Source organism: Molossus molossus, unplaced genomic scaffold (assembly GCF_014108415.1).
Source record: "Molossus molossus isolate mMolMol1 unplaced genomic scaffold, mMolMol1.p scaffold_m16_p_4, whole genome shotgun sequence".
Lineage (NCBI taxonomy): Eukaryota > Metazoa > Chordata > Mammalia > Chiroptera > Molossidae > Molossus > Molossus molossus.
The window spans coordinates 90,946,092-91,018,180 of NW_023425377.1; the positions used below are offsets into that span (position 1 = coordinate 90,946,092).

The following is a 72,089-nucleotide window of genomic DNA, read 5'->3' on the forward strand; positions in this document are numbered from 1 at the left end:
ATTTCAAAGTTTTCCTCTAACTGGAAAAAGAATCATGAAATAAACAACATATTCCTTTTCTAACTAGATTATATAAAGACAAAATACTACTACAATCTACAGAGGACTTCTCATCACAAATGATTTGCCTTTTAATCACTAACCTCAATTATCTATCTAATACTATGTATTGTTAATTAGATTGCAGGATCGTTTAAGTTTAATTTTTTATTAAAAATGAGAAAGTAAAATGAATTACATGGCTTTAATTATATCATTAAATATGCCTTTAGTATGAATACTCGTAAGTGAAAAATATAAATTCTTTAATTATGTCACACCTTGTTTCCTATGAAGTATTGGTAAACATAGAATCATCTTTTTGATAAAGAATACTATTCTACCATTTTGTACGGCAGAGAAAAGGCTTTAATCAACAGCAACATTTTTTAAAAGATACTAATTAAAATCAAAGTAATTGTCCTTCCTTCTTGATTTCTCTATCCTAATACTGTATGAAGCACAAAGCCTCCAAATGCACTTGCAATTCCTGATTTTAAGTACTTCTTTTCATGATCAATTACATTGTGATGAAAACGTTAATCCAGTGGACTTCTGAGCTGTTACGTAAATGAGAGGACTTGTGGAAACACTGGAAGACTCTAGAAAGAGTTGAAGAAACCTCTTCTAAAATTTAACATATTTGGCTCCGGTATGGTTCTAACTAAAGGAAGTGGACATAGGCACTAGCTTTCTTGCACCGCCCTAAGACTGACTAAAATTATAAATATGCACACATGAGTCTCCCTCCCCCCTTAACCCCCTCTCACTCACTTTAAAAAAAAAAAATGTTTCACTGATTTGAAAGAGAGATTGATTGATTTGTTGTTTCTCTTATTTCTGCATTCATTGCTTGATTCTTATATGTGCCCTGACCGGGAAGCATCTGGATGACGCTCTAATCAACAGAGCTACCTGACCAGGGCTCACTCACTTTTTGAAATAAAACTCAGAACATCAATTGTCAGGACTCACAAAATTATATTTTTTAAATGCTATCACTAAGGAAACTTGTATGGGAATCCTAGTTTACAGTTACTACAATTATACCATTAAATGTTATATGTGACTGCAAATAAAGCTTCAGGAGATTTAGTCCCTCCTTTTATTTATAGGTTTGGCAGAATGGCATGCTCCTACTGCTGGAATGTTTGTATGGATCAAAATTAAGGGCATTTCTGATGTAAAAAAACTGATTGAAGAAAAAGCCATTAAGAAAGAGGTAAAAAGGCAGAAAAAGTTATATTTTTCTTTAACAGAATTTCTTACTTAAATAAAAATGGAGAAAGATGTTTGTCATTGCTCACCACCCCAACTCCTAATGTTTTAATATCAGATGTTATCTCATTAAAATCAATAGATTTTTGGGTAAAAATAAATTATTCTTCTGTTCTAAATTAATGGAAATATACTCCTTCATCTTTGCTACTGGTTGGTTTGGGGGCTGACAACACAGTCCCAGGAGCCAAACTCCTTGGGTTCGAATCCCAGCTCCATCCTTGACTGGATGTGTGGCTTTGGGCAAGTTACCCTCCCTGAGTTTTATCTGTAAAATAGTAGTAGTGAGACTTTCTCTCTCCTAAGGTTGTTATGATTATTAAGTTAATATGCATAAAGCACTTAGACTAGTAAATGCTCAATAGGTATTAGCCATTAATATGTAAAATAGATGGTCCCCCAACCCCCTATATTGAAAGTAAAGCATAGTCATGTTAGCAAACTTAGAAAATGAACAAAAAAAAATGAAAAACTGTTAAATATCCCAAAATTTCATCACCAAGGTTTTATAATCATTTGCGGTGTATTTTCTTGAAGAGCTTGTATATAGATGGTATTTTGGCTGTGCAATTATTTCACATGGTGAAAATTACACAGAAAAGTTTCTGTCCTGCCGTTTTTACTTCAAATTAGCCCATGATGATTTATTCTATGTTCTTTTATTTACCTTTCATACTTAAATCATAAGTATATTTAGATTTCATTTGGGAGCATTGATTAAGCTCAGAAATCTAAATATTTTTCTATGTAGCTTCCAGTTTACCAAATAACTTATCCTTTCACCCTTAATTAATTCTCTTGTCACATTTGTTAGTCTTTTCTAAACACAATGATCTGTTTCTAGTATCTATTTTGTCTTGAAGCAATAGAAATGATTGTACAAAGGAACAGATTGTATTGATGCTGGCAAAGTACCCTGCTAGTGCCTAAGACATGAAGCCGTCTAAAGATTAGACCTGGTAACAGGCCGGGCTTTAGCCCCACTCCCTTGGAAACTCATTCATCCTCTAACCATCTTACTGGAAGGCAGGACTCATGCTTTATGAATTGTTCTAATCCTAGTAACAGCAAGAGTAGTACTTAGTAAATATTAACTGGTTTATTTCAAAGACAACTTTAGTATAATCAATTTTATATTGTCTTTGCTTTTCTATCAATGCCATTACCTTTAAGAACATTTGATAAGTGGCTATTTGTACATATCTCTGAGCAACATGTTTAGGATGTACACTTCACATTAATGTAGTTGTTTTCAGTCCTTCCATATATCCTCTTGCATGTACCTTTATTTTTCTAAATGATCTGCACCTTCGTCACCACTGCCTTAGCCCAGACTATAGTCGTCTTGCAAAGAGATTTTTACCACTCACTCCTCCTTCCCTTAACAGCATCCTGCTTCTAGCACATCCCAAAACTTTTCTGCTATGATGGGAAAAATGATTTTCATTTTATTCATATTAAGGACATGAAAACCTATCTTCAGCCTTGAAATCTTTTCCCCAGAGTGCCCCTCTTCATTTCACTCCCTACTCATCTTACTTCAGCAGACGGTGCCCAGATTTGCACCCTGTGACAACAAGCAGTTACCTCATGCTTTTGAACATCATGATTATACTACATAACAATCTCGAAGATTTAACACAACCAAAGCTTATTTCTGGCTCACATACAATTTCCAAATATGTGATCTTTGGGCAGCTGTGCTCTAAGCAGTGGACAGAGATCCTGATTCCTTTTATCTTATTGCTCTTCAGTCTTTCACACATAGGTTCCACATGGCGACACAATGGAGAGCATGGTGGGTCACAGAGGAAGAATTCTATGGGTCAGGCCTAGGAGTAGCACATACCACTTCACATCCATTGGCTAGGATTCAGTCATCTATCCACGTACAATTAGAAAGAGGCCAGGAATAGGATATATTTGTATGCCCAGGAGGCAAAGGAAATGTACTTGGTAACAGTGAGCTACCTGCCACAGTGGTCGTCAAGAATCACAGTGGTTCTCACCACTGAGTCTTGACACTTACTTAACATTGTTATTCCTTCGCTTTATGTATTACATTTTTACCTTCTTTCAGTTCTTTGAGAGAGACAATTTATTCCCAACACTCTGTATCTTATCCTTAAAATAGTCTTCCCCTACTGTTTGCTTGGCCAACACCTACCTGTCTTTCAGATCCAGCTTAAAAGTCGCTTCCAAATTTTGTATCTTAAAAGTGGTATCTCATTGTTTGAATTTACATTACTTTTCTAGTTCCGTTAAACGTTCATTCATGTTTGTTACCATTTCTATTTCCTCTGTAGGCTGCCCTTTTGACCATTAAATTCTAGTGTTGTTCTTCTCAGTTTCTGTGTACTCTTTATATGTGGAGAAGAGATCGGATTTGATATATTTATTGTAAACATTTTTCTGATTTCTCTGCTTTTAGTTTTGTTGATTGTATGATATACAGAATTTGTATATAAATTTATTTTTCCCTTGTGATTTGTTTAATTGCCTTTAATCTTAAAAGTCCTTCCTCATTCTGGGATTTGATTTATCTGTATTTTCTCTCTGTTTTTCTTTAATGGTATATCGCTTGTTTCCATAAACTCTCTTAGATATTAATGGTTCCTGGAAATGCTTTCTACATCGATAGCTCAGCTCCTAGCCCTTACTTTAGAGCATCCTTCTCTTTGGCTTCTCCAGAACAAATGGATACGGTAAGTACATTATTCTCTTCAGAGCAACACTAGATTAATTCTATTGTAGGGTGGGTGTGTTCATTTTGTGAGTTATAATATGCTTTAATGTCTTTTTGAGTTTCTGAAAACAGGCATTAGTGGAAAAGTCATAAACTACCATTAAAAGACATTTTACTTTGTTGCTAGACTTCTATAGACAAATGAAGAGACTGAGTTGTAGTTTATGTTTATTGTTTTCAAGAATAGTTTCCAGGCCTACTAAACCATGTTCATTGATTACCAATATGTTATAAAGAAAATGTCTTTCCTTCCTTCACAGGATTAATATGAGCCAAAAGTACATATTGAGGCCAGCAGTCTCTCTTTCGTTGAGGAAAAAAATATCAGCAAGTCAAGGAGAATAATATTCTCAAATTAATCACAAAGACTAGCTTTAACCAAAATAGCAAGCAAAGAAACAAAGTCCTAAAAACTGTATGTCTGGGAATCCAAACAGAAGATCCATAAATTGAACAGTGCCATTAACCTTAAGATGAGTTTATATTTATCTTTGCAGATGGATTTGTCCTTTGTGTTCTTTTTTGTTTTTTTTTTAATACTTTTCTTTATTGACTTTAGAGAGAGAGTAAGAGAGAATAAGAGAAAGATAGAAGCATCGATGAGACAGAACATCGACCGGCTGCCTCCTGCATTCCCCCCACTGGGGATCATGTCCACAACCTCATGTGCCCTGACTGGAAATCGAACCAGTAACCTCTTGGTGCATGGGTTGATGCTCAACCACTAAGCCACACCTACCAGGCTGTGTGTTCTCTATTTACTTGCTTTCTCGCATCATTAAACATGCTTTTCATAAGTTATTTTTGTTTTTATATAATAGAGTTGGACAATTGAAACTATATAGCTTATATACACAAGTGAGAGATTATATGAAAAAATAAAACAATATGTAGGGTGGAGAAAATATAAAATGATGACCTGGAGGGTCACAAGAACAACAACAGAAAAATCCTGAGAATCGAATATGCTTATATCTACATCCATGATGACATTGATGGTATCCTGCCATAAAAAAACTGATGCTAAACTTGGTTTCTCACTGCCTCATCTTACCCTTAAATGGATATTCTTTGTTTGACTTTTTAAAGTTCTGACAAAGTTTTCCTAAATTGCATCCTAATTTCATTAATTCTTATCTATTTTCTATTTTAGGCTTTCCAGAGATTAGCCCAACTTATAAAAGAATCTATATGAAGACATCAAACTCTTCATAGTACTGGTGGATTTTCTGGATAAATTACTTCTGTGTTTTACCAGCAAGAAATGATCATTGGTTTAGACTTACAGATCGGGTTTCATCAGACATGTCATATCTGTAGTCATTTAAATAGACAACCTTTAAAGTGCCCTTAAGTCCACCAGATTGCCAAAATATATTTATAATCCACTTACACCTTTTGATAAATTTTCAACCTGCAAAAAATTATTTTTATCGTAAATTTTATTGTAAAGAATTCTGTAACTGCTTTATAATTTGCCATATATTTTCTTTGAAACTAATGTTTACAGTAAATTATTTTGAAAATGTAAGAAAATAATTCCAATATGGTATATAATGTAAACTTTTTCTATTTTCTTAGGAAAATTTTATGAAATCTTGGTTCAAAAATTGTTAGAATTTAACCATTATAAAGTATTTCAGTAAGAATACCACAGATATTGTTATGCTATAAAAATCCTTTAAAAATAAAATTCTGAAACAAAACATACCCAAAGGCATCAGACCTATTAATTCTAAGTGAGAAGGAGATCTCAGACTTAAAATATTTACTGTGTTGCTTCTTCATAATAGTACACAATTTACAAAAACACATGATGTAATTTGAATCTACTACAATCCTTTGAGGTATTTACGATATGCTATTTTAATGATTTTCTTTCTCACCTTTTTAAGAGGTTTGGTTTTCCCATCTGATTACTAAAGTAGTATATGCTTATCTTAAAATTTTTTAACAAGCCAGGAAATACAGGGACTAAAGTAAAACCAGCCACTCTTTGTCTCAGCCCCCAAGGATAATTGCTGTCAGCATTTACCATTCATCCTTTTAGATGTTTTTCTATGTGTATTCATGTAACGTGTAAAACAACAGGATCTCATTATGGTATTGCATCATAAACATCCTGTATTCGATTTTTATTTATTTGTTTTATTAATTTATTTATTTTTGTACAGATGTTTCTCCTTTTTCCCCCACTGATTACCCCCTCCCACTCCCACCCTACCCTGCCCCCAGCTTTGTTGTCCATGTCCATTGTTATGCACACATGCATATAAGTTCTGTGGTTTATCTCTCCTCCACCACCCCCTCTTCTGGGGATTGTCAGTCTGTACCCCACTTCCACGTCTTTGGGACTACCCCATTCCTCAGACTGTTATGTTCATTATATTCCACAAATAACTGAGATCATATGATACTTGTCTTTCTCTGTTTGGCTTGTTTCTCTTAGGATGATACTTTTCAGGTCCCTCCATGTCATCTCAAAGGATAAGAGATCTTTCTTTCTTACAGCTGCATAGTACTCCATTGCGTATATGTACCACTGCTTTTTTAACCATTTGTCAGCTGATGGACATTTGGGCTGTTTCCAAATCTTAGCTATTGTAAATAGTTCTGCTACAAACATGGGGGTACATATATTGTTTCTGATGGGTGTTTCAGGCTTCTTAGGGTATATTCCTAGAAGTGGGATCACTGGGTCAAATGGAAGTTCAATTTTTAATTTTTTGAAGTAACATCATATTGTTTTCCATAGTGGCTGCACCAGTCTGCATTCCCCCCAGCAGTGTACTAGAGTCCCTTTTTCTCTACACCCTCACCAACACTTGTTTGATGATTTGTTGATGGTGGCCATTCTGACAGGTGTGAGGTAATATCTCATTGTTGTTTTAATTTGCATCTCTCTGATGAATAGTGATGTTGAGCATTTTTCATATGTCTCTTGGCCATTTGTCCTGTTTGGAGAGGTGTCTATTTAATTCCTCTGCCCATTTTTTAATTGGGTTCTTTGTCTTCATTTTGTTGAGTTGTATGAGCACACTATATATATTGGAAATTAACCCCTTTACTGATATATCATTGGCAATTATGTTCACCCACACAGTGTGTTGTCTTTCCATTTTGATGATTGTATCTTTTGCTGTGCAGAAGCTTTTGAGTTTGATGTAGTTCGATGTGTTCATTTTCTTCTTTGTTTCTGTGGCCTTAGGTGATGTATCAGTGAAAATTCTGCTGCATATGTTGTCTGAAAATTTGTTGCCTACATTTTCTAAGAATATTTTTATGGATTCATGAGTCACAATTAAGTCTTTTATCCATTTTGAGTTTATTCTTGTGAATGGTGTAAGTTGATGGTCTAGATTGATTGATTGATTGATTGATTTTGCATGTAGCTGTCCAATTTCCCCAATACCATTTATTAAGGAGGCTGTCTTTACTCCACTGTATGCTCTTGCGACCTTTGTCAAATATTAATTGAGCATATTGCCTTGGGTTCATTTCTGGGTTCTCTGTTCTGTTCCACTGGTCTATATGCCTGTTCTTGCGCCAGTACCAGGCTGTTTTGATTACAGTGGTTTGTAGTATAATCTGAAATCTGGTAATGTGATCCCTCCAACTTTGTTCTTCTTTTTCAAGATTGCTGTGGCTATTCGAGGTCTTTTTTGGTTCCATATGAACTTTTGAAGCATTTGTTCTAGTTCTGTGAAGTATGTCGTTGGTATTTTGGTGAAGATTGCATTGAATCTATAGACGGCTTTGGGTAGTATTGACATTTTAATTATCTTCATTCTTCCAATTCATGAACAAGGTATGTGCTTCCACTTTTTTTATATATTCCTCTATTTCTTTTTTCAATGACCTGTAGTTTTCTGCGAAAAAGTCCTATATTTCTTTGGTTAAGTTTATTCCTGGGTATCTTAATTTTTTGCCATGATGGTAAATGGGATTTTTTTTTTTTTAGTTTCTCTTTCTGTCAGTTTATCATTACTGTATCAGAATGCCATCGATTTCTTGACGTTAATTTTGTAACCTGCTACTTTGCCAAATTCATTTAAGTCTAGTAAATTTTTTATTGAGTCTTTGGGGTTTTCTACATACAGTATCGTGTCATCTGCGAATAATGACAGTTTCACTTCCTCCTTTCCAGTTTGGATCCCTTTTATTTTTTCTTCCTGTCTGATTGCTGTGGCTAAGTCTTCCAGTACTATGTTACATAAGAGTGGCAAAAGTGGGCATCCTTGTCTTGTGCCTGTTCTTAAGGGAAATGTTTTTCATTTCTGCCCATTGAGTATGATGTTGGCTGTAGGTCTTTCATGTGTGGCCTTTATTATGTCGAGATATGATCCCTCTATTCCCACATTGCTGAGCATTTTTATCAGAAATGGGTGCTGGATTTTGTCGAATGCTTTTTCAGCATCTATTGATATGATCATATGATTTTTATCTTTCATTTTGTTTATGTGCTGTATCACATTTATTGATTTGTGAATATTGTACCAGTCCTGCATCCCTGGGATGAATTCCTCTCGGTCTTGGTGAATAATTTTTTTGATGTATTGCTGGATTCAATTTGCTAGTATTTTGTTCAGGATTTTGGCATCTATGTTCATCAGGGATATTGGTCTGTAGTTTTCTTTCTTTGTAGTGTCTTTTTCTGGTTTTTGAATTAGAATTATGTTAGCCTCATAAAACAAGTTTGGAAGTCTTCCTTCTTCTTGAATTTTTTTATATAGTTTGAGGAGAATGGATATTAGTTCTTCTTTGAATGTTGGTAAAATTCCCCTGTGAAGCCATCCAGGCCTGGGCTTTTGTTTGCTGGGAGAGTCTTGATTACATCAATTCTTTTGTTGTTATTGGTCTGTTCAAGTCTTCAATTTCCTTTGTTGTTATTGGTCTGTTCAAGTTTTCTATCTATTCCCGTTTCAGTTTTGGGAGACTATGTGTTTCTAGTAATTGGTCAATTTCGCTTAGATTGTCAAATTTGTTGCCATATAATTTTCATAATATTTGTTAACAATCTGTTGTATTTCTGTGGTGTCAGTTTTTATTTCTCCTCTTTCATTTCTGTTTTTGTGTATTTGAGTTCTCTCTCTTTGTTTCTTGGTGAGTCTAGCTAAGGGTCCTTCAATCTTGTTTATCATTTCAAAGAACCAGCTCTTTGTTTCATTGATCCCTTGAATTGTGTTTTTGGTCTATGTCATTTATTTCTGCTCTGATCTTTACTATTTCCTTCCTTCTACTTGCTCTGGGGTTTTCTTTTTGTTTGCTTTCTAGTTCTTAAAGTTGTGAGGTTAGATAGTCTATTAGAAATTTTCTTGCTTTGAGGTATTCCCTTAGTACTGTGAACTTCCCTCTCAGAACTACTTTCATTGCATCCCATAGATTTTGTGTTGTGTGTTCATTTTCATTGGTCTCCAGGAAGATTTTAATTCCTTCCTTGATCTCCATGGTAACCCATTCATTGTTCAATAACATGCTGTTTAGCCTCCATATGTTCATATGTCTCTGCATGTTCTTGTTGCAATTGATTTCTAGTTTCATGCCATTGTGATCTGAGAAGATGCTTGATATGATTTCAATCTCTTTGAACTTGTAGAGACTTAGTTTGTGCCCTATCTTTGAGAACGCCCCATGTGCACTTAGGAATAATGTGAATTCTGCAGTTTTGGTGTGTAATTCTCTGTGGATATCTATGAAATCCATTTGATCTAGTGCTTCATTTAGAGTATGTGTTTCCTTGTTAATTTTTTGTCTAGAGGATCTATCCAGTGATGTCAGCAGGGTGTTGAAGTCCCCTGCTATAATTGTATTGCTGTTGTTTTCTGCTTTAAAGTCCTCCAAAAGATTTTTAATATATGTTGGTACTCATATATTGGGTGCATATATGTTTACCAAGGTTATATTTCCTGTTGGATAGATCCTTTCAATATTATGTAGTGACCTTCCTTGTCTCTAATGACGGTCTTAATTTTGAAATCTATTTTATCAGATATGAGTATTGCTACCCCAGCTTTTTTTACCTTCCCATTTGCTTGGAAAATTTTTTTCCATCCCTTCACTTTCAACCTATGTGAGTCTTTTGCTGTGAGATGTGTCTCTTGTAAACAACATATATGTGAGTCATGCTTTCTTATCCAGTCAGCTACTCTGTGACTTTTTATCGGAGCATTCAAACCATTCACATTTAAGGTGAAAATTGATATGTACTTATTTATTGCCATTTTTTTTTTTTTTTTTTTAGTGTGGTTCTATTTCTCTTCCTATTTCTTCTACTAATTACAGCAGTCCTTTTAGCATTTCTTGCAGTGCTGGTTTGGTGTTAATACATTCCCTTAGCCTTTTTTTGTCTGGAAAGCTCTTTATTTGACATTCTATTTTGAATGATAGCCTTGCTGGATAGAGTAGTCTTTGATTCAGTTCCTTGTTTTTCATGACCTTGATTACTTCATGCCATTCCTTTCTGACCTGTATTATTTCTGTTGAGAAGTCAGCTGAGAGCCTTATCGGGTTCCCTTTGTAGCTAACCTGTTGCTTATATCTTGCTGCCTTCAGGATTCTCTCTTTGTCTTTAATTTTTGGCATTTTGATTACTATGTGTCTTGGTGTGGGCCTGTTTGGGTTCTTACTTGGGGCTCTTTGTGCTTCTTGAACTTAAATGCCTTCTTCCTTTATCAAGTTAGAAAAGTTTTCTGTCACTATTTCTTCAAATATATTCTCTAACCCTTGCTCATTTTCTTCCTCTTGAGGGACTCCTATGATGCGAATGTTATTATATTTCCAGTTGTCCCACAGTTCTCTTAAGTTGTCTTCCTGTTTTTTAATTGTTTTTTCAGTTTGGTTTTCTGATTGGTTATTTTTTCTACCCTGTCTTCTAATTCACTGTTCTGGTCCTCGGCTTCCTCTACTCTACTGGTTAGTCCTTCCAATGTGTTCTTAATTGCTGCTATTTCATTCTTCATTTCCACTTGTTTGGTTTTCAATGTTTCTATATCTTTACCCATGGTTTTGATGTCCTTACATGCGTCAAAGTCTGTGGGAAACCAGGCACAAGCTTCCGGAGTCTCCTCCTGGTGGAGTCACACAGGACGTGCGGGAGTCCTTCAGCAATAATGTGAGACCCACACATGCAAAGTTTTGTCATCAAGGGAAGCTCGTTTGAGCTTGTCTGTCCAGGGTTTTTATTGGGTCAGTCATGTGTACATATATCATGCCTATATGACTAACTCAGTTACTGAAGCTCCAAACCCACAGCAGAAAAGCAGGTGCTCAACAAATACTACTGTTAGTATAAACCGTCTGTAAAAACTTACAGCATGGCTCCCGGACCCAGGCGTGCAGCACACTCTTATCTGTCAGAATATTCCAAGAGCTCAGGAGCCAGCCAAGGGCCAGTCATGAAATAGCCCTTTCTCGGGAATGTGCACGGTTTGGACAACCCAAAGCTGCTGAGTTAACACTTTCCCACCCACCAGAAATCCCACTTCTAGACATTTATAGTAAAAATGACCCAAAATGTGGAAGAAATGCTCACCAATAAATTTGGTTGTCTAAAACTTAAATCTTTCTCATATCATGGCTAGGTTCTGTGATAAATGTATTGAATGAGGAACAAGTATTTCCTTTAAAATTTATCATTCATATCTCTGTGCTTTTATGTACTATGATCAGAAAAATTTTTACATTGTTCTATCATTATTTGCTGACTTTTAGCACCCAGTAAATATACCCACACATATACTTGCTCATCAGTAATAGGAACTCTGTGTTGTCTTAGTAACCTCAGTACAGTTTGTACTTGGTAAGCATTTAAAAATTCTTTTTAATATAATGGATTTAGTCCCCTTAAGCTTTAATAAACACTTGAGATATATATTTCTTAAGTAATATTCCTCAGAATATTCCCAGTTGCAACTTTTATCATTATTAATATTGCCAATAATAAGAATGAAAATAGCTGACATTTATTAGGCACTTCTTATATATCACACCTGCAAGGCAGATTATATGCACTTGACACTCATAATAATCCTGTGAAATAGGTAACAATTTTATCTTATTTTATAGGCCAGATGACTTAGCTATAAAGAGGTTAAGTAATTTGCCCAAGGACGCACAGAGTGTTAAGGTAAGATTTGAAACCAGGCAGTCTAATTCCAAAGTCATAATCACTAATTACACTATACTGTCTCCCATCCCTTTAAAAAAGTTCACAGCCATAGGTTTCTACTTTGGGTATTACTAAGTATGATCTTATTAGACCCAAACCTCCTGCAGCTAACAAATATAAGTTATGTACAAATATAAAAAGAAAGGAAGGAAGGGAACAAAAGGGAAAAATAAAACCCGAAGTTTCTGAAAAGTAAACAAAAGCCTGTGAAATCTAGAAGGAATCAATACTTGGGAGGAAAGAGTTCCATTTTTACAACTTCCAGCACAAGAACAGAGCAACATCAAAATGTCATCCACAGCTGCAATAAAAAAAACCTGCAGTCTCTCTGGTCTAAAGAATGAAAGGATATGCCTGGCCTGTGTGGCTCAGTGGTTGAGTGTTGACCCATGCACCAAGAAATTGCCAGTTAGATTCCTGGTCAGAGCACAAGCCAGGTTGTGGGTCAAATCCCCAGTGGGGGGCATGCAGGAGGTGGCCAATGTTATCTCTCATGCGTGTATCTATCTCTCCCTCTCCCTTCCTCTCTCTTTAAAATCAATAAAGAAAAAAATTGTTCAAAAAAAAAGAATGAAGGATAAATCTCGGGGCAACTACAGATGCTCTACAGATGCTAAAAAGTAGAGAGCAAAATTCCATATAGGAGACAGAGAGGGAGCATCCCAAATTCTATATATAAACTCTGCTCAAATTTCAGGCTAATTCTTGAGCCATGTATGCCCAGGGAAGACTCAAAGCAGCCAAGCTACATACAAAAGAGCTGAACTGAGTTTGGAACTGTCACCCAAAAGACAGAAATTACACTTTGATTCCAACCAAGTTAATTACCAGCTAAAACAAAAACCTCAACTCTCTTTGGAGGAATATAACAGAATTCAGAGCCTCTACAGAATTACATTCACAATGCTGAAGTAAATTCAAAGTTACTCAACATATAAAGGACTAGGAAAATATGACCTAGTCTCAGGGGTAAAAAGACAAAGAAAATTAACTCTGAGATGGCCCAGATGTGTGAATTTGCAGGCAAGGATTTGAAAGTTACTATTATAACCATGCTAACCTCATTATTATCACTTTACTTGGTCTTGAATGTTCTAGGAAAACATGCTTACAATGAATAAAAAGGCAGTTAATCTCAACTAAGAAAAATAGAAACTTTATAAAGGGCAAAATGAAAATTATAGAATGGAAAACTACATCATCTAAAATTCAAAAGGAACCCTTGCTGGTAGAACTTTCTTCTTCAGAAGAATTCTTTCTTTTTTTATAACTTCTTTTGTTTAGTTTTCCTGATAACTAACCTTAGCTACCTAACTACTCCTTTTTTGAATGTTCAATGCCTGACTCTAGTACTTGTGACAGGTACAATCTCTGTGGTATGAATCTTACCTTAATCTTATTCTACTACTTTGACCAATATTCCTGTCTAATTTGGCCTAACTCTGCTTCCCTTCTGTGGTGGTTTTAAAAGATGTCCAAATTACATGCCATCCTTCTTCCAAAAGGTAGAGCCTGATTCCCTTCCCCTTGAAAATGGACTAGATTTAAATATTCACTTATGATGAATAAAATATGGCTGACGTGGCTGAGCAATTTCCTAGACTAGGTCATAAAAGAAATTGGGACGTGTTCCTTTGTCTCTAGAGTCACTTAACTTGAGGAAAACCAGCTGTCCATGTCTTGAGGACATTAGGCAACATTATGGAGAGGCACTTGGAAAGCATCTGAGTCCTCCTACCAATAACCAGCATGAGGTCTTCTGCCAATAATCATGTGTCCCCCCAGACATACACACACACACACACACACAATATGTTGGAGTCTTATCCTTCAGTATAAGAATGTGGCCCCATTTGAAGATAGAGTCCTTACAGAGGTAATCAAGTTAAAATGAGATCAATAAGTTCAGATCTAATCTAATATGACTAGTGTTCTTATACCAAAGGATAAATTTGGACACAGAGATGGGCACAGAAGAAGAAAGACATGGGATGATGAAGGCAGGGATCAGGATGATGCCACTACCAACCAACAAACATCAAAACTTGCCAGCAAAACTCCAAAATCTAAGGGTGAGGCACATTACAGATTCTCCCTTGCAGCTCTCAGAAAGAGCCAACCCTGCCAACACCTTGGTCTTGTACTTCTAGCCTCTATAATTGTGAGACAATAAATTTCTGTTGTTCTAAACCATCCATTTTTGGTACTTTCTTACAGCAGCCCTAAGAAATCAATATTTTATGTAAATGAACCACTTTGGAAGCAGATCATTCAGTCCCAACCAAGCTTTCAGATGATTGCAGCTCTGATCATTATCTTGACTGCCATTTCTTGGGACACTCTGAGCCAAAACCATCAGTTAAGCTACTCCTGAATTTCCAACCCACGAAGACTGTTAGATTAACGTTTGATGTTTTAACTTTGTAATGGACTTAACTGTGTCCCTCAAAATTTGTATGTCGAAGCCCTAACCCCAAAGTGACTGTATTTGGAGATAGAGCCTTTAAGGGGTAGTTATGGTTAAATAAGGCTGTTAGATGTGGTCTGAATCCAATATGACTGGTGTCGTTATAAAAAAGAAGGAGAGCCCTGGATGCTTTGGCTCAGTGGTTAGAGTGTCGGTTCACAGACCAGAGTCACAGGTTTGATTCCAGCCAAGGGCACATACCTTCCTTGCAATTTGTTCCCAGCCCCAGGGGCCTTGAGGGTGGCAACCAATAGATGTGTCTCTCTCACATCGATGTTCCTCTCTCTCTCTCTCTTCCTCCCTCCTTCCCTCCAGCTCCAGCTGAAGATAAATGGAAAATTGTCCTCAGGTGAGGATTAAATAATTAAATAAATAAAAAGAGGAAGAGATACCAGGGATACATGCACACCCAGAGAAAAGGCCACTGAGGGTAGCGAAACGGTGGCCATCTGCAAGCCAAGGAGAGAGGCCTCAAGAGAAACCACACCTGCCAATATATTTCTTGACCTTGGACTTTTAGTCTCCAGAACTGTGAGAAAATAAATGTCTGCTGTTTAAGTCACTCAGTCTGTGGTGTTTTGTATATGTGACATAACTGAAGACACAATCTGCCTTAAAAGTTGTCACATAGTTTCTCTAGCCAATAACATTTGGAGGCTGAGTCCTTAAATTTTGCTAAAAGCATTGTTACTACTCCTAACAACAGCTAATGTCCACTGAGTGTTTTTACAATGTGCCAGACACTGTGCTAATGAGTTAAATGTGGATCATCTCATTTAATCCTGCCAACAACAGCCCTGTGAGAAAACTGATGCACAGAAAGATTAAGTAACTGGTCCAAAGACATCCAGCTGGTAAATCATCAAGTGGGATTTAAACCACTTCAAATCTCTGAATCCAGAACTCTACTGCCTCTTGGGTTTCTAGCCACTTTGCCAGTGATATCCCCTTGTTATTTAGCTGCTGGCATAAAGATTTCACAGGTTACCTCGTCTTTCTGTTGCAAGGACCTAGATAAGAACACTTATCTAGGTCTTCTCTGGACCTATCTATTTATGTCTTGGAGGGATACCTTTGGCAGTGTGTCATTACTCACCCAGGAAGTACTCAATAAATGTTTACCGAATGAATGAATTCAGTTTTGAATTTGTTAAAAATGACTTTTATATACTCAATGACTGTTGCATTCAAAACGATCGAAGTCGCGAAGAAAGCATCAGCAGGCAAGATGTATTCAAGATGAACGGAGGGCTACAGCTCGCTCAGGCAGGTAGCACTGATCTCAGGCTCACCATGGCTTTTATTACAATGTTTAACAATTACATCTGAAGAGTTTGTGAGTAACTACATTAGCACCAACAATGCTTAGCAAATGGAGATTATGTTAATATCTAACCTTTATCTACATGCCCACAAGCAATGCTTGGTAAACAAATGGCTAACTCTATGTTAACATCTAACCTCTAACTATATGCACACAAATAATGCTAATCAAGCAGTGACTAGTTCAAATGCTATTATCTAATCCTTAAGGTTTGTTTATTCTATAGTGGAAACAAATGGGCCTCATGAACCTTTGAGACAGTTCCTTAATCTGCATGTCTGGCTTGCAAGATCACACAGAAAACTCATCTTTGGCTGTCCTCTAGTTCTTAAGGATCCATCATTTCCTCCTTTTTGTTTTGCGCCAGCTTGTGAAGCATAACAGAAAAAACAGCACTCTTAGGGGACATCCCTTGTTGTTGTTGCTGGTGCCTTCGCCAGACTAAGTACAACACAAAACATATAATAATGATTAATAAAAACATCCCAAGTATTGGTCCAAATAATCTCTTAATATGTTCAATAGGATTTAAATTTGATAAACCTTCCATTATACCCTACAATACATCTCTATTATGATCAGTTTCTAACTGTTTTTCAAAAGTACCGTAAATTTTGGTTTGTAAGGCCATTATATGTTTAGTCAAATTATCATGATTTAACAAATGTTTTTAACACATTCCTATGGACACTCAGTTGCATTATAAGGTACAGAAGTAATACAAAAAGAAGATGGACTCCAATCACATTTTAAGTTACACGATTTTTTAAACCCTGTAGTTGATCTCCTAACAAAATTACAGCTTCAAGTCAGCTGTTTTAGATTTTATCTCAGTATCAATTTGTTTTTGAGCCACCCAAAGTCGTTCTGAAGATTTATGCCATTCTCGCACATAGTCAGCGGTGTGGATCCATTACGTAATGCAATCCCTGCAGTCGCTGTGGTAGCTGTGATGGCTATAAGTCTTAGTAGGGCAGCAATCAAAAGTCCTACAAATCTTTTACCTCTTTTTCAAGAGTCTCCTTGCAAACTTCCAAAGCATTTCTGTCGCGTTCTGTCAAGGGAGACAGGAATCCACAACCCTGTCCATGCTCTTAGGAAATAAAAACTTTCATTCGCCTGCAACTGTATGGTAGAGTTAATACATGAATACAAGGGACAATTATAACAACTTATTTTTCCAGTACTTTGGTTCCAGGTGATCTTTCCTTTAAGCATCAGATAGGGTTCTCTGACGCAAGGTTGAATATAATGCGTCAGATTCCTGTCAAAAGTCAGAGTATAGTTATGATCAGTTATGTTAGACATTATTCCTGTTTATGCGGTTAAAGAATGCATAGCAGCACTAATTTTCCATATATGGTGTTGAGTAGCAAACCCAGTAATGTGAGGACTGGGACTAGAAAATCCTCCTCCATGCCAATGAATGAGACTATTCGCTGAAGTAGAAATCTATGCAGATAGATTCCCATGCCACCTCAGATCTCCTGAGCCCTTAGAACAAGCGGAGCCAACAGGACTCCGATCAATGACACTTCCATAGGAAGTATTAACTAAAACTCGCTTAGCTTCTCCTCTACACAATGTCCAATGTACCCATTCAGACCTTTGAGAAAAGGCAGGAGTGTTACATGGAGGTAGATCTGGAGGTCCCCTAGAGTCATTGGTTTCGGTACCATTAAAACGTTGCACTGCTGCCCTGGTCGGTTTGGCTCAGCGGTTGGAGCGTTGGCCTGCGGTCCGGAGAGACCCGGGTTCGGTTCCCGCTAAGGGCACGTACTTCGGTTGCAGTTTGTCCCCGGCCCTGGTTGGTCGTGCGGGTGGCAGCCACTCGATGTGTCCCTTCACGTCGATGTTTCTCTCTCTCTTTCCCTTCCTCTCTCTCCCTCCCACTCTATCTGTACAAAAAATGGAAAAAGATATCCTCGGGTGAGGATAAAAAAAAAAAACGTTGCACTGCTGCCCTGGCCGGTTTGACTCAGCGGTTGGAGCGTCGGCCTGCGCTGCGGTCTAGGGAGACCGGGGTTCGGTTCCCGCTAAGGGCACATGCCTCGGTTGCAGTTTGTCCCCTGCCGTGGTTGGTCATTGGTCGTGAGGGTGGCAGGCACTCGATGTGTCCCTTTCACGTCGATGTCTCTCTCTCTCTCTCCCGCCCTCTCTCCCTCTCACTCTATCTGAACAAAAAATGAAAAAAAAAAAAAAAAAAAAAGCCCTCTGGTGAGGATAAAAATAAATACAAGGAAAAAGAAAAACTTTGCACTGCTAATAAGAACAAATTTCTACCTGATTTCCTTCTTGTAGAATTTCTTTGAATTGACACCCATGCTTGTAAATGAGGAGTTAAACAATGGCTGTCCTTCCCTATACATATAGGAGGACCTGTGACTCCTGTAGTATAGTTAGGCATAATCATACCTTCCTCTTCTGGTTTTAAAGGTCCTCTAACATCAAAAGGCCCTGGCATCCATGAAGTTGCATTAGTATATACAGTTATGGTAGTATCAAACAAGATATGCCTCGCATTAAAGGTGGGTTAGAGATATATGACCAACAGGTAAAATTTTCTCCTTTACTAGAGCTTACCTGCATTGACACGATTGCAAGCATAGCCAAGAATAATGAGGATGGGGTAAGTGGAGCTCCTTGACGCTTTACCAGTTTTTCTCCCTCTTGAGTCAGCTTCTTAAGTTGACCCCATGTCGGCAGGTTCGCTCTGACCTTGGATGGTAGAGGATAAGCAGTCTCCCTTCAGTAATCTTCATTTTCTCCACTCCTCTTGTTTCCTCAATTTCTTTCTTTCTTTCTTTTTTAATCCTCACCTGAGGACATCTTTTCATTTTTTGTTCAGATAGAGAGGGAGGGAGGGAGAAAGAGAGAGAGAGAAACATCGACGTGAAAGGGACACATCCAGTGGTTGCCACCCGCATGACCCAACCAGGGCCAGAGACAAACTGCAACCGAGGCATGTGCCCTTAGCGGGAACCGACCCCGGGTCTCACTGGAGTGCAGGCCAACACTCTAACCACTGAGCAAAACTGGCCAGGCCCTCAATTTCTTACTACGTTTATCAGGAACCCACAACTTCTGGCCACCTGTGGAAATCCAAGCATGTCCTCAACCCCAAATGCTGGGAGCCAAGAGTTAGTGAAGACATCTAGATACAAAGCTGGTTGCATTAATGGTGGTTTTGGTTCCATTTTCCAGTGTTTTTGTGCTGCAGATAACTCCTCCTTCTGGGTTGTCAGAAAATTTAAAGTAAATAGAGTGTTCCTCAATCTTTTCCTTGGGGTATCCATATATTCTCCCCCTTTTTGTTTTGAAAGCATGTTTTTTAAAGTTTGATTTTTTCAGAGGCTAATGCCATGGCCCCTGAGAACACTTCATTTTATCCTGAGCCAGTCCCCCTTTTAATGCAGCAGCTAATAAATTAGCTGTAAAAGTGCCATGTCCCACATCTTGGCAAGCCTTAATATAGTCCTCAATAGTGCCTCCTTGTTGTTTTACTGAAATCAAGGCCTTTTTACAATCAGCATTGGCATTTTCAAATCCTAAAGTATGCAAAAGAATACTTTAGGTTCTTCTCCTGTAACAGAGTGCTTTATAGCCTCATGTAATCTAGATAAAAATTCAGGATATGGTTCAGTAGGGCCTTGCAATACTTTTACAAATGGTTTCCCTATTTTTCCTGTAGACTCCATTTTCTGCCAAGCTGTTAAACATATATTCTTTAGTTGAGCTAATGCTGCATCACAAACTGGCATTGGTTTAGGAGTGAACTCCATTGTCCTGTACCGGTTAATTTCTCAAAATTAGCTCCTGGAGGATTCTGTTGGGCATTGAGCCTAGCTACCTGTTCCGCTTCTTCCCTCCACCATGACTTAAATTGTAATTATTGTCCAGGTTTTAAAGTATTTTTAGTAATAGCTTCCCAGTCTAAAGGTATAAGTAAATTATCATTTGCATAGGCTCCCACAATTCCTTGAACATATGGAGAATTTGGACCATATGTACTAGTAGCATTCTTAAGTAGTTTAAGATATTGAAACTCAACTGCATGATAATTAGCTTGAATATAACCCTGTGGGTATTGAGCATTAGCAGGCATTTGCTGTCTGATTACTGAAAATAAATTATAAGAATCATCCCCAATATGAACACTAGGTTGCATCGCACTATCATGTTCCTCTAAAAGTATTTTCCCAACTTCAGATGAGTATGGGAATTGAAACATATGTCCTTTTCTTCTATTAGCAATAGCACATCGAGGTTCTTCTTGCGGGGCACTAGGCTGGTTAATTACTGGATAAGCCATCTCAGCCACTTTTATGCCTTGTATATTAAGGTGAGGGGATTGAGAGAGCAAAGTAGACCGCTCAGCCTTCTTTCCATCCCTTTTCTTCTCTTTTCTATATTTGCCAGATCTGGATATAGGGGTTGGGGACATTCGTCCTCCTCACTAGCTGGGCTAAAGGAGTCAGAGTCACAACCAGACTCCTTTTGCACTGTCTTTACTTACCACCTTGGGAATCCCTTCTGGAGTGTCAATGATACGAGAAGGCTCCTTGATTTCTTTATCAGACATTTATTCTGAATCTGACTGAAAAGGCTGTAAAGCTAAAGCGACTGAGTTAAAAGCAGACCACGGTTCAGCACTAATCAGCTCCCCATTTTGATGAGCACTTCTTAAAGCTTTTCCTACTTGTTTCCAAACCTTCAGGCTTAATTGACTTCTTTTATCAGGTGAAAACCAATAACAGTGTTTCATTATAAAGGTTAAGAGAGAACGGAGAACCTGCTCCTTAACTGACAATCCAGTACTTTTTAATATAGACCTAACTAAGTACTGCCACATATTCGTCCATTAATGACGGGGAATTCCCCATGACTCCGTTCAAAAAATCCCGAAAGTTTTGCCTACTGCCGCGCAACCAACAATCCTTTCGGTCTTACCTGTTCCCAAAGCTTACTTTCGAGCCCCACGTTGGGCACTAGATGTTGCATTCAAAACGATCGGAGACGCGAAGAAAGCATCAGCAGGCAAGATGTATTCAAGATGAACAGAGGGCTACAGCTTGCTCAGGCACATAGCAGTGATTTCAGGACCACCATGGCTTTTATTACAATGTTTAACAATTACATCTGAAGAATATGTGAGTAACTACATTAGCACCAACAATGCTTAGCAAAAATATATCTTTATGTTAATATCTAACCTTTATCTACATGCCCACAAGCAATGCTTGGTAAACAAATGGCTAACTCTATGTTAACATCTAACCTCTAACTATATGCACACAAATAATGCTAATCAAGCAGTGACTAGTTCAAAAGCTATTATCTAATCCTTAAGGTTTGTTTATTCTATAGTGGAAACAAATGGGCCTCATGAAACTTTGAGACAGTTCCTTAATCTGCATGTCTGGCTTGCAAGATCACACAGAAAACTCATCCTTGGCTGTCCTCTAGTTCTTAAGGATCCATCAATTGAAGAATAAGAGATTGTCTTAAAATCATCTCGCAGGTGCTCATATGAAAACCTTCTACATTCCATGTTGGTGATGCAGGAAGAAGAAATCATGACGAAAACGAGGTGGTAAGGTGAGAGGTAAAAGAAGGGGAGCATTATTCTGTAAAAGAGGGGCAGGTGCTTCACTCTAATAGATAAATCTCTTTAGATATACCCTTCCACCATAGTCCATAATGAATGGTCAAAAAAGTCAAGGGGAAGAGAGACTAAGATTCGAGGAGACCCTCAGAGTGATTTTTGAAAAATTTTTATCAACATTCCACCGTCACATGTGAAATACTCAGATCTTGGAGAAAGGGCGCTGGAAATCATCTAGGTCACCTTGTTGACTTCCCAGAATAATGCCTATGGTTGTGTTTTTTAAAAGAACAGCCTCGGCCGGTTTGTCTCAGCAGTTAGAGCGTGGTCCTGCGGTCCAGAGAGACGCGGGTTCAGTTCCCGCTAAGGGCACGTACCTCCCCGTTGCAGTTGGTCCCTGGCCCTGGTTGGGTCGTGCGGGTGGCAACCACTGGATGTGTCCCTTTCGCGTCGATATTTCTCTCCCTCCCACTCTATCTGAACAAAAAATGGGAAAATGTCCTCGGGTGAGGATAAAAAAATAAAACAAATAAAAGAACAGTATTTTACACAACAGTGGTCCCAGGGGTAAAAAGCAGTGTCTGTATCACCAGAGGCCAGCCAGGTAATCACAGGCACAGGAAAGCTCCCCCAGCAAGGGCCAGGCTGAATGCCCTGCAATGGACCAAAACAGCCTCCAGATGGTACTCATGGATTCGGGAGGCGGTGGGCTTCCTGGCTCCACTCACACCCCCACCCGCGACTAGCCCCTTAACAAGATCTTGGTGGGGTGCATTTGCCCACAGGGACGCTTCTGTGCGCCTAGGTCCAGAGTCCTGCAGGCTTTGAATTATTTCAGGCACTGGTACAGGTCTGCAGGTACATCTGCAGGTACATCGTGGAGCGCCCTCACCCCCACCGCCCGCGCGCAGAGGGCGATCACATGGGCAGGGAGATGCGCGCAGCCGGCCAGCTATAGGCTGCGGCGGGGAGCCAGAGGGGGCGCGCCTGGGCCTTTGCTGAGACCAGAGTGTGTGGGATCCGGTTCAGGAGAGCTAGCAGACTGTCTCTTGTGGGGTAGATTTTGCCCATCGTGCCCCCCGCACCAGGCCCTTTCCGCGGCGCTTTCCTGGCTCTGTGCTGATGAACCGAGATTCTGCCGGGGGATCAACTAAGGCGACGTTTCCAGAGTGAGGAGGCAGCCCTGGACGCAACTATCTGGTTGTTCTAGTCTTCACCTGCTGAAGGAGGTGCTGGGTACTTGGGTATCAGAGATGAATTACACGCGGTTTATCACAGCGGCGAGCGCATCAAGACAGCCTTCTCCCATCGGCGTACTGAGTGAGTGCTTGGGCAGCGTCCCTCCTCCTGGGCTGGGGTGGGGGGTCCTCACAGAGTCTCTAAGGGTGGTACCTACAGTCACCTTGGTTGCAATCATTCCTTCAACTGTGAAAGCTCACTGTGAGCCAGGCTCAGTGTGCAGACGTGAACTCCGGCTGGAAGTGAAGGCGGGAAAGGAGTAGCAACAGAGAGAGCAACGGGCTGTTGTGGGTACCTGCCTTGGAAGAGAGAGGGCAGAGGGCTGTGTAGAAAGGCTCTTTCCTGACCCTAAGTAGGGGTTAGACTCAGCCTGCAGCCTCACAGGGAGTGGAGAGGGGCTGCTAAATGGGAGAGAAAGGGGTGAGCCATGAGGCTTGACAGGCAAGGAAGGCTAACCTGAGCAGGATTTTCTGTTACTGTGGCCCTTTGCTTATCTAGATAATCCTGATCCCTCTGCCTTCTTAGTTGGACATCTCCATTCCTTAGTTCCTTCTCCAGTGAGGTAGGTCCAGATGAAGATATTTTGTGTTTATTTTAGATTAGCATCCTATCACTTGACAGTTTTATTGAGTGTAATGCAGCATACTTAACTCTCACTGTTCAGGAAAGTTTTCCATGAAAGTGTTTCTTCTCTTCCATTCTTATTGCAGCTGATATATTGAGCACAGCACCAAAATCGGTCATCTCCTTAGCTACTGGATCACCAAATCCGAACATGTTTCCTTTTAAGGCTGCTGTTATTACCATAGAAATTGGAAAGACCATCCAATTTGATGAAGACATAATGAAGAGAGCACTTCAATATTCCCAAAGTGCTGGATAAACTATAGATAATATAATTTTGTTGGCTCATTTTCATGAGCAGTATTCTAAGGGCTGCTGATAAGGTGACTTGTGTCTTTTTCTTTAACTGGGTATTCAACAGCTAGGAAGGTTTGTGGGAGAGGTTTCAAAGAAGAATTAACAGCAACAGGATATTGAATCCTGAACACTCCTCAGGGACTTCTCACCCTTACAAGACTAGGAGAGTCCAGTTCTGGAAGGAAGTACTATATTGACCTGAGACTGAGAAAAAGGAGAAGATAGCCAGGCAAAGAAGCATGTTTGAAGGGAAGAAAAGGATGTTTCAGGAAGCAGCAATGTTAAGTCCAGGGGCGATTTTAAAGAATTATGTTCCCTTCCCAGCTATGCAAATATGGTGCCCTCAATTCAAATGTCTTTCATTCTTAAAGGCAAGCTAGAATGCATATTAAGATTTTCCTTAGCTGATCTTCTAATGAGAAAGAATAATTGATAGAGTGCCTATAAATTATACTTTGTTAAAGCCTTCTTTGTTCTGTGGTGGAAAACTATTTTGAAATATAGTATAGGTTATGTATATATAAATTATATGTAGTATATACATAGGTCTTTCCTTCCATGATACAAAGAATTTGGGGGACCTGAACTTTTAGGTAGCTTATAGAAATTACTCTACAAAGAACAAAGAATTGATCATTAAATGAGTGCTCTATTGTAAAATAAAGATTAAGTTTTTAGACTAAGAAAGATGAGGTAGATTCAGTTTGGCCGGTGTGGTTCAGTGGTTGAGCACTGACCCATGCACCAAGAGGTCGCCAGTTTGATTCCTGCTCAGGACATATGCCCAGGTTGTGGGCCCAATCCCCAGTAGGGGGCATGCAGGAGGCAGCCAATCAATGTTCTCTCTCATCAATATTTCTATCTCTCTCTTCCTCTCACTTTCTCTCTGTAAAATCAATAAAGGAAAAAAATTGTTTTAAAAAAAGATGTAGATTCAAATATCAGCTCATTTAATCACTGGCTGATTGACTTTATGTGACTTTCTTAATTTCTTAAGTCTGTTGCCTTATCTTTGAAATAGGCATATGAATATTGGCAAAAAAGTGTTTGATGATTTCAAAAATGAATGTGTATAGCTACCATTTAATTCCTCTCTAATATTATGATGTTTATTACTATAAATTTGAAAATACATTTTATGCTTTAGCATCCCAGAGCTGTTGTCCTGGCTAAAAGAGTTACAAGTAAAATTGCACAATCCTCCCACCCTTCATTATCCACCCAGCCAAGGACAAATGGATATATGTGTCACAACTGGCAGCCAAGAAAGTCTTTGTAAGGTAAGACAGAAAGAAAAGAGTACCCCACATTGACAATCAAATATGTGCATAAGTACAGTTATCTCTCCCTGATAAACAAGATGATCATGCTTTGTCACTTACTGGTAGTCTTTCTTATCCTTACCTAGAATTATAAATACCCCCACCAACCTGATTTTTCTTACATTTAGATCCTATGGTCTGTGACCCAGAGCTATGAGTCTCTCAAACAGGATTCCCATTAAAGGGGTACTCAACTCCTACCAGAAGCATTAGTGAGCACTGCTTAATTTCATCTGACTTAGAGATGCAGGTTACATTTTGTTTTATATTATTTTAATTATAAATTTCAATGTAATTAAAATTGTTTTTCTTTATTTATTTGAGAGAGAGAGAAATATCAATGAGAGAAATCATTTAGCCGCCTCTAGCATGCCACCCACTGGGGATTTGGCCCACAACCTGGGCATGTGCCCTGATGGGGAATCGAACTGGCAACATCTTGGTGCATGGGTCGCTGCTCAACCACTGATCCACACTAGCCAAGCATAACACTTTAGAGGGCATATCCTGATACTCATCAGATGGAATATGATTCCTTTGCATGTTTGCTTATGAAATCCTCTGTGCTCACCACTACTTGTCTCTGGTCTCCCTCCCTCTTCGGTGTGCTTCTCTAGGTCTATGTATGTGTCTGTATCTCTGACTTTTCTCTGGGTTCATTCTCTCTCTCTTTCTCTCTCTCTCTCTCTCTCTCTCTCTCATTTATTGTCTTTAAGTCTACAAAGATACAATGGGGAAAAGTCAAACCACACATTATCATTTTCATTCTCTCTCTCTCTCTCTCTCTCTCTCTCTCTCTCTCTTTCTCTCTCTCTCTCTCTCATTTCATCTGCCTCTCATGTAGGTTCCAGGAACTTCACAGATAAAGAGACTGTATCCATGGTTCTCAATTTCATCTATTTTTTCTTTTCTCTTTCATGACTAATAAATCCTGAGTAGGGATTCTGTATTCATATTCAGTCCTTACCTATAGATTAAAAGATGACGCATACTTATCTTAAACCAGAGTGCCTTTATTTTTCTTTCTTCTTTTATATGTAAATGTGAAAGCTGTAATCTGGTTAGTTCTAAGACATTTTAGTAATATTATTATTACAAAATAATTGAAAGAATAAGAATCTTTATCAGTTTTCCTCTATCTTTTTTATTTCCTTAAGAAAAATTAAAGAATTAGCTGTTTGAGTTTTTACCTGCAAAGAAACATTTGTGATTTCATAGACTAATATAAAAGTTCTTTTTCATGAAATTCTTTTCTTAGGAAGGTATGCTATGAACTTTTTTCCAGAAAGATACTCAAGACTATTTCTTCTTCGTCTGTCACAGCATCAGTCATGTCAGAGAAGGAAGATGGCATAGCTGTCCAACCACATCAGTAACTCGCTCACTGACAGGCGAGCTTACTACAGAGGCCTCAGGGGGACTCTGGTTTGCTCTCTCTCCCACTTTGTTCTCCAGGAGAGATATTACTGTAGGCGACTGTATGACCTACATCTATTCAAAAGTGCTGCCAGAAAATAAACAGCCCTCCTCCTCATTCAGGATAATCAACATTCTCATGTCCCCTCATTGACATGGAAAATACATGCAATTATGTTTTCATTTGGTCTCTTGGTAATGCACATGCCACCCAGGTAACTTGTTGGGTCTTGGATATCATGTGAAACCTGAATTGATTGGAAACTTTTCAGAGAAGGATACCATTTGTCATAAATGCAAAAGCTCTTAAGGAAAAGGTATAAGGAACATCTTAGGTCAAATCTATAAACAAAAGTTCAGTCTTCTGTCTCCATCGGTAATAGCTATACTGTTTGTCAAGAGATATAGGTTGTCAACATGATAGGAAGGAGAGACTTGAACTGGGGATTGTAAAACAACACATGGCAAGAAAAAATTTTTCTGTAACTTATGTAAGGTTTACTCATAATAGACCCTTTTGGATAGGCCAGAAGGATCTATTGTCTGGCTCTGTTGATGTCAATAGGCATGTTATCTGCAAAATCTCCTAAGGTTTGTCAATCTATGTCTAACATGACCTCCCCCATCCTTTTGCATCCCTGTCCTCCTCTGGTGCTCAGCACCACGTGGAGCAGCTCCCTCTGCCCACCTGCCCAGTCTCCGTGGCCCTGTCTGCATCACAGCCATTGTTCATTGCAGTTCCTCGGGGCTCAGGCTTCAGACCTCTGCTCCCCTTCATCTGTGCATTCTCCCTGGGTACTTCCATTCACACCCATGTGGTCAGTCATATGTTAGTAACTCCCAAGGTCCTTCCAAGTCCATTTGTCCATCTGTGTACCTGCCATCATCACAACATGTTTTGGAACCACCTCAAACCAAAACACACTTGTCAGGCATGGACAACCTTCTGGGTCTGCTTTTCAGTGAATGGCACCACTCCGACCATCGATCCATAGGCAGAAAGCTGGGAGTCATTCTTGATACCTCCTCTTTCTCACACCCCTATAGTCCATAATAATGTTCTGTTGGTTTTGATTTTCAAAACACCTCTCAATTCTTCTGTCCAATTTCACCGTCATTACACTAGTTCAGACTACCCTTATCTGTCTAAATAATTGTAAAAACTTCCCAAACTTTCCACATGTATTCTCATTCCTCTGTAATTCTTTCATACTATAGCCAGAATAATTTTCTCAAAATGCATATCTAATCATGTGATTCCCTCTTCCCACACTCTCCTTAAAACTCTGACAGGCCTCACTTGACCCAGTGCCTGTCTGGTCTGGTTTCCACCCACTGTGTCTCATCCCATTTTATCCTCCTCCTTACACTCTGCTTCAAGCCACAGAACTCCTTCAGCTTCTGAAAATGTACCTGTTGTCACCCCTACCACAGCTCATCACTTTCTCAGGAAGACCTTCTCTGCATTCCCGCGTTTCCTGCACACCAAGTCCTCCCTTGTTGAGCTCTTATAATATAATTGTGCATCTATACTTTAAAGCGTTCATCACCATTTTAAAATATACATTTTTAAAAATTATTTAATTAGGATCTAGCTTTCCTGGTGGACCAGTACCTTTATGAGAGCAAAACTGTCTCATGATGTTCATCATTTTATCACCATATCTTATACGAAACTGGCTCATAGTAAATATTTAATACATTTTCAAAGAAGGAATAAAAGATAAAATGAATTTTGGGAGCCACACCAGTTATGTTATTTTTGATCCAACCCTAGAGCAGAGGTTGGCTACGATGGCTTGAGAGACAATCCAGCCTTCATCTGATTTTGTAAGTAGATTTCTATTGGAACTCAGTGACACGCATTGGTTTACATATTGTCTGTGGCTCTTACAGAGTATTTTCCAACTCCTGCTCCATAATCCTAGTGAGCTGAAACTAGAAAGTGGGGGGCAGGGGTTCTAAGAATAGGAACAATGCTATCCAAGCTAACCTATGCTTCTTTTGTTAGGTGTTTGAAATGCTCATTATCGTAAAGATAACATCCTCTTAGATGAACCTGTTTATCCGGGAGCACTTCAAGCTGTGAGTATACATTTCTACAAGAAGCAGCTCCCCTTCTTAAAGAGAAATAAGAAGAAACCATTGCACCTTTAGAATTATCTGTCCACTGAAAAATAAAATAGCGTCTTTCACCTGTATACAGGAAAATCTTAAATGATATATGCAAACTGTGTTAAATATACCCTTTATACATTTCTTTTTAGCTAATTTAAATGAATGGGTGCTAAAATTAGGTTGGGCAAAATGATGTCCAGTTTTCTGAATATTGCACTTAAAATGTGACTTAATTTACAAAAATTAATTTTTTCATTACCATATGCCTAAGTATAATCATGTTATATGTCAATTTACAATAACTGTAAACTAATATGGCATAATTAGGTGTTGAAATGTCCACTCCAATGTTAAATTAATGGGAATATGATAACCAGAAAGAAGAAGCTGATCATCTGGCCCTGCCGTGTGCTGATCAGAAAACACCACTGAGAATTAGGTTTTGGGTGGGGCATGATACTTTAGGATACATATGTATACAAACTGGAAGAGTGAGAGCAAAGTAGTCAGAGTAAATAGGAAACTAGAAACCGTACCATATGATGAATGATTTTAGAAACTGTGGTTTTTTTCCCCAGAAACCAAAGATTCAACAAACATGAGAACTGTCCTCAGATACATAAAAGTTAGTCATGTGACGAAGGAATTAGATTTGTATATGCATGTCCCTAGGTTTAGAGAACTGGAACCAAAGGCTGGAAACTACAGAGAAACAATTTCAACTCAGTATAATAACTTTCTAACCATCAGCCTTCCCTTCCTCGCTAAGGAGGCAAAGCATTGCCCATCACTGCTCAATTACTCTTCATTTCCACAGAACACAAATGTTGCAAAAGTACTTCTAGTCTAAAGTAGGGGAGTTGAATGAGATGACCTTTATGCTCTGTTGATTCTGATTTCATTGATTCTTTATTTATTCAATGTAATATTACTTTATAAAAATCAATATATAAAGCAATTAGCTAGTCTTATTGAAAGACATATTTTCTCAATATATTCCTAAGTAGAGACAAAATTGATATTATAAAAATTCGTTTTTCCAAAGAACAATCAGAAAAAAAATTTAAAAACAATTTTCATTTATAATAACATTCAAGAGAATAAAATGCATCACTTATTCGTGCATTAGAAGACTTAATATTGTTAAGATGTCAATACTGCCAAAGCAATCTACAAATTCAATGCAATCCTATCAAAATGCAAATAACCTTTTTGCAGATATAGAAGAGCCAATCCGCAAATTCATATGGGATTGGGTGGGACCCTAATAACCATAAGAATCCTGAAAAAAAAGTACACAGTTGGAGGATTCACACTTCCCCATGTGAAAACCAACTGCAAAGCTATAGTAATCAAAACAGTGTGGTACTAGCCTAAGGACAGATATATATTTCAATGGAGCAGAGTTGAGAGTCCAGAAATGAACCCATGCATCTATGGCCAGATTTGGACAGAGGTACCAAAATCATTCAATAGGAAAAAAAAAAAAAAAAAACAGTCTCTTCAACAAATTACAAAGGGACAACTGGATTTCCACATGGAAAAGAAAGAAATTGGACCCTTACCTCACACCATATAAAATTTTTACTCAAAATGGATCAAAGACCTAAATGTAAGAGCTAAAACTATAAACTCTTAGAAGAAAACATAACAGCAAATCTTGACCTTGGATTTGGCACTAAATTCTTAGATATGACACTAAAAACATAAGTAACAACAAAAATAAATACATAATTGGACTTCATTAAAAAATTAAAGCTCTTAAGCATCAAAGGACATGATTCATAAAGTGAAAAGACAGCCTAAAGAATGGGAGAAAATATTTGCAAATCATATATCTGATAAGGGCTTAATATCCTGAATATCTAAAAACCTCCTAGAACTCAACAACAAAAAGACAAACTAATTTAAAAATAGACAAAGGACTTGAATAGACATTTTTTCAAAGGAGATATACAAATAGTAAATAAGCACATGAAAAGATACTCAACAGCATTAATCATTGGAGAAATGAGAATCAAGACCATAGGGAGATATCACTTCATAACTACTAGGATGGCAATATTTTTTTAAATGAAACATAGCAAGTATTGGTGAATATGTGGAGAAATTGGAACCATTGTACATTGCTAATGGAAATGTAAAATGGGGGAAAACAATTTTTCATTTCCTCACAATTTTAAATGTAGAATTACCATGTGATTCATGAATTCCACTCCTAGTATATACCCCAAAAGAATTGAAAACTAGGACACAAACAGAAGCACAAACATTCACTACAGCAGTATTCACAATAGCCAAAATGTGAAGCAACTCAAATGTACATCATTGGGTGAATAAAGGAACAAAATGTACATACATTTTGGAATCTTATTCAGCTATAAAAGGAACAAAGTTCTGACACTTGCTACAACATGAATAAACCTTGGAAACATTATGCCAACTGAAAGAAGCCAGATACAAATGACAATATTGTATAAAATATCTAGAATAGGTAAGTTCATAGAGACAGAAGTAGATCAGAATTAACCAGGGCCTTGGAGAGGGAGGAATCAGGAGTTGTCCCTTAATGGGTGCACAGTTTCTGTCTGAGGTAATGAAAAGGTTTTGAAAATTGATAGTGATGGTGGGTGCACACATTGTGAATGTAATTAATGCTACTGAATTATACACTTTATTTATTTTTATAATTTAACTTTTTTGTTTTTTTTGTTTTTTATTTATTAATGAATTCATTTATTTTTGTTACAGATGATTCTCCTTTTTTCCCCATTGAAACCTTCCTCCCAATCCCCTCGACCCAATCCCCAGCTTTGTTGTCCGTGTCCATTGGTTATGCGTACATGCATATAAGTTCTGTGGATTATCTCTTCCTTCCACCCCACCTCCTTTACTGAGGGTTGCTAGTGTGTACCCTACTTCCATGTCTCTGGGTCTACCCTGTTCCTCACACTGTTATGTTCATTATATTCCACAAATAAGTGATATCATGTGGTATTTGTCTTTTTCTGCTTGGCTTGTTTCGCTTAGGATAATACTCACCAGGTCCCTCCATGTTGTATCACAAGATAAGAGTTTTTTCTTTCTTACAGCTGCATAGCACTCCCTTATATATATGTACCACAACTTTTTTATCTATTCGTCTACTGATGGACACTTAGGCTGTTTCCAGATCTTAGCTATTGTAAATAGTGCTGCTATGAACATGGGGGTACATACATTCTTTCTGATTGGTGTCTCAGGCTTCTTAGGGTGTATTCCTAGAAGTGGAATCACTGGGTCAAATGGAAGTTCAATTTTGTTTTCCATAGTGGCTGCACCAGTCTGCATTCTCACCAGCAGTGTACTAGAGTCCCCCTTTCTCCACACCCTCGCAACACTTATCATTTGATGCTTTGTTGATGGTGGCCATTCTGACAGGTGTGAGGTGATATCTCATTGTTGTTTTAATTTAAATCTCTCTGATGATTAGTGATGTTGAGCATTTCTTCATATGTCTCTTGGCCATTTATATGTCCTGTTTGGAGAGGTGTCTATTTAGCTCCTCTGCCCATTTTATAATTGGGTTCTTTGTCTTTGTTTTGTTGAGTTGTATGAGCACTCTATATGTATTGGAAATTAACCCCTTATCTGATGTATCATGCCAATTATGCTCTCCCATACAGTGGGTTCCCTTTCCATTTTGGTGTTTGTTTCTTTTGCTGTGCAGAAGCTTTTAAGTTTGATGTAGTCCTATGTGTTCATTTTCTTCTTTGTTTCTGTTGCCTTAGGTGATATATCAGTGAAAATTCTGCTGCATGTGATGTCTAAAATTTTGGTGTCTACATTTTCTTCTAGGATTTTTGTAGATACATGAGTCACATTTAAGTCTTTTATCCACTTTGAGTTTATTCTTGTGTATGGTGTAAGCTGATGGTCTAGTTTCATTTTTTTTGCATTTAGCTGTCCAATTTTCCCAACACCATTCATTTAAAAAGCTGTCTCTACTCCATTGTATGCTCTTCCACCTTTGTCAAATATTAATTGAGCATAATGTCTTGGGTCAATTTCTGGGTTCTCTGTTCTGTTCCACTGATCTATGTGCCTGTTCTTGTGCCAGTACAAGGCTGTTTTGATTACAGTAGCTTTGTAATATACCCTGATATGCGGGATTGTGATCATACCTACTTTGTCCTTCTTTTTCAAGATTGCTGTGGCTATTTGGGGTCTTTTGGCTTCATATGAACTTTTGAAATATTTGTTCTAGTTCTGTGAAATATGTCATTGGTATTTTGATGGGAGTTGTATTGAATCTATAGATTGCTTTGGGTAATCTGGACATTTTATGATGTTAATTTTTCCAAACCATGAACAAAGTATGTGCTTCCACTTTTTTATATTTTCCTCTATTTCTTTTTTCAATATTCTGTAGTTTCCTGCAAATAGGTTCTTTACATCTTTGGTTAAGTTAATTCCCAGGCATCTTAATTTTTTTTGCCACAATGGCAAAAATTATTTTTTTAGTTTCTTTTTCTGTGAATTCATCATTGGTGTATAAGAATGTTGTCGGGCCCTGGCTGGTTTGGCTCAGCAGTTAGAGCGTCGACCTGTGGTTTAGAGAGACCCTGGTTCGGTTCCCGCTAAGGGTGCGTACCTCAGTTGCAGTTTGTCTCTGGCCCTGGTGTCCCTTTCACATCGATCTTTCTCTCTCTCTCTCTCTCTCTCTCTCTCTCTCTCTCTCTCTCTCTCTCTTTCTCTCTCTCTCTCTCTCTCTCTCTCCCTCCCTCCTTCCCACTCTATCTGAACAGAAAATGGAAAATGTCCTCAGGTGAGGATTAAAAAAACAACAACAACAAAAAAAGAATGCTGTCAATTTCTTGACATTAATTTGGTATCCTGCTACTTTGCCAAATTCATCTATCGATATGATCATGTGGTTTTTATCTTTCATTTTGTTTATGTGGTGTATCACAGTTATTGATTTGCAAATATTGTACCAGCCTTGCATCCCTGGGATGAATCCCTCTCGGTCATGGTGAATAATTTTTTTTGATGTATTGCTGGATTCGATTTGCTAGTATTTTGTTCAGGATTTTCGCATCTATGTTCATCAGGGATATTGGCCTGTAGTTTTCTTTCCTTGTAGTATCTTTTACTGGTTTTAAAATTAGAATTATGTTGGCCTCCTAAAACAAGTTTGGAAGTCTTCCTTCTTCTCGAATTTTTGAAATAGTTTGAGGGGAATGGGTGTTAGTTCTTCTTTGAATGTTCGGTAAAACTCCCTCATAAAGCCATCTGGGCCTGGGCTTTTGTTTGCTGGGAGAGTCTTGATTACATCTTCAATTTCCTTAGTTGTTATTGGTCTGTTCAAGTTTTCTATCTCTTCCCGTTTCAGTTTTGGGAGATTATGTGTTTCTAGAAATTTGTCCATTTCACTTAGATTGTTGAATTTGTTGCCATATAATTGTTCATAGTAGTTGTTAACGATCTTTTGTATTTCTGTGGTGTCAGTAGTTACTTCTCCACTTTCATTTCTGATTTTATGTATTTGGGTCTTCTCTTTGTTTCTTGGTGAGTCTAGCTAAGCGTCCATCAATCTTGTTTATCTTTTTGAAAAACCAGCTCTTTGTTTCTTTGATCCTTTGAATTGTGTTTTTTGGACTCTCTCATTTATTCTGCTCTGATCTTTACTATTTCCTTCTTTCTACTTGCTCTGGGGTTTTCTTTTTGTCTGCTTTCTAGTTTTTTAAGTTGTGAGGTTAGATTGTCTATTAGAGATTTTTCTTGTTTCTTGAGGTAGGCCTGTAGTGCTATGAACTTCTCTCTCAGAACTGCTTTCACTGCATCCCATAGATTTTGTGTTGTTGTGTGTTCATTTACATTGGTTACCAGGAAGTTTTTAATTTCTTCCTTGATCTCCATGGTTACCCATTCATTGTTTAATAACATGCTGTTTAGCCTCCATGTGTTCAAATGTCTTTGCATGTTCTTGTTGCACTTGATTTCTAGTTTCATGCCATTGTGATCTGAGAAGATGCTTGATATGATTTCAATCTTCATGAACTTATAGAGACTTAATTTGTGTTCTAACATGTGGTCTATCTTTGAGAATGTCCCTTGTGCACTTGAGAAGAATGTGAATTCTGTAGTTTTGGGGTGTAATTCTCTGTAGATATCTATTAAATCCATTTGGTCTAGTGCTTCATTTAGCCTCTGTGTTTCCTTGTCATTTTTTTGTCTAGAGAATCTATCCAGTTATGTCAGCGTAGTGTTGAAGTCCCCTGCTATGATTGTATTGTTGTCGATTTCTTCTTTGGAGTCCTCCAAAAGATTTTTAATATATTTTGGAGCTCCTATATTGGGTGAATATATGTTTACCAAGGTTATATCTTCCTATTGAATAGATCCTTTCAATATTATGTAGTGACCTTCCTTGTCTCTAGTGATGGCCTTCATTTTGAAATCTATTTTATCAGATATGAGTATTGCTACCCCAGCTTTTTTTACCTTCCCATTTGCTTGGAAGATTTTTTTCCATCCCTTCACTTTCAACCTATGTGAGTCTTTTGCGTGAGATGTGTCTCTTGTAAACAACATATATATGAGTCATATATATATGACTACTGCTTTCTTATATAATCAGCTACTCTGTGTCTTTTTATCAGAGCATTCAATTCATTTACATTTAAGGTGATTATTAATGTGGACTTATTTATTGCCATTTTTGTTTAATGTGGTTATATTTTTCTTTCTATTTCTTCTACTAATTACAGCAGTCTTTTTAACATTTCTTGCAGTGCTTGTTTGGTGCTAATGTATTCCCTAAGCCTTTTTTTTGTCTGGGAAGCTCTGTATTTGACCTTCTATTTTGAATGATAGCCTTGCTGGGTAGAGCAGTCTTAGATTCAGATCCTTGTTTTTCATGACCTTGATTACTTCATGCCATTCCCTTCTGGCCTGTATTGTTTCTGTTGGGAAGTCAACTGAGAGCCTTATGGGGTTTCCTTTGTAGGTAACCTGTTGCTTATTCTTGCTGCCTTTAGAATTCTCTCTTAATCTTTAATTTTTGACATTTTAATTATTATGTGTCTTGGTGTGGGCCTGTTTGTGTTCTTCTCACTTGGGGCTCTTTGTGCTTCTTGAACTTAAATGCTTTCTTCCTTCACCAAATTAGGGACATTTTCCGTCATTATTTGTTCAAATATATTCTCTAACCCTTGCTCATTTTCTTCTTCTTCGGGGACTCCTATGATGTGAATATTATTACATTTTCAGTTGTCCCACTGTTCTCTTAAGCTGTCCTTCCAATGTGTTTTTATTTCTGCTATGTCATTCTTAATTTCTTCTTGATGGTTTTTCATTTGCAATTGGTTGATTTTCAGTGTGTCTATATCTTTACTCATGGTGTTGATGTCCTTACTCATGGTGTTGTGCTTTCTCAAGATCATGGCTCTGAACTCTACCTCTGATAATTTGCTTAACTACATTTCATATATCTCATCTTTGGTAGAGGTCTCTTGTTCTTTCATTTGGGATTTGTTTCTTTCTCTCACCATTTTGGCTATCTCAGTGGGCTTTGGACCCTGCCAAATTTTTCCTGTGGGTGTTGGTGTTCTGCTGTTTGTGGCTCCCTCTACAGGGTTTAGATGAGCAAGGGAAGACCCACGTTAAACATCACTGTCAAGTCTTACTTTCCTGGGTAGAGTTGTAAGCCCAAGAAAGGATCAGTTATCCTCTAGCTTTTTGCCTGGAGGCTATTAGTTGCAGCTACTTGAAGAGCCTTGGATTCCCAGTTGACTGAAAAAGTCCCTCAGGTGTTCCGGGTAAGAGGATTTCTCAAGGGTGGGGCACATGCTGGTTGTTAATGAATCTCAATTTGCATTTCAATGGCCTACCTGAGTGGGGTTGATTCTCCGAGGGAGGGGCCGCTGCCTCTCCCCAGAGTCCCGGGAGGAGAAAGATGGCCACCATCTTGTATGGTTACAACTCAGCAAAACTTCTGATTGCCCTCAAAATCTCGAGTGTCCTCACACAGTTCCAGTCCAGTCTGCCCTCCCTTTGCTGGAGCCCAAGGTGAATGGCTGTGGCTATTTTAACACTCTGTCCCAGCTCTCTGTGCTGTGGAGCAGGCTTGGGAGTTTAACCCCAAGTGCACTGCTCACAGATAAGACCACTGCTGTCCATGGGCTCCCAGCCCCCCTCTCACACCTCCGCAATCCTACCAGGATCCATTCAGTGTCCCTGGTTATATGATCCTCACAAGCTGCTTTTCTGTTGCTTTTTCCCAGTGATTTGTCTTTATTTTAGTTGTAATTCCAGTTTGGTCCTGGGAGATGATCTGTGTAGCTTCCATACACTCTACCAACATTTTGGAATCTCTGAATTATACACTTTATTTTATTTTATTTTAATTTATTTATTTATTTTTGTTGCAGATGTTTCTCCTTTTCCCCCCTTGATTCCCCTCCCCTTGAATTATACACTTTAAAAAGGCCACAGTTTGCTCACCAGGTGTTGTTGCAGTGTTACAGTAGGATCGTGAAAGAGGATGAACAGATCAGATGCAGTAATTAAACTAAGAATTAGCAGAGGACTCAGCACTCCCTCGATTCTGAGCCCTGCCAGAGCCAGTATTCTGCAACATACTTACTGAGCAAAGTTACAATGCAAGCATTCAAGCAAGCATGCAAGAAATCATTAAAGACATTAAAAATATTTCCAATAACAATCCCTCCAGGACATTCTGTTCTATTCATAACTCAACCATATTATATAAAGAAAAGCAGTTCCTTGGGCCAGGAAACATCTCCTGTTCTTGGTAGTTTGCCTCCAAGAAGTCTGTGTGCTTGTTTGCAAGCTCCAGCAGATCCAGGTGTCTGGCCCGCCTTTTCCAAAGAACTCCTCCACTCTCTGTTCTCGTTTACCCAGAGTTACCCGACTCAGTTCAAACCAGGTTCTGTTCTGAATTCACCATGCGGTGTGGCTCAGTGAATTGGGCGTCATCCCATGGACTGAGAGGTCCTGGTTCAATCCCTAATCAGGGCACATGCCCGGGTTTGGGGCTTGAGCCCCAGTAGGGGTCGTGCAGGAGGCAGCTGATTGATGTATCTCTCTCACATTGATGTTTCTATCTCTCCCTAAAAAATTAATAAAAATAAATAATTACACCAAATTTGTGTTATATAGATTTTACCACAGTTAAACTAAAGTAAAATAATTTCTTTTCCCTAATGATGTGACACTAATTATTATTTTCCTAAACTCCTAACACAAGATTGCATAATGCCTATAAATATAAAAACTTGTGTCTGTGTCAACAGCATGTTTTCACACACACACACACACATACACACACACATTTTCATATACCCAAACAGAAACCATGGCCCAATATTGATATGTTTTATTCATAGTACATGTACATTTTAAGGCTAAGACCTTTTATTTTGTATTAAATTTATTTGGCTGACATTGTTGAATAACATTATACAAGTTTCAAGAGTACAATTTTATAATACACCATCTATGTATTGCATTGTGTGCTCACTACCCAGAGTCTAGTCTCTTTCCATCAAAGACCATTTGAATTTCTCATAACTAGGGTCTGAATTATCCCCACTTAGTGTATAGTTCTACATTTGGCTACTAAAAAGAGTGTTTGTTTATCCTTTGAAAATTTTTTTCTTTTTTTTTTTTGGTATGTGCCCCTAGCGGGAACCAAACCCTAGACTCTTCTGGTCCACAGGCCAATGCTCCAACTGCTGAGACAAATTTTTTCTGAGAACCTCACTCAATTATTCTTATTTCTTAATTTCTGATTTTTTAAAATGTGTTTTCATCCACAAACAAGATTGCATAGCTTTTTGCCCAGTCGATGTGGCTCAGTGGATTGAGCATCGTCCCATGGACTGAGAGGTCCTGTTCTTTTCCTGGTGAGGGTACATGCTTGGGTTTGGGGCTCAATCCCCAGTAGAGGGCATGCAGGACACAGCTGATCAATGTTTCTCTCTCACATGGATGTTTCTACCTTTCTCCCTTCTTCTCTCTAAAAAAATCAATGAAAACATTTTTTTTTTAAAGTTTCCATAGCTTTTTATAAAATATATCTATAAGCAAGGTCACTACATGCCAGTTCAGCCTTAGCAATTGGTAAGATATTGAAATACTTCTGCACACCCTGTTCAGCTGCAGGACAGCAGCCCTCAATGCTCCATCACAGCCTGGTTTTCCTGACCCCCTCCTAAGGCTACTCACCCTGCACCTCCCATGACACAGAATTAATGCTGGTGTGGCAGGGAACCGCCAGGACCCCCTTCCAGCCTACAGATGTATCTGATGATCTGATATACCCATTGCTACAACACTTGCTAAATATTTTGAATATCACCTCTGCTTGAATCTGTTTTATGTATTAGCATAACAGATCCTTTATAGAATTAAGTTACTCTGTCAAAACAATTTAGTAATAAACACCTACTTTATGAACAAGTTCTAATTATACTTATAATGATAATTCAATCAGAAGAGGCTAAGTTGTGCTGTATAACAAATGAGCCCGGTATCTCAGTAGCTTACAGCTACCAAGACTTATTTCTTCCTACATTTCCACTGCAAGGCAACTGAGCTGTAATCCATGTCATCTTTATCCCAAGCCCCAAGTTGACAGAAGCAGTCTCTTTCTGGAACATAGTCTTACAGCAGAGGGAAGAGAGAAATAGAGAACCACAAGCTGGATTTTGAAGTTTCTGCTTGGAAGAAACACACATCCCTTCTGCCCACAATGTACTTGCCAAGCCTGACATACATGAGCAAGGAAGTAGAATCCTTCCTCTGGAAATTGAGGGGAATATTTTTGAAAGATGATGGAATCTGGCCCAAGATAACAAGAGAATTTGAATATACTACCTAAACCCCCTGGAGGTAGAACTGAGTACAGGCTATATGTTTAAGGGTATAAAGGGTCACCTTCTCAGTATTAAAAAAACAACAACAACAGTGACACATTTTGCCTTTTTTTTACTTTATTGATTTTAAGAGAGAGGAAAGGAGAGGTAGAGAGAGAAAGACATCAATGAGAGAGGACATCAATTAGCCGCCTCCTACATGCCCCCCACTGGGGATTGGAACCACAATCCAGGCATGTGCCTTGACCAGGAATTGAACCGGTGACCTCTTGGTGCATGGGTCAATGCTGAACCACTGAGCCACACTGGCCGGCCCAGTAACACATTTTGTAATGAGGTCTGAATCTTGGGCTTTCTTTCTTTCTGTGTGCTCAACAGCTGCACCCACTGGGCTGCAACATGTTTAGTGTTTCCAGTGACGAGTATGGGATGATTCCAGACGCCCTCAAAGAAATACTTTCCAGATGGAAACCTGAAGATTCAAAGAACCCCGAGAAAAACACCCCCAAATTTCTCTATACTGTCCCCAGTGGCAACAACCCTGCCGGAACCTCATTAACAAGTGACTGCAAAAAGGAAATCTGTGAGGTATTTTAAAAAGATATGTTGTGTGATTATTTTCTTGTTTCTTTTTTACTTTTTTGAAAAGTACTATGCAAGTTTCCTTTCGTATTAGCCTCTTGCTTTCAAAGAACATAATTTTTAATATGAGGAAGTCATCTGTGCCAAGGGTCGTAATAAATGGAAACATAAGAGGTGACTACATCCTTTGTTTACTATAAGGTTTTTCTCTGCCTTTAGTTGATAGTTCCATAAAAAAAGAAATAGCATTATTGGCCTGATGTTAAATTTTATGAAATTATTTAATACTTGACCTCAACATTTGATTTTTATATTTTTATATTTGTATGTTCAACTTGTCTCTTAGTTATTGGTTCTCATTTCAATTTACAAAGAAATTCTTTGAAAATAAGAGGCATGTTCCTTCGTAAAGTCTATTTTAGGAACCCAAAAATGATGCCTAAGCTTTTCACCATAAACACTTCTTAAAAGTATCCAACAAATGTGGACCTGTACAGGAATCTTTAAAAAAATAATAGAATGTGCTCTTTTTGTAAAGTCTTTTTTATGGACCTAACTGTGATTCCCTAGCCTTTCACTACAAATAGTTTTTCAAAATAAGTACCAAGCCTATGTTAAAATAATATAGAATGTAATCATTGCAGTGGAATTATAAGATTTCAAACAGTTTCTTTTAACACACACACACACACACACACACAATCAAAATATTTTCGGCTCTATCCTGAGTTTCTCTTACTTACACACTCTTCCTAGACACTGTCATCCAGTTCTATGCCTGTAAGTTGTATTCTATAAAGGAAATACCAGAACTCCCGACTTCTCTATCCAACTTCTGTATCCAACATCCCACATCCCACATGCATGTGTAACAGGCATTTCACAGCTAACATGGCTACACAGAACTCTTGGTTTTCTCCAACCACACCCCAGAACTCTCATCCACAACCCTTCACATTCTTCATCTCCATACACTGTGCCAGCATGACCCATCACCTCCTCTTCCTCTCTCCTCGCCCACACACCACATCCAGTCCATTCTAGGGGCTTGACCGACAAATGTATCCAAATCCATCCATTTCCCTCCACTTCCACTGCCATCACCATCTGCTCAGACACCACCTTCTTCCCCCGCTGGTCTAGTAGGACGTTCCTCACTGGACCCCTTGCTGCCCTCCACTCTGGACCTCTCACCATTCTTCACACAGCAGCCGCTCCTGCCCTTCCCCTGCTGGAACGAATGTGACGATAGTCTCATGGTCCTCATGTCCACAGTCCTCCAGCAGCTTCCCCTGGCCGTTAAAATAAAATCCAAGAGCTAGGTGACCTGGTCAGCTGTTCTTGAGCTCTTATCATTGTTGTTGCAGCCCACTGGCCTTCTCTCTAACCCTTAAATATGCCAGCTTTCTGTATCACCCATGAGCCTCTGCTCTTGCTCATCCTTCAGTCTAGAAGCGTCTTCCCTGATTTTGCACAACCGCCTCTTTCCTGTCATTCTGAGACTTGGCGTTACCTTGTCAGGAAGGGCTTCCCAGTGAAGTAGCTACTCTGCTTCTCTCTCTCTCTCTCTCTCTCTCTCTCTCTCTCTCTCTCCTCTCCCCCCTCTCCCTGTCTCAACCATCACCCTGTTCAGTGTTCTCCCTAGCCCCAAGTCCCTCATCCAATATTTCTTCTGTTCGTTATCCATTGGCTTGTGTGCATTCCGTCTTTCCACTGGAATGTAAGTTCCATGAGAACCAGAGCCTTTAGAGCCCATCTCTTCATCTTCATTTCCTAGACAACCAGCACTCAAGGGCTTCTTGAATGAATGAGCACAAAGAATTATGACTCCAAATGCTTTTCATATTAGATAGTTCTTAAGAATTAAATATACTGTTTTATCCTCTTTCAGCTCGCAAGGAAATACGATTTTCTCATAATAGAAGATGATCCTTACTATTTTCTTCAGTACAACAAGGTAAGTAACGGTGCGAACTTATGTCACCATTAGAAGATCAATTGTTGTAAGTTATGCCCCTGCATTTGATTTTAGCCTGGCTGCGAATCCACTTTTACATTGGAATTTTAAAAAAATGATTGTTAATATGCTACCACTTTAACTTTTAGTCTTTTAGTTTTATTATGGAATTAGTGCTTTTTATTTCTGGTATTACAGCTCTTTGCAGAAATTACATACCTTAAAAATAGTAGCTTGCTGTCTGTGCAATACATTTGGTCAAACAGAGAAAGTCTGGGCTAATGGTCTTGAACTTCAGATCCTAGTGCATATAGCTCCTTAATCATGGTCCCAGGGGTCTAAACGGGCTTCCTCTTGGGTGTGAGCTACTGTCTCTTGGCAGCGGCAGACTGGCATGATGTCTGAGAAGGACTGGAAGGATTGCAAAGCTGTGTTCAGCTGAAAGAGGAGGGCTGTGCTCAGTGAGTGATGTCCATTAGGACATAGGTAAGGCGTTATTGGCCGCCAGACACACATGGGCTCCCTGAGGTGAAGGTCCTGGATTGCACCTGTAGAAGAATGGGATTTGGGAATCCTTCTGACCATATACGTGTGCCACTTTTCACAGTCACCTTTTACTGATGGAGAGTAATAGTGATACATGCTCCCCATGCCTGAGTTTTCAAAGCTAACACTATCTTTATTTGCTCTCAGGACTGCAGAGAACACATACTTCGGTATGGTTCCTCCTTGAAATCTACAGGAAAGAAAAACTCTTGATTTTTCCATCTGTATTGTCTGAATGACTATCATGTCTGCCTACCTGCATCCCACTCTCAAAATGCATCTACTTCCTATGTAAATACTGAAGTCAGTGTTTCGTGTTGACTACATTTCTCTCCTTCGGTCTCATCTTTGTATCTTTCCAGTTCTGAGAGCCAGTCAGCTTCTCTCTGTAGACAGTCCTCAAGGTTGCTGATCCCCTGTGCTTATACCTTATCCAAACTTGTTTTTCTTTCTTTCTTTTTTTATTTAAAAGCATTTTATTCAACAATCATGCCAGCCGGGACTCAGGGGACCTTACAGGGTTTCAGAACTGGGTTCTCAGCAAGGCTCATATTTTTCCCCTCTAAATCTGTTCAGCTTGGACTTCAACCCTTGGGGAAGGTGGGGCCTCAATTCATCTTGAGTAAATGAGTAAATCCTTCAGTGTGTGTCTTGGCAGAAAAATCATGAAGACAGGCAGATACTAATAAAAGGACATGCAGCTCTGCTTTTATTCCATTTTAAAAGGTTGACATAAAGGAAAAAGATGGTTGTGTTACTGTTATCCGAATCCATGCCCTTTCCCCTCTCAACACAAAGTGATCACAGGATCCCTAACAGAGTTCTCAAACCAACGGTGTTTATCTTTTCCATGTCAAGCCCTGGGCACCGACATTTCTTTCCATGGACACTGATGGCCGTGTTATCAGAGCTGACTCTTTTTCAAAAATCCTGTCCTCTGGGTAAGACCCTGCGTCTCTAACTTAAGGCTGGATCTAGCCGAGACAGAAATTATGCCTGGCGTTATTTTGTCAGAAGCTTTTAGTCCAAGCAAGTCTTCTCATTTAAGATGCTTGTATTCTACTTGCCTTAAAATACCAGTTAAAGAATTAATAGGAATATAAGCCTTTTCTCTCTGTCCATCTCTTGTCATCAAAGGAACCTGGGCATTGATTTAAAGTTGTCGGAGAACTGGTCAGGTTTTTGGTTTCATATATGAAAGAGCACATTTGAAAACACTTGGTCAGACTTGCATTAAATTTGAATTTTAAATAAGTAGTTAGTTATATTAGACTGTTTTTAATTGTCTGGGTCCATTTGCCCCCTGGTCACAACTCTCTTCCTAATGAAATCAGGAAACTGACATGTATTCGTTGTTAATACAGAATGGTATTGTGCCTTTTCTCTTTTCTGTGTAGGTTGAGAATAGGGTTTATAACTTGTCCAAAACCTTTGATAGAGAGAGTTGTTTTACACACACAAGTCTCAACATTGCACCCCAGCACTTTTACACAGGTAAGGACAACTTAGGAAATAGAAAAAGAAATTTAATTTGATAAGAATAGAAAATAGACATTGACAAATAAGATTGAGTTAAGGGGGCAGGGAGGGAAATCACCGATATGGAATCTCTAGTTCCAGTATGTACTGAATCAGCAAACCGGGCACCGCAGGCGTTTACTCCATTGGACACATGAGACTCGAATTAGCCTGCTGTTATTTTGTGGCATAGACTAACCTCCTTCAGAGTCAGGTTGTCTTATTCCTCTGGTGTCCCTAGCATCTAGCCCAGAAACTCCATTAAAAGTGTTGAATTGAACATAATGGAACCGGCCTGGATGAAGTCATGTACCTTGGGCTTCTCTGTCTTAAAGTCTGTAAGGAGAACAGTTGGGAACCTGCTCAGTGACTCATCACCTTCACTGGACATGTACTGACCTCTCTGTCCTGAAGATACTGGTTGGTGTGTACTTAAATGAAAATAAGGTTCATTTTAGAGAACGCATAAATTTCCTCACAAGCTTTGAGAAATTATTGGATCCATCTCTAATGCAACCATGAGAATTAGATCTTAAGGATAGATTTCCTACCTAAGAACTCAAAATATATAGAAACGTTTATATCATATAGGCCCTTTGTTTGATATTTTACATTCCAGAAAGTGCTTTATCAAGTTTGGGGACTTTTTGTATTAAGTTAAGGGACTTTTTTCTTTTCTTTTCTCTTCTTTTCTTTTTTTGTATCTGTTATCAACCTGACTTCACTATCCATTTATGACATTTAGAACTTCCATTTTAGATGGAAAAATCTCCAAGTATATTATATAATTTTATATACTACAACTACTTTATGTTTTTTATATTTCGAGAGGAAGTGCAGTGTGGTATTAAGGAGTGGGGCTGGGCTGGGGCTGGACAGTCTGACTCGACTCCAGGCTCTGTGACTAGCTGTGTGACCTCAGGAAAGTTAACAACCCTTGTGCCTCATTTTCCTCCTCAGTAAAATAGAAATAATAACCTGCTTAATAATGTTATTACTAGATTAAATTAGCTAAAATATATTAATATATTACAATAGTTTCTGGCACATGACAAGTACTATGTAAGTATTTGTCATTTTTATTATCATTGTCATTGTTATTAATTAACATTTATTCCAAATCACCGACTGTATAAACCTTGGTTCAGCTTGTTATATTTTCTTATGGTGGTTTGCATGTACTCAAGATTGATTGGCAAGAAAACACATTTTAGAGGATGAACCGTGACTGATGTTATTGTCGTACCTCTTTTAGCTAATGGTATTGCAGCTTCTTCACCACTGGGGAGAAGAGGGCTTCCTGGCTCACGTAGAGAGGTATCGTATTTCAGGTCCCATTTTTTACATGGAAATGACTCTGCTTTATAATGTTTGATTTTTAATTATTCCATAGCAAAGGAAGAAACATAGCGCTAAAAAGTTTACCACCAGACAAGTCAAATAAATAGACTCTTATTCCCTTATCAAGCATTCATTTTAATCAAGATGGAAAACAGATTCATACAGATCCTCTGAGTTTCTGCAGCCAGTGTACTAAACACATCATTTTCATGTGTCCTTCTTCTAGGGTTATTGATTACTATAGGAAGCAGAAGGATGCATTACTGGCAGCTGCAGACAAGTGGTTAAGTGGTGAGTGGAATTATATCTCGTCCTGTGATAAACAGCAGCACCTCCGTGAGTGGGTGATAAACACTGCACAGTATTCTTAGCAATCCTGGGGGGCAGGGGGAACAAGAGTCCAGGACTCTTCTTGTCAAGAAAATATCCTATAAATAAATAATCTCAGAAGTAACAGTGTGCATACCCTGACACATTTCTACCCGTCTGCTGCAAAGAATGTGTGGTTAAAACAAAACAGACTAATTAGTCTAATAATTAACCAGCAATAAGTTACTTAAAGCTCAATAACATCTATACTCAAAAGTGTTTGGAGTTGCCCTGGCCGGTTTGGCTCAGAGGTTAGAGTTTCGGCCTGCGGTTCAGAGAGACCAGGGTTCAGTTCCCGCTAAGGGCACGTACCTCGGTTGCAGTTTGTCCCCGGCCCTGGTTGGGTTGTGCGGGTGGTAACCACTGGATGTGTCCCTTTCACATAGATGTCTCTCTCTCTCTCTCTCTCTCTCTCTCTCTCTCTCTCTCTCTCTCTCTCCCCCTCCCCCTCCACTCTATCTGAACAAAAAATGGGGAAAAAAATGTCCTCAGTGAGGATAAAAAAAAGTGTTTAGAGTTATTTCAAAGTTTTCCTCTAAGTAGAAAAAGAATTATGAAACAAACAACATACTCTTTTTCAACTAGATTATATAAAGACAAAATACTACTACAATCTACAGAGGACTTCTCATTACAAATGATTTGCCTTTTAATCACTAATCTCATTTATCTGTCTAATAATATACACTGTTAATTTGATTGCAGGATGATTTAGGTTTAATTTTCTGTTAAAAGTAAGAAAATAAAGTGAATACATGGCTTTAACTACATCATTAAATATGCCTTTGGTAGGAATAATAGTCAGCAAAAAATATAAAGTCCTTAATTATGTCACACCTTGTTTCCCATGAAGTCTCGGTAAACATAGAATCATCTTTTTGATACAGAGAGCTATTCTACCATTTTGTACAGCAGAGTTGAGGAATGGGCTTTAATCTACAGCAAGGTTTTTTAGAATATACTAATTAAAATCAAAATAATTATCCTTCCTTCTTGGTTTCTGTATCCTAATACTCGATGAAGCATAAAGCCTCCAAATGCACCTGGAATTCCTGATTTTAAGTACTTCTTTTCATGATTAATTACATTCTGATAAAACCATTAATCCAGTGGACTTCTGACTATTACATAAATGACTGGATTTATGGAAACAATGGAAGAGTCTAGGAAGAGTTGAAGAAACTTCTTCTAAAATGGAGCATATATGGCTCCGGTATGGTTCTAACTAAAGGAAGTGGACATAGGCACTAGATTTCTTGCAGCGCCCCAAGACTGACTAAAATTATAAATATGCACACACGACCCTCCCTCCCTTACCCCTCTCTCACTCCGCCCCCTTTTTTAAAATGTTTTATTGATTTGAGAGAGAGAGAGAGATTTGTTATTTCTCTTATTTATGCATTCATTGATTGATTCTTGTACGTGCCCTGACTAGGGATTGAACCCGCAACTCTGGAGCATCTGGATGGCACTCTAATTAACAGAGCTACCTGATCAGGGTTCACTCACTTTTTGAAATAAAACTCAGAACATCAATTTTCAGGACTCATAAAATTGTATATATATTTTTAAATGCTTTCACTGAAGGAACTTGTATGGGAATCCTAGTTTACAATTACTACAGTTATGCCATTAAATGTTATACATGATAGCAAATAAAGCTTCAGGAGATTTATTCCCTCCTTTTACTTATAGGTTTGGCAGAATGGCACGCTCCTACTGCTGGAATGTTTGTATGGATCAAAATTAAAGGCATTTCTGATGTAAAAAAACTGATTGAAGAAAAAGCCATTAAGAAAGAGGTAAAAAGGCAGAAAAAGTTATATTTTTCTTTAACAGAATTTCTTACTTAAATAAAAATGGAGAAAAATGTTTGTCATTGCTCACCACCCCAACTCCTAATGTTTTAATATCAGATGTTATCTCATTAAAATCATAATAGATTTTTGGGTAAAAATAAATTATTCTTCTGTTCTAAATTAATGGAAATATACTCATTCATCTTTGCTACTGGTTGGTTTAGTGGCTGACAACACAGTCCCTGGAGCCACACTCCTTGGGTTCGAATCCCAGCTCCACCCTTGACTGGATGTGTGGCTTTGGGCAAGTTACCCTCCCTGAGTTTTATCTGTAAAATAGTAGTAATGAGACTTTCTCTCTCCTAAGGTTGTTATGATTATTAAGTTAATATGTATAAAGCACTTAGACTAGTAAATGCTCAATAGGTATTAGCCATTAGTATGTAAAATAGATGGTGTCCCCCACCCCCAATTTTGAACGTAAAGCATACTCATGGTAGCAAACTTAGAAAATGAGCAAAAAATAACAAAAAATATTTAAATAGCCCATAATTTCATCACCCAGATTTTTAAATCATTTTTGGTGTATTTCCTTGAAGAGCTTGTAAATAGCTGGTATTTTGGCTGTGCAATTATTTTACATGGTGAAAATTACACAGAAAAGTTTCTGTCCTGCTGTTTTTACTTCAAATTAGCCCATGATGATTTCTTCTATGTTCTTTTATTTACCTTTCATACTTAAATTATAAGTCTATTTAGATTTCATTTGGGAGCATTGATTAAGCTCAGAAATCTAGATATTTTTCTTTGTAGCTTCCAGTTTACCAAATAACTTATCCTTTCGCCATTAATAAATTCCCTTATCACATTTGTTAGTCTTTCGTAAACAGTAAGATCTGTTTCTAGTATCTATTTTGTCTTGAAGCAATAGAAATGATTGTACCAAGGAACAGATTGTGTTGATGCTGGCAAAGTACCCTGCTAGTGCCTAAGACGTGAAGCCGTCTAAAGATTAGACCTGGTAACTGGCCGGGCTTTAGCCCCACTCCCTTGGAAACTCATTCATCCTCTAACCATCTTACTGGAAGGCAGGACTCATGCTTTATGAACTGTTCTAATCCTAATAACAGCACAGAGTAGTACTTAGTAAATACTTAACTGGTTAATTTCAAAGACAATTTTAATATAACCTATCAATTTTATATTTTCTTTGCTTTTCTATCAAGGCCATTATCTTTAAAATTGTTTAATATATGGCTATTTGTACGTATCTCTGAGCAACATGCTGAGGATACAGACTTCACATATTAATGTAGTTGTTTTCAGTCCTTCCATATATCCTGTTGCATGTACCTTTATTTTTTCTAAATGATCTCCACCTTCATCACCACTGCCTTAGCCCAGACATTGGTCGTCTTGCAAAGAGATTTTTACCACTCCCTCCTCCTCTTACAGCAACTTGCTTCTAGCGCATCCCAAAACTTCTCTGCTATGTTGGGAAAAATGAACTTCCGTTTTATTGTTATTAAGGTCATGAATACCTATCTTCTGCCTTGAAATCTTTTCCCCAGAGTGCCCCTCTTCATTTCACTCCCTACTCATCTTACTTCGCAGACAGTGCCCAGATTTGCACCCTGTGACAACAAGCAGTTACTTCATGCTTTTGAACATCATGATTATACTACATAACAATCTCTAAGTTTTAACACAACTGAAGCTTATTTCTGGCTCACATACAATTTCCAAATATGTGATCTTTGGGCAGCTGTGCTCCAAGCAGTGGACAGAGACCCTGGTTCCTCTGTCTTCTTGCTCTTCAGTCGTCCACACATAGGTTCCACATGGCGACACAATGGAGAGCATGGTGGGTCACAGAGGAAGAATTCTATGGGTCAGGCCCAGGAGTAGCACATATCACTTCACATCCATTGGCTAGGATTCAGTCATCTGTCCACATACAATTAGAAAGAGGCCAGGAGGCAGAGGAAATGTACTTTGTAACAGTGAGCTACCTGCCACAGAGGTCGTCAAGAATCACAGTGGTTCTCACCACTGCGTCTTGACACTTACTCAACATTGTTATTCCTTTGCTTTATATATTACATTTTTTACCTTCTTTCAGTTCTTTGAGCAGGACAATTTATTCCCAACTCGAGGCCTTCACACTCTGTATCTTCTCCCTAAAATACTCTTCCCCTACTTTTTGCTTGGCCAACATCTACCTATCTTTCAGATTCAGCTTAAAAGTCACTTCCAAATTTCATAACTTAAAAGTGGTATCTCATTGTTTGAATTTACATTACTTTTCTAGTTCCATTAAACATTCATGTTTGTTACCATTTTTAATTCCTCTGTAGGCTTCCCTTTTGACCATTAAATTCTGGTGTTGTTCTTCTCAGTTTCTGTGTATTCTTTATATGTGGAGAAGAGGTCGGATTTGATATATTTATTATAAACATTTTTCTGGTTTCTCTGCTTTTAGTTTTGTTGATTGTATGATATACAGAATTTGTATATAAATTTTTTTTTTGCTTGTGATTTGTTTAATTGCCTTTAATCTTAAAAGTCCTTCCCCATTCTGGGATTTGATTTATCTGTATTTTCTCTCTGGTTTTCTTTAATGGTATATTGCTTGTTTCCATAAACTCTCTTAGATATTAATGGTTCCTGGAAATGCTTTCTACATCGATAGCTCAGCTCCTAGCCCTTACTTTAGAGCATCCTTCTCTTTGGCTTCTCCAGAACAAATGGATACGGTAAGTACATTATTCTCTTCAGAGTAACACTAGATTCATTCTATTGTAGGGTGGGTGTGTTCATTTTGTGAGTTATAATATGCTTTAATGTCTTTTTGAGTTTCTGAAAACAGGCATTAGTGGAAAAGTCATAAACTACCATTAAAAGACATTTTACTTTGTTGCTAGACTTCTATAGACAAATGAAGAGACTGAGTTGTAGTTTATGTTTATTGTTTTCAAGAATAGTTTCCAGGCCTACTAAACAGTGTTCATTGATTACCAATATGTTATAAAGAAAATGTCTTTCCTTCCTTCTCAGGATTAATATGAGCCAAAAGTACATATTGAGGCCATCAGTCTCTCTTTCGTTGAGGAAAAAAATATCAGCAAGTCAAGGAGAATAATATTCTCAAATTAATCACAAAGACTAGCTTTAACCAAAATAGCAAGCAAAGAAACAAGTTCCTAAGAACTGTATGTCTGGGAATCCAAACAGAAGATCCATAAATTGAACCGTGCCATTAACCTTAAGATGAGTTTATATTTATCTTTGCAGATGGATTGGTCCTTTGTGTGTTCTTTTTAAAAAAATAATTTTCCTTTATTGATTTCAGAGAGAATAAGAGAGAGGGAGATAAACATAGAAACATCCATGAGAGAGAACATTGACTGGATTCCTTCTGCATGCCCCCCACTGGGGATCATGCCCACAACCTGGGCATGTGCCCTGACTGGGAATCGAACCAGTAACCTCTGGGTGCATGGGTCGACGTTCAACCACTGAGCTACACCAGCCAGGCTGTGTGTTCTCTATTTACCTGCTTTCTCACATCATTAAACATGCTTTTCATAAGTTATTTTTGTTTTTATATAATAGAGTTGGACAATTGAAACTATATAGATTATATACACAAGTGAGAGATTATATGAAAAAACAAAGTAATATGTAGGGTGGAGAAAATATAAAATGATGACCTTGAGGGTAACAACAACAGAAAAATCCTGAGAATCGAATATGCTTATATCTACATCCATGATGACATTGATGGCATCCTGCCATGAAAAAACTGATGTTAAACTTGGTTTCTCACTGCCTCATCTCACCCTTAGATGGATATTCTTTGTTTGACTTTTAAAGTTCTGACAAAGTTTTTCCAAAGAGCATCCTAATTTCATTAATTTTATCTCTTTTCTATTTTAGGCTTTCCAGAGATTAGCCCAACTTATAAAAGAATCTATATGAAGCCATCAAACTCTTCATAGTACTCATGGATTTTCTGGATAAATTACTTCTATGTTTTACCAGCAAAAAATGATCATTGGTTTAGATTTATAGATCGAGTTACATCAGACATGTCATATCTGTAGTCCTTTAAATAGACAACCTTTAAAGCGCCCTTAAGTCTACCAGATTGCCAAAATACATTTATAATCCACTTACACCTTTTGATAAATTTTCAACCTGCAAAAAATTATTTTTATTGTAAATTTTATTGTAAAGCATTCTGTAACTGCTTTATAATTTGCCATATATTTTTTGAAACTAACATTTACAGTAAATTATTTTGAAAGTAAGGAAATAATTCCAATATGGTATATAATGTAAACTTTTTCTACTTTCTCTAGGAAAATTTCATGAAATCTTGTTGCAAAAATTGTTAGAATTTGACCATTATATATTATATCAATAAGAATACCACAGATATTATTATGCCATAAAAATTGCTTTAGAATAAAATTCTGAAACTAAACATACCTAAAGGCATCAGACCTATTAATTCTAAGTAAGAAGGAGAGATGGGACTTAAAAATATTAACTATGTTGCTTTTTTTCATAATAGTACACAATTTACAAAAACACATGATGTAATCTGAATCTACTATAATCCTTTGAGATATTTTTGATATACTATTTTAATGATTTTCTTTCTCACCTTTTAAGAGGTTTATTTTTTCTATCTGATTACTAAAGTAATATATGCTTATCTTAAAATTTCAAACAAGCCAGGAAATACAGTAAAGTAAAGTAAAAGCAGCCACTTATTGTCTCACCCCCCCCCCCATGCTAATTCCTGTCAGCATTTATCATTCATCCTTTTAGATATTTTTTTATGTGTATTCATGTAACATGGAAAAGAACAGGGTCTCATTATGGTAGAGTATCCTACATACCCTGTATTCGTTTTTTTTGTTTTGGTTTGGTTTTTTAAATTTTTTCTTTTTTATCCTCACCCGAGGACATTTTTCCATTTTTTGTTCAGATAGAGTGGGAGGGAGAGAGAGGAAGAGAGAGAGAGAGAAACATCGACGTGAAATGGACACATCGAGTGGCTGCCACCTGCACAACCCAACCAGGGCCGGGGACAAACCACAACCAAGGTACACGCCCTTAGCGGGAACTGAACCTGGGTCTCTCCGGACCACAGGCCGATGCTCTAACCACTGAGCAACCTGACCAGGGCCCTGTATTCGTTTTTTAATGCGGTGTAACAAATTGTCACATTGTTCCAAGACCCAGTCATTGTAAAGTTATAAATTCCTCTAAGGAATTAGGAAATTTACATCATTGTCATTTATGCCATCCTTGCTGTATATAAACATCTGTATAGTAGTTATTATTTAACTGACGTCTGGATGAGATGTTACATCTCCCAACAGTTAAAGTTCTTGAGCAAAAATCTCACCTCAGAGCTCAAATCAGCTAGCTTGAAACCCACATTCTTTTTTCTAGAGCAACCATTGGTAGTTATTTAGGACAGATAGGAACGATGCAGAGCCTGGAGGAGAAGAAAGTGTAAATTAGAGAGATCAATAAAAGTAAGATATGTCTTCCACCTACTTTATTCAGTGGTTTTCAATAATAGCCAAAATTGCTTAGCCTGTATTATATAAACCAGTGCCTGATTTTTGTTTATAACCAACATAAAGTAGTCGATCTGTAAGTTGATTTATAACCCCCAGCTTTAACCAAAATCTATAGAATTCTGTTTCTTCCAGGAAAAACAGAGAATGAGAAAGGCAGAGAAACGAGTGATGATTAGGCTGTCCCTTCTTAGTCCGTTGAGATTACCTTCCCGGACTTTCAAGACTAGAAAACAGGAGCCTCACATGTTGTCCTTGCCATTGTAGATTTTTCCAACCTTTTAAAAACACAATTGGGCAGTATTGAGAAACATTAAAAGGTTTATATTTTTTAGCACGATGTATGAGATACTGTGGATTGACTCGGCATAACTTCTGATTTCCTTCTCGTGACTTTGAGCACTGTAAAGGTGAAATACTACATTTGCAGGCACCTTGTGGGCACATTCCAGGGGTGATTTAAATTCCTTCCTGCAGATGCCTGGATTCAGAACTGAGTTAAAAGGGGGCCCAGGCAGGATGCGAGGCTTCCGTTTGCAGGCAAAGCTAATGCAGTGTGATTTTGTAGCCAACAGCTTCTTGGTGGTTTCTGCTCCTGCAAGAATGACATTCTGGGGCTAGAAATTGTTCCTGGAATCTCCACCTACTTTTTCAGCGGTTCCAATAACTTTGGAAACCACAGAATATGTCATGATAAACGCTGTTGGCTTAAACTATCTGGAGTCATTTTCATTATCTGCAGCGGAATGCCAAGTGGGCCAGTGTGTCGGGGTCTCCAAGACCACCTTCAAGCTTGATGGTTCCCTAAAAGGATGCAGAGAATGTAGAAGTGGTATTCACAGGTACAGTTTATTACAGTGAAAGGATCTGGTAAGATCACGACGGGAAAAGGCACATGCGTCCAAGTCTGCGGGAAACCAGACACAAGCTTCCGGAGTCCCCTCCTGGTGGAGTCACACAGGACGTGCGGGAGTCCTTCAGCAATAATGTGAGACCCCATGTGCAAAGTCTTGTTATCAAGGGAAGTTCACCTGAGCCTCTGTCCAGGGTTTTTATTGGGTCAGTCACATGTACATATATCGTGCCTATATGACTAACTCAGTTACTGAAGCTCCAAACCCACAGCAGGAAAGCTGGTGCTCAACAAATACTACTGTTAGTATAAACAATCTGCAAAAACTTACAGCATGGCTCCCAGCCCCAGGCGTGCAGCACACTCTTATCTGTCAGAATATTCCAAGAGCTCAGGAGCCAGCCAAGGGCCAGTCATGAAACAGCCCTTTCTCAGGAATGTGCACGGTTTGGACAACCCAAAGCTGCTGAGTTAACACTTTCCCATCCTCCAGAAATTCCACTTCTAGACATTTATAGTAAAGAATGACCCAAAATGTGGAAGAAACTAAAAACAAAGATGGTCAATTTAATTTAAAACAGAAAATCCTGGGTGTAGTGGTCAAGATTTTATGACCAAAGGTCTTACAATAGGAAGAGTTATGTCAATTATGGTTCACCCACTTAAGTACATCTTAGGGAACCATTAAAAGATTATTATGAAGCAGTATCATGCATTTTATGAAGCATAATGTTAAAATGAATATATATATGTATATATATATATACACATATATATATATATATATATATAATATGGACTAAAAATTCAAAGTAAAAGAGTATACATATACTTTAATTACAACTATGTAAATACTAAGAAGACATCTACCTAGACAGCAACTATTGGGTAATTTTTTTCTTTATTTTCAAAATATTCTCTAACATGGCCCTTTACTTGTATAACTTAAAGATAATTATTTTAATACCTTAAGCAAACTAGTCACTCTTTTTTCAGTTGGATAAGTAGAGAGTCTCAAAGGCAATAGTAAAAAGTGTACCTGTCAGCATTAGGGGACAAGTACCATGTAATGGAAAATCAAACTGGAAGTCATATCTGTACAACCATAGTCAATTTGAACCTGGTCTAAAATGTCAGGTTTAATGTCCTCTGGTTGGGCTATGTGATCTCTTTATGGAAGCCACAGTGTCACCATTGATGGTCCAGAGTGAACTGAAGCAGCTGGAACCTCTGGACCTGGTGGTAGTCAGATGGCTATTTCAAGATGGCCTGAAATGCAACAGTTGTCACTTGACATGGTTCTCTTTGAACTTACACTTGAATATTTATTTGTTGACTTTAGTAGTTTCCTCACCTCCAAGCAAGAAAGTCTAATGTGCCCCTCTAATGCCTTTACAGCATGGTGAATCCAAGTTCCTTTACAAATGCTAACGAAATCTGCAGTGGGTGGCCATTACTAGCTTTGTCAAAAGTAAGTTTAATTAAAATGTTGGGAGAATCTAAAAATATTAAGGAAAATCAAATATTGGCTAAATGTCTCATTTTAACTGGTGATGTGTAGTTGTTAAGATTTTATGTTTCCTGAGGTCAGGAACTTCTTTCTCTGGCTAAGTTGCTTTCCTTTCCTAAGCCTGCTTTTTTAATTCATATTTTATGTCATGTACTTATTGTAAACAGTTTTTTTGTTTTGTTTTGTTTTCCTTTATTGATTTTAGACAGAGAGGAAGTGAAAGGGAGAAAGAGATAGAAATGTCGATGACAGAGAACATCAACTGGCCACCTCCTGCGTGCCCCCCACTGGGGATTTGGCCCACACCCTGGGTAAGTGTCCTCACCAGGAATTGAACTGGCAACCTCTTGGTGCATGGGTCGATGCTAAACCACTGAGCCACACTGGCCAGACCTTTTTGTAAACAGTTTTATGTCTTTTTTAACTTGCAATTGATAACTGAAATTGAACATTTAAAAACTAACCTGAGATAGGGTCATAATTTCAGTAATACTTAGTATTTAAATCGTGAAAATGCCCAGACACTAGAATAATGTGTTCATTAGAATCCTTGGAAAAGCAATCAAATTTAGAACCCAACAGAGCTCTTACTGAGTTTACATTTAAGGAAGAAACTAAGAAAATAAAAGCCTTCTCACTGCACGTCAGGAGTACTGGAACCTGATTTGAATGGGCAGACCGTTTGCTGCCCTCCAGGCTCGTGGCAGAGCAACTGTCCGCCAGCCTCAGCTCCCAGAGATTTGCCACAGGGTCTGAACCATCTCGGGAAGGAAGCAACAAAGTAGCAGGGGACCTACAATTCCCCAGACCCCTGATTACCACCCTTCCAGCAGTATAGAGCAAAAATCGAAGGACTAAGGGAGACAGGGAGGGCAGACCTGCACACACTTGACCTAGCAACTTTGGTTCCAAGAATTTATCTTAAGGAAATAATTTAAAGACTTTCGTCACAGCATATATCAGTGGAAGAATGAAACAGCCTAGATGTTTAGTCACAATAGTCCTAGTGCCCCCACCTGGCCCTACTTCCTTCACCTAACTAATTTCTTCTCACCCTACAGGGTTCAGTTTAAATTCCACTTTCCAAAGGAACCCCGCCCTGGGCCCCAAGACAGGTTAGGGCCTTCTGTGAATTACCCGTAGACACCCTGTCGCTTTTCCTTTGTAGCACGTACGACGATAATAAGTGATTCTTTGTGCAATTATTAGTTAATGTCTGCCTGCCCCCTTCTCCTCCCAGACCACAATTTCAGTGAGGACAAGAACTATCTCCATTTTGTTCACAGCTGTATCCTCAAAGCCTGTCACAGTGTTTGGCAGGTAGCAGGCAATCCATAAATGCAGGTTGCTCTTGGGTTGTACACTTTAAATGATTAGAGGGGGTAAGGGAGGTAATAGAAAAAAAAATTTAAATAAAAATAAATGGGTCAATTTTATGATGTGTGAATTACATCTCAATAAAACTGTTAAAAATGTTACCATTAAAACACAAATTAAACATATTCATCTTTAAAAAGTTACCATTTGGTGGCATACAAAATAATTAGAAAAGAAAATGAGTTGTATGTCTATTGGCATGGGAAAATATTCACGAAACAGTATGCAAAATCTTATAAAACAGTTTATATATATGACCCTTTTTTGCTTGACAAATAGATAAATCCATGCAGTTAACCAATATTTACTAATTGCCCATATCCCCAGCACAGGTCTGTGTGTTTGTGACATCGAAGAATCAAGGTCCCTGCTATCGGGGAGCTTACATCCCAGCATGGGAGACTGACCATGGGTAATAAACAACAAATAAGAACATTATACCATACAGTATGGTAAAAAGGGCATGAATGGCAGAAGACGGTGTGCTAGGGAGAGGCCTTCTGCACGGGCGGATTTTCTGTTGTTGTTTTTATATATATTTATAATGTTTATTGATTTCAAATTTCACAAAGTAGGTGAGGTGAGCTACTTCCCAAAAGACGGAATATAAACGCAGTTCTACTTGGGACCTCGTTCCAGAAGTCACTGTATCAGCAAGCACCTCAATATAACATGGTCTGCACATGTCTTGCGGCGGGACACGAGCAGGTGGCAGCTGTAAGCAGGGAAGTTGGTAAGCTGAGGCTCAAGAGAAGGCCTTATCCAGGCAGGCATCTGCGGGGGCAGCGATCCCGAAGCAGGTTTGAGCCTCACGTGCTCGAGGAGCCGCCAGAAGATCGTGTGGCTGTAGCGGAGTATGCACGAGGGGGTGCAGCAGGAGGGAGTGGGCTGGCTAGGGGGTGTCTTGTTGCCAGTGGAGGCACTTGGCTTTCACCCTGTGAGGGATGAGGAGCCATGATGACTTTGACCAGAAGAGAGAAATGATCTCAAAGGATGGTGGCTCAAACGGAAGGAAAGGGGGAATAGGTGGTTAGGAGAGGTCAGTGTCAGGAACGTTTTACATAGAGCCAACAGGATATCCTAATGAACTGAAGGGGAGGCAGGAAAAAAAAAAAAAAAGCAATCCAAAACGAAGTTTTAGGCCTAAGCAACTGGGGGAATGGGGTTGACGATAACAAAGACCAAGGCAGATTATGGAGCTGATTGGAGAAGAAAGAATTATAGTTTAGCTTTGGATGTGTTATTTTTGAGAAGTCTAGACAACGGTGGTAGTTTGTTTTCAACTCATTATCAGTGGCACTCTCTTCTAGCCCTGGATCAGTTGGTTGGTGTCTCCATGCACAAAAAGGTTCCCGGTTGTATTGCCATTCTGGGCACACGCCAGGTTGTTGGCTTGATCCCCAGTAGGGGGCGTGCATGAGGTGGCCATATGATATTCTTCACATGGATGTGTCTCACTCTCCCTTCCTCTCTGTCCAAAATCAATAAAAACACATTTTATTTATTTTCTTTTTAAAAATTTATTTATTTATTTATTTATTTATTTATTTACAGATGTTTCTCCTTTTTCCCCCCACTGATGCTCCCCTCCCCCTCCCTCCTCACCCTGTCCCCAGCTTTGTTGTCCATGTCCATTGTTCATGCATGCATATAAGTTCTGTGGTTTATCTCTCCCCCACCAACCCTCTTTTAGGGATTGTCGGTCTGTACCCCACTTCCACATCTCTGGGACTATTCCATTCCTCAGACTGTTAAGTTCATTATATTCCACAAATAAGTGAGATCATATGATACCTGTCTTTCTCTGTTTGGCTTGTTTCGCTTAGGATGACACTTTCCAGGTCCCTCCATGTCGTCTCAAAGGATAAAAGATCTTTCTTTGTTACAGCTGCATAGTACTCCATTGTGTATATGTACCACAGCTTTTAATCCATTCGTCAACTGATGGACATTTGGGATGTTTCCAGATCTTAGCTATTGTAAATAGTGCTGCTACGAACATGGGGGTACATATATTCTTTCTGATTGGTGTTTCAGGCTTTTTAGGATATATACCTAGAAGTGGGATCACTAGGTCAAATGGAAGTTCAATTTTTAATTTTTTGAGGTAACACCATCTTGTTTTCCATAGTGGCTGCACCAGTCTGCATTCCACCGGCATGTACTAGAGTCCCCTTTTCTCCACACCCTTGCCAACACTTGTTGTTTGATGATTTGTTGATGGCGGCCATTCTGACAGGTGTGAGGTGATACCTCATTGTTGTTTTAATTTGCATCTCTCTGATGATTAGTGATGTTGAGCATTTCTTCATATGTCTCTTGGCCATTTGTATGTCCTGTTTGGAGAGGTGTCTATTCAGCTCCTCTGCCCATTTTTTAATTGGGTTCTTTGTCTTCCTTTTGTCGAGTTGTATGAGCACTCTATATATATTAGAAATTAACCCCTTATCTGATATATCATTGGCAATGATGTTCTCCCATACAGTGGGTTGCCTTTCCATTTTGATGATTGTATCTTTTGCTGTGCAGACACTTTTGAGTTTGATGTAGTCACATGTGTTCATTTTCTTCTTTGTTTCTGTTGCCTTAGGTGACGTATGAGTGAAAATTCTGCTGTGTATGATGTCTGAAATGTTGTTGCCTACATTTTCTTCTAGGATTTTTGTGGATTCACGAGTCACATTTAAGTATTTTATCCACTTTGAGTTTATTCTCGTGTATGGTGTAAGTTGATGGTCTAGTTTCATTTCTTTGCATTTTTTTGCAAAGAAAATTCATTTTTGCAATTTTCCCAACACCATTTATTAAAGAGGCTGTCTTTACTCCACTGTATGCTCTTGCCACCTTTGTCAAATATTAATTGAGCATATTGCCTTGGGTCCATTTCTGGTTCTCTGTTCTGGTCTATATGCCTGTTCTTGTACCAGTACCAGGCTGTTTTGATTACAGTAGCTTTGTATTATAACCTGAAATCTGGTAATGTGACAGTTTCGCTTCCTCCTTTCCCATTTGGATCCCTTTTATTTTTTCCTCCTGTCTGATTGCTGTGGCTAAGACTTCCAGTACTATGTTAAATAAGAGTGGCGAAAGTGGGCACCCTTGCCTTGTTCCTGTTCTTAAGGAAAATGCTTTTAATTTTTACCCATTGAGTATGATGTTGGCTGTAGGTTTTTTATATATGGCCTTTATTATGTTGAGATATGAGGGATTGCATCCCTGGGATGAATATCTCTTAGTCATGGTAAATAATTTTTTTGATGTATTGATGGATTCGATTTGCTAATACTTTGTTCAGGATTTTGGCATCTATGTTCATCAGGGATATTGGTCTGTAGTTTTCTTTCTTTGTAGTGTCTTTTTCTAGTTTTGGAATTAGAATTATGTTGGCCTCATAAAACAAGTTTGGAAGTCTTCCTTCTTCTTGAATTTTTTGAAATAATTTGAGGAGAATGGGTATTAGTTCTTCTGTGAATGTTTGGTAAAATTCCCCTGTGAAGCCATCCGGGCCTGGGCTTTTGTTTGCTGGGAGAGTTTGATTTCATCTTCAGTTTCTTCTGTTGTTATTCGTCTGTTCAAATTTTCTATCTCTTTCCGGTTCAGTTTTGGGAGACTATGTGTTTCTAGAAATTGGTCCATTCCACTCAGATTGTCGAATTTGTTGCCATATAATTGTTCATAATATTTGTTAACAATTCATTGTATTTCTGTGGTGTCAGTTGTTATTTCTCCTCTTTCATTTCTGATTTTGTGTGTTTGGGTTCTCTCTGTTTCTTGGTGAGTCTACCTAAGGGTCCATCAATCTTGTTTATCTTTTCAAAGAATCAGCTCTTTGTTTCATTGATCCTTTGAATTGTTTTTTTGGTCTCCATGTCATTTATTTTTGCTCTGATCTTTACTATTTCCTTCGTTCTACTTGCTCTGGGGTTTTCTTTTTGTTTGCTTTCTAGTTCAATAAAAATATATTTTAAACATAAAATAATAAAGTACAGCAGGTCCTCAAATAATATTGCTTTGTTCACCAATGTTTTATTATTATGTTGATGAATAAAAGTCTATTCCTGCTGGTCTGGGGCCACTGTCGGTGTGGGGTCTACACGGTCTTTTCATGTCTGCGTGGCTTTCTCCAGATACTCCTGTTTCTTCCCACACCCCCAAGATGTGCGTGTTAGGTGAGTGGTGTGTCTTAAATGTCCCGTAGGGGTGAGTGTGAGTGTGAATGTTAGTGCACCTGCAATGGAAGGGTGTTCTGGGTGGGTCCTACCTTGCACCCCAAGTTGCTCAGAGAGGCTCCAGTCATGCGAAACCCTGAACTGGAATAAGCAGGTTGGAAAACTTGTTTTTATTACTCTTTCTTAAATGTATGGATAGCTCACATTATTTCTAATGTTTAATATCAGAAGTGTGTGAGGTCTTTATTTAGAAGTTTGATGATGTTTTTGTGACCATAAAAGCATGTTATGCTGTAGGAACCTAACTCTTGTTTATATCAATTACCCTATGGCAAAATTGGTTTTGTTACAAGTCATTTTATTTAAAGTTGCTGTTTCCAAGAACCTAACAATAATGCTAAGTGAGAACTTACTGGACAGTAGTCCCCTCTTACCCACACAGCACAGTCCAAGACCCCAGTGGATGCCTGGAACCACATTATATACTATGTTTTTTCCTGTGCATACATACATACCTATGGTAAAGTTTAATTTATAAATTGAGCACTCTAAGAGATAAACAATAACTAATAATGGAACAATTATAACAACATGCTATAGTAAAAATAATGTGGATGTGTCTCTCTCAAAATATCTCACCCTTCTTGTGATGATATGAGATGATATGATGCCTACATAATGAGATAAAATGAGGTGAATGACACAGCACTGTGACTCAGGGGTAGGCTACTATATGATGACTTGAACACAGGTACTGAGATTCTTTGACAGTCAATCTGATAACCAAGGCGGCTACTAAGTGACTAAGGGGTGGGAGGACAGACAGCCAGGATGCTGCACTAAGGGATGAGTCTCCACTCTGGGGGTCAGAGCAGGATTCCCAAGAGTTCATCACATTACTCAGAACCCATGCAATTGAAAACTTAGGAATGGTTTAGTTCTGGAATTTTCCACGTAATATTTCCCCACTGAGGTTGCCCAAAGGTAAATGAAACCACAGAAAGCAAAAAGCCATGGATTAAAAAGTCCGGCTAGTGTGGCTCAGAGGTTGAATGTCCACCATGCACCAAGAGGTCACCAGTTCGATTCCCAGTCAAGACACATGCCCAGGTTGTGGGCCCAGTCCCCAGTGGGGGGCATGCAGGAGGCAGCTAATCAATGTTCTCTCTAATCGATGTTCTCTCTAATCAATGTTCTCTCTAACTGATGTTCTCCCTCATTGATGTTTCTCTCTCCCCCTCTCCCTTTCTCTTTCCCTGAAATGAATAAAGGAAAAAAAAATTTTTTAAAAAGAAGAAGAAGAAGGAAGACTACTGTAGCCCTGGCCAGTTTGGCTCAGTGGTTAGAGAGCCCGCCCACGGACCAGAGAGTCCTAGGTTCGTTTCCTGCTAAGGGCACATACTTTGGTTGCAGTTTGTACCTGGCCCAGTTGGGGTCGCGTGGGTGGCACTCTCTCTCACATCAATGTTTCTCTCTCTCTTCCTCCCTTTCTCCCTTCTGCTCTATCTGAATATAAATGCAAAAATGTCCTCGGGTAAGGATAAAAAAGAAGAAGAAGAAGGACTACTGTAGCTGCTAAGAGACAGGTCTACATTTCCCAGAATCCCCTTCTCCAGTAAAGTCAACGAATGAGAGGCCTGAGATTTGAAGCTCCCTTTCTCTGAAAGTTGTTGAAGCCAGAATGAGTTCCAGGCTGCTTCTGAGTGAGCTTTCTGAAAACTGCCCCCATCAGGGCCAGTCGGGGGGTGCACAGCTTTACCGTGGCTGCCTGAGAGCTGCTGGGAGGATCTGGCCGCAGCTTCCAGACATGTGCTAACTGCAGGCTGAAACAGAAGTGACAATTCTTTTTTTCTTTTACTTATTGAGGTAACATTGGTTAATATAGGTTTCAGGTGTACAATTCTATAATACATCATCTGTATATTGTATTGTTTGTTCACCACCCCAAATCAATTCTCCGTCCATCACCATTTATCCCCCCTTTACCCTCTTCTACCCCCCCCTCCCTTTCCCTCTGGTGATCACCATACTGTGGTCTATAAGTCTGACAAATGTTTTCCCTGCCCCTCCCCAGGCCTTCTCGCCATTGTTTAAACTTCCAGTCCCCTGTATTCAAGCCCTTACTACTCAGATCCACCGCATGTCTTCTGGTGTCCTGACTTAACAAATATGCAAACGAGATGTGGAGTCAGCAGTTGGAAATGTCCAGCTGGAGTTTGGAAGAGAGGTCAGGGTTGAAGATGAGATCTGGGAGTCATCAACAAATCCGGATGTTTAAACCTTGAGCTTGAATAATCACCAGACATAGAGAGAAGTTCAACAATTGAGCCTGGAGCGAACCAGCATGGACAGTCCAGGGCAGGAAAGGAGAGGCCACGTTGGCTGAAGAGGAACCAATGAGGCAGAAAGAGCCAGACCAGTGTGGTGCTCAGGAGAGAATGACCAACCGAAACAAGTGCTGCCGGTTGGTGAGTCAGCTGAGGGCTCAGAATTGGCCCATTGGATCACGGGAAGTAGAGGCCACTGGTGACCTGGACAAGAGCAGTTTTGTGAAGAACGGGGGATTTGCAAAGCTTACTGCAGTGGGTTTAAGAGAGAATGGGAGGGAAAGAATTGCACTCGCTGGGTGTGCCGCCTAACGCCTGGTGGTATACGTGAACACGTGAACATAGCTCTGGGCCGTGATATTAAAGGTGAGGTTTCTCTCCTATATCTTCTTATTGTTTAGCTAAAATGAACATGCAATCCTCATAGTAAAATTATCAGCAACATCCCTCTCTTAGAGTGTCTGAGGCTGACTGAGTTCCAAGGGGCTCTAATAAACAGACATAGAAAGTTCTTCTGTGTGAGCCTCTGTTCCCAGACATTGCTCCAACTTCCCAGGATCACCAAATGATGCACATCCTGTCTGCAGTTCCCCAACTTCAATGACTGAGCACTTTGAAATTAAATGGTACCCTGATGACTTGACGATTACTTTCAATAATTAAAGCAAATGTCTATGCAACACTTTTCACATAGCAAGGACTTGCTAAACACTACATTAAAAATGAGGAATGTGCATGGCCAACACTTCACTTACACCGTGAACACCATTTCTTCAGGAAAGCCAGAGACTCGTCCAGCAGACATAGCTATCAACTCTATTAAGAAAAGAGAGCAAATATGAGAAATTTCACTTGCAAGACCTAAAAAGGTAAAAAAGAAACCTTGGGACATCCGAAAGTGACTTTATATAATAGCCAGGAAGGTCACCTTGTTGTGGGGACTAAAACAGTTAAGAGACTTTTGTGACCTGCTTCTAGAGAGGGGCTCTTTTCTCATCTTGTATTCCCAGCAACTCTCCCAGTAACTGCATATGATTATGGTTGGCACTTAATTAACATTTATTGAACTAACTGCCTTACTTGCTCTTCTTTACTGCAGTCATGATGATTATCCCCTCTTTCTAACAAATACGAAGTTAGGTTTAATGAGCACACACTAATTAACAGATGAGTAAAGTTAAAGAAGCTTCCAATGTTCAGAGGACCCATGGGGCATCTCTCTCCAGCCTCCAGATGATTTCTGTCAAGTTATGTTGATGTGCTAAATTTATACACCCTAGGATTGCAAAGTCTGTCTGGCAATGAGGGGGGTCTTCAAAGAACAAAACAGAAGAAAACAAGGATTAAAAATGGGTTAGGCAATATAGATGCAGTGAAAAGTCATAGTCATGCCTTGGCGAATCTTCTAACTACTAATGATAGACACATAGAATAAAGTCTTCTAAGGCTAACAAATAACAAGAATGAAGCTAAATGCTGGTCATGCATTACCTAATTTAGTGCTCAAAACAATTGGTAACAGAATTTTTAGCCCTATTTTATAAGGAAACTGAAGTTCTGAGATGGTCTGAGTAATGGGTGACCCAGGGGCTGAGCTTAGAGTCAGCCAGAGGAGTGGGAGGCGTGAGGGCTGGGGTCCTAGAAGGGGGTAGGACAGCAATACCAGTAGGTGCAGTAGTGGTCAGAAAAAGATAAGGCAGAGGAGTATAATTCTGCAGGAGGTTTATCATCACTTAGTGACCTCTCACCTACAAATGTGTTCTTGGCACACAATTACTCAAGAGAAAAAAACCTGAATCAAACTTAGACGCTACAGCAAAGACTCAGAAATATACAGCCATAGATTTGTTATTGATGGTCATCAAGAGGCAAGAATAAACATGAAAGCTTCATGGTGATGACAGTTATTAAAACATTGAGCTTCAATAATTTGTGACAACCTAGGAAATCTCAAAAGTCTGTATGCAGGATTGCTTCGAACTGTACTACATTCCCATGCTGTAATGAAAAATGCCATTTATTTGAAATGTAAGATGAAGTAACAAACCTTAACCAGCAGGTGTCAGGCTTACCCTACAATTTATTTAAAAGCATGCAAAAAGGATAACCATACATTTTTTTGAGTGATATCATTACAAAAATCCAAATATATCTCATATTTAGCATAAATTATGAATACAATATTATTTAATAGTACAATGGCTTACAGTTTCATGACTAATGTTGACTAAATCTGTTCATTTAATTAACTGCAAGAGTACAAAATAATACATTTGGATATTGAGAGACATCATTAAGACATTTCTGTACACTAGATATATAAACTGCAATAGAGGGTGGAAAGCAATATATTTAAATATTGATTTTCCAGTTAAGATATTTAATATATTTTGTCTTTTTAGGTGAGACCTATATAATTTTCTATTATACATTCTCCTGTTTAATTTTATTCTTTTTTTTTTTTTAAGATTTTTTAAATTGATTTTTTAGAGAGAGAGGAAAGGAGAGGGGGAGAGAAACATCGATTTGAGAGCAAAACATTGATCAACTACCTCCTGCATGCCCCATGCCAGGGATTGAGCCTGCAACCCGGGCATGTGCCCTGATCAGGAATCGAACTAGAGACCTCGCAGTGCATGGGAATATGATCAACCAACTGAGCCACACTGGCCAGGGCTCATTTAATTCTTAAAAAATGTTTAAGTTTTCATTCATTCTAGAGAAATAGTAAAATTAAGACCGAAAAATGGCGGCGGAGTGAACGGAGCTACACAGACCATCTCCCAGAACCAAACTGGAATTACAACTATTACACAGACAAATCGACAGGAAAAAGCAACAGAAAAGCAGCTTGCGAGGACCATACAACGAGGGACACCGACTCGATCCCGGTAGGCTTGCGAAGGTGCGAGTCGGGGGCTGGGAGCCCACGGTCGGCAGCTCGGCAGCAGCCTTAGCTGGGAGCGGCGCCCGCAGGTTACACTCCCAGGCGGCCCCACAGCGCAGCCGGGACAGAGGCTAAAACAGCCACAGCCACTCACCTTGGGCTCCGGCAGAGGGAGGGCGGACTGGACTGGAACTGTGTCGGGACACTCGGGGTTTGGAGGGCGCTCAGAGCTTTGGCTGAGTGCAGCCACTCAGGACGGTGGCCACATTGCTCCTTCCCAGGGCTCTGGGGAGAGGCAGCAGCCCCTCCCTCGGAGATCCAACCCCACCCTGTGGGCCATTGAAGTGCTAATTGAGGCTCACTAACGACCAGCATCTGCCCCACCCTCGTGAAAGCCCCTTGGCTGAGCACCAGAGGGAGTTTTTCAATCAACTGACAACCCAAAACTGATCAATTAACCTAGACTGCTAGCCTCCAGGCAAAAAGCTAGAGGATAACAGTACGTTTCCTGGGCTGGCAACTTTAACCAGGAAAGTAAGACTTGACAGTGGTGTTCAACGCGGGTCCTCCCTCGCTCATCTAAACACAGGAGAGGGAGCCACAAACAGCAGAACACCAACACCCACAAGGAGAACTTGACAGGCTCCAAAGCCCACAGTGATAGCTAAAATGGTGAAACACAGAAACAGAAGCCAAATGAAAGAGCAAGGCACCTCCACCGAAGATGAGATCAATGTGGAGCAATTCGGCATGTTAACAGAGCTAGAATTCAGAGCCATGATCTTGAGGAAGCTGAACAGCATGAGTAAGGACATAGAGACACTGAAAATAAGCCAAATGGAAATTAAAAACCAACAAGAAGAGATAAAAAATGACATATCCGAAATGAAAAACACATTGGAAGGTTTAAAAAGCAGAGTAGGGGAAGCTGAGGACCGGATCAGTGAATTAGAAGACAGGGTAGAAAAAATCAACCAATCAGAAAAACAAAAGGAAAAAACTATTAAAAAACAGGAAGACAGCTTAAGAGAACTATGGGACAACTGGAAACGTAATAATATTCGCATCATAGGAGTCCCCGAAGAAGAAGAAAAGGAGCAAGGGATAGAGAATATATTCAAAAAAATAGTGAGAGAAAACTTCCCTAATTTGGTGAAGGAAGAAGGCATTCAAGTTCAAGAAGCACAGAGAGTCCCAAGTAAGAGGAACCCAAACAGGCCCACACCAAGACACATAGTAATTAAAATGCCACAAATTAAAGACAAAGAGAGAATCCTAAAAGCAGCAAGAGATAAGCAACAGGTTACCTACAAAGGGAACCCCATAAGGCTCTCAGCTGACTTCTCACAAGAAACACTACAGGCCAGAAGAGAATGGCATGAAGTAATCAAAGTCATGAAAAACAAGAATCTGAATCCAAGACTACTCTACCCAGCAAGGCTATCATTCAAAATAGAAGATCAAATAAAGAGCTTCCCAGACAAAAAAAAGCTAAGGGAATACATTAGCACCAAACCAGCACTGCAAGAAATGTTAAAAGGACTGCTGTAATTAGCAGTAGAAATGGGAAGAAAAATAGAACCACACTAAACAAAAATGGTAATAAATAAGTACATATCAATAATCACCTTAAACGTAAATGGATTGAATGCTCCCATAAAGAGACACAGAGTAGCTGATTGGATAAGAAAGCATGACTCATCTATATGTTGTTTACAAGAGACCCACCTCTCAACAAAAGACTCACATAGGTTGAAAGTGAAGGGATGGAAAAAAATTTTCCAAGCAAATGGAAAGCAAAAAAAAGCTGGGGTAGCAATTCTCATATCTGATAAAATAGATTTCAAAATGAAGACCATAACTAGAGACAAAGACGGCCACTACATAATATTGAAAGGATCTATCCAACAGGAAGATATAACCCTGATAAACATATATGCACCCAATATAGGAGCACCAAAATATATTAAAAATCTTCTGGAGGACTTCCAAGGAGAAATCGACAACAATACAATCATAGCAGGGGACTTCAACACCCCGTTGACAGCACTGGATAGATCCTCTAGGCAAAAAATTAGCAAGGAAACAGAGACTCTAAATGAAGCACTAGACCAAATGGATTTAATAGATATCTACAGAGAATTACACCCCAAAACTACAGAATACACATTCTTCTCAAGTGCACATGGAACATTCTCAAAGATAGACCACATGATAGGACACAAACTAAATCTCTACAAGTTCAAGAAGATTGAAATCATATCAAGCATCTTCTCAGATCACAATGGCATGAAACTAGAAATCAATTGCAACAAGAACATGCAAAGACATTTCAACACATGGAGGCTAAATAGCATGTTATTAAACAATGAATGGGTCACCGAGGAGATCAAGGAAGAAATTAAAAACTTCCTGGAAACCAATGAAAATGAACACACAACAACACAAAATCTATGGGATGCAGCGAAAGCAGTTCTGAGAGGGAAGTTCATAGCACTACAGGCCTACCTCAAAAAACAAGAAAAATTTCTAATTGACTGTCTAACCTCACAGCTTAAAGAATTAGAAAGCAAACAAAAAGAAAACCCCAGAGCAAGTAGAAGGAAGGAAATAGTAAAGATCAGAGCAGAAATAAATGACATAGAGACCAAAAAAACAATTCAAAGGATCAATGAAACAAAGAGCTGGTTTTTTGAAAAGATAAACAAGATAGATGGACCCTTAGCTAGACTCACCAAGAAACAAAGAGAGAGAACCCAAATACACAAAATCAGAAATGAAAGAGGAGAAGTAACAACCAACACCATGGAAATACAAAAGATCGTTAACAACTACTACAAACAACTATATGGCAACAAATTCGACAATCTCAGCGAAATGGACAAATTTCTAGAAACACACAGTCTCCCAAAACTATTCCCGGAAGAGATAGAAAACTTGAACAGACCAATAACAACTAAGGAAATTGAAGAGGTAATCAAGACTCTCCCAGCAAACAAAAGCCCAGGCCCAGATGGTTTCACAGGGGAGTTTTACCGAACATTCAAAAAAGAACTAACACCCATTCTCCTCAAACTATTTCAAAAAATTCAAGAAGAAGGAAGACTTCCAACCACATTCTATGAGGCCAGCATAATTCTAATTCCAAAACCAGAAAAAGACACTACGAAGAAAGAAAACTACAGGCCAATATCCCTGATGAACATAGACGCCAAAATCCTGAACAAAATACTAGCAAATCGGATCCAGAAATACATCAAAAAAATTATTCACCACGACCAAGTGGGATTCATTCCAGGGATGCAAGGCTGGTACAATATTCACAAATCAATAAACGTGATACACCACATAAACAAAATGAAGAATAAAAACCACATGATCATATCAATAGATGCTGAAAAAGCATTCGACAAAATCCAGCATCCATTTCTGATAAAAACGCTCAGCAATGTAGGAATAGAGGGATCATATCTCAACATAATAAAGGCCATATATGAAAGACCTACAGCCAACATCATACTCAATGGACAGAAACTAAAAACATTTCCATTAAGAACAGGAACAAGACAGGGATGTCCACTTTCGCCACTCTTATTTAACATTGTACTGGAAGTCTTAGCCACAGCAATCAGACATGAAGAAAAAATAAAAGGGATCCAAATTGGAAAGGAGGAAGTGAAACTGTCATTATTTGCAGATGACATGATATTGTACATAGAAAACCCTAAAGACTCCATCAAAAATCTATTAGACTTAATAAATGAATTTGGCAAAGTAGCAGGATACAAAATTAACGTCAAGAAATCGACGGCATTCTTGTACATCAATGATGAACTCACAGAAAGAGAAACTGAAAAAACAATCCCATTTACCATCGCTCCAAAAAAATTACGATACCTAGGAATAAACTTAACCAAAGAAGTAAAGGACCTATTTGCAGAAAACTACAGGTCATTGAAAAAAGAAATAGAGGAAGATATAAAGAAGTGGAAGCACATACCCTGTTCATGGATTGGAAGAATTAACATAATTAAAATGTCCATACTACCCAAAGCAATCTATAGATTCAATGCAATCCCCATCAAAATACCAACGATATATTTCATAGAACTAGAACAAATACTTCAAAAGTTCATATGGAACCAAAAAAGACCCCGAATAGCCACAGCAATCTTGAAAAAGAAGAACAAAGTTGGAGGGATCACAATACCAGATATCAGGATATACTACAAAGCGACTGTAACCAAAACAGCCTGGTACTGGCACAAGAACAGACATATAGACCAGTGGAACAGAACTGAAAACCCAGAAATGGACCCAAGGCAATACGCTCAATTAATATTTGACAAAGGTGGCAAGAGCATACAGTGGAGTAAAGACAGCCTCTTTAATAAATGGTGTTGGGAAAATTGGACAGCTACATGCAAAAAAATGAAACTAGACCATCAACTTACACCATACACAAAAATAAACTCAAAATGGATAAAAGACTTAAATGTTACCCGTGAATCCATAAAAGTTCTAGAAGAAAATGTAGGCAACAAAATTTCGGACATCATACGGAGCAGAATTTTCACTGATACATCACCTAAGGCAACAGAAATAAAGGAGAAAATGAACACATGGGACTACATCAAACTAAAAAGCTTCTGCACAGCAAAAGAAACAATCATCAAAATGGAAAGGCAACCCACTGTATGGGAGAACATCATTGCCAATGATGTATCAGATAAGGGATTAATTTCCAATATATACAGAGTGCTCATACAACTCCACAAAAGGAAGACAAAGAACCCAATTAAAAAATGGGCAGAGGAGCTGAATAGACACCTCTCCAAACAGGACATACAAATGGCCAAGAGACATATGAAGAAATGCTCAACATCACTAATCATCAGAGAGATGCAAATTAAAACAACAATGAGGTATCACCTCACACCTGTCAGAATGGCCGCCATCAACAAATCATCAAACAACAAGTGTTGGCGAGGGTGTGGAGAAAAGGGGACTCTAATACACTGCTGGTGGGAATGCAGACTGGTGCAGCCGCTATGGAAAACAATATGGTGCTACCTCAAAAAATTAAAAATTGTACTTCCATTTGACCCAGTGATCCCACTGCTGGGAATATACCCTAGGAAGCCTGAAACACCAATCAGGAAGAATATATGTACCCCCATGTTCATAGCAGCACTATTTACAATAGCTAAGATCTGGAAACAGCCCAAGTGTCCACCAGTAGACGAATGGATCAAAAAGCTGTGGTACATATACACAATGGAGTACTATGCAGCGGTAAGAAAGAAAGATCTCTTATCCTTTGAGACGACGTGGAGGGACCTGGAAAGTATTATCCTAAGTGAAAGAAGCCAAGCAGAAAAAGACAAATACCACATGATCTCACTTATATACGGAATATAATGAACATAACAGTCTGAGGAATACAGTAGACCCAGACATATGGAAGTAGGGCACAGACTGACATCCCTCAGAAGAGGGGATGGGGGGTGGGGGGGTGGGAAGAGATAAACCACAGAACTTATATGCATGTATGCATGACCAATGGACATGGACAACTAAGCCGGGGACAGGGTGGAGGGGGGGGTGGGGGGGGTGCCAATGGGGTAAAAAGGTAAAATATCTGTAACAAAAAAATAAATAAATAAAAAAAAAATTTCAAAAAAAAAAAAAATATATATATATATATTATGAAACTCTTTTAATTCAAT

At 38.7% G+C, this 72,089-nt stretch overlaps 2 protein-coding genes across 2 annotated transcripts in view; both read left to right on the plus strand.

Annotated features, from left to right (window-relative positions):
• Window positions 1-5,476, plus strand: part of AADAT (aminoadipate aminotransferase) — an 18,948-nt gene extending 13,472 nt beyond the window's left edge. The window contains exons 11-13 of the mRNA XM_036240375.1: window positions 1,155-1,261; window positions 3,921-4,022; window positions 5,217-5,476. Coding sequence (XP_036096268.1) covers window positions 1,155-1,261; window positions 3,921-4,022; window positions 5,217-5,258 — 251 coding nt within the window. The 3' untranslated portion in view covers window positions 5,259-5,476. The remainder of the gene's footprint in view (window positions 1-1,154; window positions 1,262-3,920; window positions 4,023-5,216) is intronic.
• Window positions 5,477-22,879: 17,403 nt separating this feature from the next.
• On the plus strand, window positions 22,880-51,618 carry LOC118615432 (kynurenine/alpha-aminoadipate aminotransferase, mitochondrial-like). The gene is given in 14 exon segments (XM_036240377.1): window positions 22,880-22,946; window positions 23,576-23,768; window positions 24,934-25,066; window positions 28,536-28,551; window positions 28,554-28,609; window positions 39,904-40,113; window positions 41,999-42,064; window positions 43,469-43,551; window positions 44,008-44,104; window positions 45,384-45,445; window positions 45,696-45,760; window positions 47,534-47,640; window positions 50,292-50,393; window positions 51,577-51,618. Coding segments are annotated over 14 exon segments (1,299 nt in total).
• The last annotated feature ends 20,471 nt before the right edge of the window (window positions 51,619-72,089 follow it).